Raw genomic sequence first — 65454 nt, forward strand, 5'->3', positions numbered from 1 at the left:
TGTATGGACAATCCTGCCACTTAAATTAGCGGGCTGCTCAGCATTTGGAGCCCCCCCCATCCCTCCAGGCCTGCAGGGGACTGGACCTCCACCCAGAAGTCTGGTCCAAAGAGCACCACTCTGTGTGAGGTGTTTATTAAATGTGTATGTGTAAGTTTATCAAATAATTAAATAAAATATAAAATATATTAAAAATGTAACTCCATATCAGTCCTGCCAATGTAATTCCATATTGCTATGGGCCAGGAGTGCTAAAACGTGGGTAGCTGAAGTGGAAAGGAAAGAGAGACTGGATCAAACAAAAGTGTCACAATTATAGGCACTTTGCTCATCTACTAGTAACAGATTCTCGGATGTTTATTTGAATTTGGATCATTACAATATTTCCGATCACCATCAGATATTTTCCGGAATGAGCAATTCTGTATTTAAACAACTCCCCTTTCCCTTGTCCTTAAGACAGTATACAGTATAGCGGATGCTGTTGCTCAACCAGTGACTTTGTCAAGCCACAAAGTGACCAATGAAGTTAAATATTAATAGTGGGATGGCAGCAAGAACTATAATTAACTAGCTTAGAAACTTTACATTGCTTCATTTATATATGAGCACTGATTCACTTTCTTACAGCAGAGGAAAGCTGCTAAGATGCTCAAGCAAACTAATATCATGAAACTACTGCTGCTCTTTCTGCTTTCTGTAGCCATAGTCAAATCTCAGGATTATGATGAGGAGGTAAGAATATCAGTTATTTTATGTTGGGTCTCTGCATTTCTTTAGTTTTAGATTTCAAAAATCAGAGGCCAAAGTTAATACATTTTATTTGTAGCGAGAACATCTGAAATTGCAGCCTAAACAAGTATAATAAAAATATTGCATTGTTTATTTTCTGATGTGTATTCATTTTTCTGATTCTTTTTCCTTCTCTCCCCTTTTCCATCTTGTAGGATTCTACTGTTGCACCCGTGGTAAGACTGAATTCTCATTTTCCTTCAAAAAATAACAACAATGCAGGGAAGGATTCTTATGATGGGTTGCTTTCTAGATACTGATTTGGTACTAATTTGCTCCCAAATTACCATGTATAGAAAAATTAAGTCCAGAAATGTTTGTTTCTAGTTTTGGCATTTGTTTCTAAAGCCCTTAAATATTGTCACATACCCCAAAGTGATGGGATTCCTTTTTAAAAATTAGCAATGCATCCAGAGATAAAGCTTAATGGCGGGGGGTGGGGGGAGTCCATTAGTGCAAATAGAATTTTCCAGGCACAAAGATTTGAAATTTATAAATACTGTGAAGCATCTAGTGTAAAACAGCGCTCACAAAATCCCACTGAAGTTAATGGAACTTAAATTAGTCATGACTAACTTGCCAAATTGATTTCAATGGTGTCTAGTCAAGACTAACTTACTCTGGATCCTGCCTCTACTTTGAAATCACCCCAAATTATTCCCAGACATCCAGATTTCCTGGATTAGTCTAACCATTTGAGGCATATGTAGAGCACTAGTTCAGATGAACTGCCCCTCCATGCAATAAAGGAATGTGCTGGGAAAACATCAGGATGTCTAGGAAAGATATCAGGACAGATGTCCCCTTGGTGCATCTCCCTTAATCATGTGGACCAGTTTGGGGTGGGGGGTGGGGAGTGTAGTCCAAACTATCCCAGTGTGAGATTATTCTGTGGACCAAGACAAAAATAATGCAAATGTTTATGTTGTAGTGTTTGTCTTTGTTTAAAATGACTTGAAGCTAATGCAGCCAGTCATAGGTTTTGTGTACTTGTTAACTAAATAGCAAATACACATAAACATGGCAATTGGCAATAAATGGGTGGGGGCCATTTCTTCAAGGTTCTATGGTGGATCAGTGAATCCTGTCCACAGTTTAACTGCTGTTTAATGAATGGTTGCTTGCAATAAATGCTACTTATTCTGATAGTGTCTGTGCCCCATAGTTGAACACTGATTGTCCATTTCTTGCTGCATACTTAATAGTGGTGGGCAGGGGAGGGGGAGAAATTCAAGTTGTTCCCACTTCAGGGTTTGAGGAGCTGCATGAAACATAATTCACAGTATCTTGTAGACCCAGAATCTTGAGAATTTTGCACTTTTCTAGCCCTTCATCTTTGGAACACAGCTTGGGCTTTTTGACTTATTGCTATGAATTTTTTTTTTTTAGTGTAATGATATTAATCATCTCTGAATGTTGTGGAAAAAGCAGAAGAGAGTTCTTTTAAAATAATAATAATACTAAAAAAACATCCTAGTAAACAGGCATAGCAAGGTTGGATTGGGCCATGGGACAAAAAGCAAAGATGGGCTCTTGCCATCTTGGAGGGCCTCTGGAGGGCCCACACCTTCTTCTTCAGAAAGGGACAAGGGGGAGAACAAAGAAGAAGCTGTCATCCAGCCGGTGAGCCCTCCTCCCTCAGGGGCCCATGGACATTTGTCCCTCCTTGTTCAATTATAGCTATGGCGCTGCTAGTAAAGGTAGCATTGTCATTCAGTTTATAGAATGGAAAATACAAAAACCACTTTAAGCCTCACTGGTAAAAATGGTAGGAATGAATGAATGCATACATATGTGTCTGTCTGGAATTAATTGACTCTTTCTGCGCCAAATACCCCTGCTAACTTGGCAAAGAGGCACCTTTTAATGTGGTGATTCTCTTTACTTAGAAGGGGGAGACTAACTGGCCCTATCCACCCCCAGCACAGTACCTCCAGTGACTGTTGCTGGTGTTTATTTTTAGATTGTGAGCCCTTTGGGGACAGGGATCCATCTTATTTATTTATTTCTCTTTGTGCACCACCCTGAGCCATTTTTGGAAGGGCGGTATAGAATTTGAATAAATGAATGAATAAATAAATAAATAAATAAAATACAGTTATGATGGCAGAATGAAATAGTTCTCACAATAGGTTTTTGTAATCTTGATTATTACAGATTACAAAAGTAGCAGTATGATTATCTTTCCCCCTCTGATGTTGTGCAGGCTGAAGGAGAGGGCAAAGGAATGGATGCACGTGGTCACAGGCCAGTAGACCGAAAACGGGAGCCAATTCCAACTCTCAGACCAGCTCCTCTGCCTCCCAGTTCTGGCTTTAGATATCGGGCGCGTCCGATGAAACCTCCTGTCCGTGGCCAAAAGAAAGAGATAATATACCCTGACAGTGGAGGCTGCAAGCATTTGTCAGAGGAGTTGGTAAGTATATTTGCATGGATACAATGGAAGCAACATACTTAGAGTCGTGAGTGTGCTCTTACTTCACCCACTAGATATCACTTAGTGCATGTGCCTATTTCTATGTGCTACTTGTCAAAATATTCATTCCTGAGGACTCTGGATGTTTCAGAATGACTTTCCACCTGAAGTACTCTGCAGCCCCACTTCCTAATGATTACCTTATTAGTTACCTCAGTATTGGTTATAGAGCTTTTGTTTTCTATCCGCTCCTCAGTCTCCATCACAGTTTTTAGAAAGCAAGTGAAATCTTGGCTTTTTACCCAGGCTTTTATGTGAGTGTGTTTTTTGTTTGTTTGTTTGTTTGTTTTGTTGCAGCTGCTCTGTATTTTATAGTCCTATTGTGTATGTTTTTGAACTTTTAATTAGATTTGTATTTTTATATCCTAGTTTGGTATTTTTATTAAACTGTTTTACAGTCTTATATTGTTTGAAATGTTTTGTAAACCACCTTGAGATTGTTTTAATGAAAGGCGGTATAAACATTTATGATTGATTGATTGAATTTATATACCACCTAGTATAAAAATCTCTAGGTGGTGTACAGAATAAAAACATAAAATATAGCACCTTTAAAATTCATAAAAAGATAAAAATCAGAATAGATAAAAACACATTAAAACACATCAAAATTTAAAAATCTATCATTTAATGATAGATAGATAGATAGATAGATAGATAGATAGATAGATAGATAGATAGATAGATAGATAGATTTAAGAGTCATCTTTAATGATTATGGTTCACCTTGTTTACACCTTGTGACACAGATGTAGTTCCTTTCCATTGTATAACATCTCTTATGAATGAACCAGCTTCTTGGATGTAGCTAGCCAGTATGTGTTCCCTTTCTCAATCCCTCAAGGGATTTGAGGGATGAACCCTCAGCACTTCGCCAAACTACAATTCTCAGGATTCTTAGGTGGAAGACATGACAGTTAACCCAACATAGGAACACAGGAAGCTGCCATATACTGAGACAGACTATTGGTATATCTAGGTCAGTATTGTCTTCACAGACTGGCAGAGGCTTCTCCAAGGTTGCAGGCAGGAGTCTCTTGCAGCCCTATCTTGGAGATGCTGCCATGGAGGGAACTTGGAACCTTCTGATGCTCTTCCCAGAGCGGCTCCATCCCCTGAGGAGAATATCTTAGTGCTCACACTTCTAGTCTCCCATTTATATGCAACCAGGGCAGACCCTGCTTAGCTAAGGGGACAAGTCATGCTTGCTACCACAAGACCAGCTCTCCTCTCCTTATAACTCATGTATATAAGTTTGTAATCCATCAGTTAAACCTTGATATAAGCCTGTATTATAGTTATATCCAAAGAATGAATGTGGTTAAGTTAACTTAGCAAGTTAAGGTATTATGGAGAAAGTAATTGGGTTGGAATCTGTAAAACAGTTAGCAGTGTAAGACAAATTAAAACCATAAACCATATACACTCTCTAATAAATTTTCCCAATATTTAAAAAAATGGTCTGTACTGCATATGATTTAGAAAAATGAAGTGCAATGGAAAGAATTAATTAAGTAAAATAGGTGCAAAGCTTGTGGCTAATCAGACCACTTCTTCTCTCTTGAAAACTTTCTGTTGTCCTGATAGTTTAATTTTTCTGTAATGCACAATATACATAAATAACGTATTTACCCGAATCAAAGTCTTAGATGACCCTGAATTTAAGACAACCCCCTTAAAAAGTCGAGGTTAAATACAGGTTATGCCTGCATTTACTCAAAAGGAACAGGACTCTGAATTTACGATGATCTCCTGATTTCTAATATCAAAAAAATATTGAGGGGGAGGGACTAGTATTGGATTCAGGTAAATAGTACAGTATCTTCAAAGTCCTTATTTGGCATCCATCCCAGTTTCTGTAAAAATGGACATGTAGTTAGTGAAGCTGTTTCACTAACCAGTTCACTTACTAACTGCTAGTGAAGGTGCGCTCATTGAAACCTAGAGCCCATTTGGAAATATCAAGGTTTGGTGCAGCAATGCCTCAGAAACCTTGGTCCTAATCTACTGTTTTCATAACAAATAATTTTGTTTTTTAAAGGGAACATTATGTCCAACTGGATGTGAACTACAAAAGGAATTGCTGAAACAGGAAAGGAACGTGAAACCAACTGTCCAGGATCTAAGTAACCAAGTGCATCAGCTACATCAAACTTCCTCAAACTTTTATAGTTACACCAACCAGCTAGATGAGCGATTAGGAAAAAGGCAAAAACAAATAGTAGGTAAGTAACCCATGATATTGTTTATTACATCAGTCAACAAGGTTGCAGAAAAAGCTGTGGTCACATAAATTGGCCCACAGTCTGAGTGATTAAGACGGTGATTACTGGCAAGAATGCTCAACTGGTTTGGTAAATGTGTCTCTTAGAAACCCTAATGATTGCCCAGGGTATAAAGCATATGTCAAATACTGACTATGGTTTACAAAACAGATGAGAATGAAAGGCCTCTATCCCATGAAATAAATGCATCCAGGATATATTTCTTTGCATTTGCTTTTTCAGATAATCAAAATGTAATTGATGAATACAACAAGGATTTAGATCACCACTACGCTTTCATCAAAGAGAACTTAGACAGCAACATTCCATCTACCTTACGAGTACTTCGTGGGACTGTGGATATTTTACAACAAAAATTACTAAAGCTGGAAAGCGCTATCCTGGCCCAGTTGAACAATTGCCGTACTCCTTGTACAGTTTCATGCAACATACCTGTGGTCTCAGGCAAAGGTAAAATCTCATTTCCTTTGTTTGTCCTGCTCTACAGTCAGACCGCTAGTTAGGATGTCACAAGTGCATGTTTGGAGCCTCTTTGTGCAGTAGCTCCCTTTCTTATCTCCCATTAGTATCTGGTATTGATCATCTGATGATGAAAGATAGCCCAATATTGTCCCATCCTTTGTCTGCACCTTCCACCTCTTACGACCACCAAGATCTTTGTTTTGCCCCAAGCAGTTCTCCAGAGAGCAGCTACAGCCTCTAGATCCCAGATTGCTTCTAAAGCATCTTTGGAATAGGACTTTATTCGTGAGAACAGAAGGAAACTGACCATGAGGCAAAGCTTGCTGGAAAATACGCCATTATATATTAAGTGCTGTGCAAAATGTACATTTTAATTCCAATTCCCACTAATTACAGAAAAGCAATGTCTCAGCAGTGAAAGGGCTGTAGTCACAGAAAGCTGGAAGATAATCTCACCTGCTGCTCTTTCCTTTGGCCACCTTTATCTTCAGCCAGTTCATGGGTAAACTGGAACTATATTTCTACCATCCCAGGTTATTCAAAAGAAAATCTCTTATCCCTTTTCACCAAGGAGTTATTCACATATGCCTTCATGCTGCAGGGAATTTGAAGAGCAAATCTGCTTCACAGCAGATTCACAAGATGTTTAATTTGAAGGATTAAATTGACAGTTCACACAGGGTTGGCTCCTTTCTGCAATCCCTGGCAGATCTTTTTCCTGTGCGTTGCCGCCAAAAGCTGGATTAAACCGCAGAACGCTTAACCCTTGCCTTTGTGAGTGACTGCCTTCATCACCTCATGTCCCCCCGCCGCCCCCCCCCCCCCACCAGACCATGTAAGAGAAAACTGCAGGCTAATGGAACCAGCTCAGAAAAAAGGGCTCAGGTTACATCCATTCTGCATATCTAAAGCCTATGTACACTTCCCTTCATTGAGTTTTGAAAAATGCCAAATTACTGGCATGGCCATTGCACACATCAAGGGAGAAGCGGTGGGGCATAACAGAAGCCTCAGGTGTTGTTGTTTTTAAAAGCCACTGAAATTAGAGGATTTTTAAAAGCCAGACATATTTTGGCCTAAGCCAGAATGTGAAGGCTTCATTTGGGGGGAAACAGAGTCCTGTCTGTACTGGTCCTGATAGCCCTCGGGGACTTCAAGGTAAATGCAGCTAATATGTGGACTGGCACATTCCATTCTGGAGGAGATTTGAAGTAAAAGCCCTGTGTGTAAAACCTCCAAATCTTGAAAATCTCATGGCTATCTCAACATAGGTAGCCAGTGAGGTAAGCTAGTATTTCAGCAAAAACTGATGGGGGTGGCGGAAATAAGTTTAAAATTTGTAGGATTTTCCAAAGGTTTGATTACTTTGGTAAGGCTCATGCCGCAAGCACTGAAATCTGTAAAAATCCCTTGTGTGCAAGATATTAATGGGATAACATCAATGAATTATTCTTTCTTTCCTATCATCTTGCAGGGTTGTAATCATTTTCAGACGAAACTGAAATCCAGTAAACATTCATTTAAAATTTCCTATGCATAATGAGCAGACAGAATGGATTTTCCTCTGCTTAGTTTCTCTGTTATGAGGTATTCAGAGAGATTTTTTAAAAGCTTGCTTAATAACATATATAATGAATTTCTAACTGCAGAATGTGAAGACATTTTTAGGAAAGGAAGTGAAGCTTCTGAGATGTATCTTGTTCAGCCTGATCCTTTCAGTAGACCATTCAAAGTTTACTGCGACATGAAAACAGAAAATGGAGGTAAGTGTTATGTTAAAGGAGCTTGGTTTTTGAACACTGGCAAATAATTTCTCACTGACTATATTTATTAGCATCTACAAGAAAACATTATTCACAAGGAGTTATGGTCCATTCATTTAACTTGAAATTAAGAATTTGTTATACATATTCTGCCTCTTTGTGGCCTCCTAGCCAATAGTGACTGGCCCTTGCCCCGCCCCATATCCAGGGAAAGTTGGAGCAAATTTGCCGCTCCCAGGACAGGGCTGGGCTAACTGTGGCATTTTATTCTGTATGTCATGCACATTATCACATTAAAATGAAACACTTTCCAGATATTAGTTTAAACAGCAGAAATTTAAGCATATCCTTACTCTGTCATTGAAATCAATGGGATTTAAAAGTACTTAGCTTTGACAGGACCGTGCACTATATTTTTTCAGATTATTTGAATAGTTTGGGTTTTGAATCCTTTTTTGAATAGTTTGAGTAGATTATTTGAATAGTTTGAGTAGGCTATAATCTGTTCTAATACCTTGAAGCACAGCAAGATAAAAATAAATGTAAGGGTACAATTCAGAAAAGGGTTATTTTACTTAAGTCTAAGTAAACTTAAGTTTTTATTTAACTTAAGCTTATTTGGTGCTTAGGTAAGTGCTTATTTTCAGCATATTGTATGCACACAAGTTCTCCTACTTAAGCCTGTTGAGATGAAATGGGAGAACTTCCAAGTGGAATGTGTTTTTCTCTGAATAAAGCCCCAAAGAATATTTATTTTGTTGAAGCCTTCCTTATGCTGGTAAAATCACGCATGTTAAGACCCAAAGTACTGAGGAAATAGCAAAAATTACTGTGGAAAAGCCTAGGCCAGGATATTTCCTTTATTCAGCATGAAGTATTATCAGTTAATGATAGGTAATATTACATTTTGATGTCTTGCCCATCTTGGACAGGTTGGCTTCTTATTCAGAACCGCCAAGATGGCAGTGTTGGCTTTGGAAGAACATGGGATGCATATAAAAAAGGATTTGGAAATATTGCATTCAGTGGTGGAAAGAACTATTGTGATACCCCAGGTAAGAATCTGACAAAGCAGCTTTTATTTTTTTTAAAAAAAACACCTTAGCTTAATAGTAATAATGAAATAATAGTTTATTAACTACTATTAATAGACTTGTGTTTAAAAATTTTCAGCTGCTTCTGCTGGTGTAGAATCTTAGTAGTTATCTTGACTTTGGAGTGCATTGCTGGGACTTTTATTAGGTCTCTGTTCCATTGCCTACACTTGTGGCCACACAAGCAAAAACGTCAGACTTGGCTTTTATGCCTGCCTCTTTTGCCTGATGTTGCCCTTTTTGGATTTATTATCAGTGTTTGTACAGCAGAGGTGTGTTAAATGGCAGTTTTAGTAGCTGCTTAACAATTATAGAACTTTCCTTTTACAAAGACCCTGGAGAGTATTTTTTTTTTTTTTGGCATGCTTTTAGACCTTCTTCTTTTTTTAGACTGGGCTTGTGTTGTTGGTGAGGAGCCGGGGAAATTACTCCTGAGTAGTCCTACTGAAATTAAGTGATCCTTTTGAGTAACTCCTGGGTACTACTACTATGTAACTTAGACTGGATGTCAGTGCGCTTTGTTTCAAATGGGTTTTCATATATTGTCTTAACTCATAGTATGGCTAGGCCATCTTCTGGCATATCCTGTATCCTGCTTGGACATCGAGCCAGATTAAAAGAGGAAGCTTATGCTTCCACCACCTATATCAGGTTCCCGTTCCACTCTAATGTAGGGACATAGTAGTTCCAGAGGGCTGAAAATAGAAATCAACACACACACACACAAATCTGTTTCTCATAATTCCTAGAATTTGTATAATGGCTTAATTGTTATAGATTTAGGACAAATCAGAGGCTCTTTCTTAATATTTCTTCTGGCAAGAGTTTTATCTCATTTATTTTGTTGTGTCATAGGTGAATATTGGCTCGGAAATGACAAAATCCACCAGCTTACCAAACTGGGACCCACTGAACTTTACATTGAACTGAAAGATTGGGAAGGCAATAAGGTTCATGCACATTATGGAAGATTCAGCATTCAGAGTGAATTAAACAAGTACCAGCTCTCAGTCAGCAATTATCAAGGCACAGCAGGAAATGTCTTACTAGAAGGAGCTACACAGCTGCATGGCGAGAACAGAACAATGACAATCCATAACAGCATGTTCTTCAGCACTTTTGACAGAGACAATGATGCATGGACGTACGTAATATATTCATTTGCACTTGATTTCTATTGGCTTACTGGACCAATGGTCTAACTCTGTATAAGGCAGTTTCCTACGTTCCTATGACACGTTTCAGGGAGGAGAGCTGGTCAAGTCCCTGGCATCTCCAGGTAGGGCTGGGAAAGACTCCTGCCCGAAACCTTTGAGAGCCATTTGCCAGTCAGTGTGGACTGAGTTAGATGGACCAATGGTCTGACTCAGTACAAAGCATCTTCCAATGTTCCTAATCTTTTCCACACATTTGAGAATGTGATTCTTTATGTGTAAACAGAAATGGATTGCTTTCGCAATATTCCACTTTCATAGTGGCATGTTATACTGGAATCATGCTTACCTATGCATAATAATGCTATTGCCATGGAATTATGCATATCTAGGCATAATTGCCATTGAAATAAATAGGTTTTCATTGGCTCAGGATTGTAGCTGCAAAGTTATTTTAAGAGACCATAATCTGGAACATGTCATCTAAAGTCTCCCAGAGATTTAACTGTAAGCAGTATTCATGGTTGGGAGACCTGTAGGGTGATCTTTGAAATATAAAGGTTGATTAATAGGAGCAGTTTTGTCTAAACAAGATATAGATGTTTTTTGATTCACAATTACATATCTGTTGGAAGATAAGAGGATATTTGGGGAGGGGCTGTAGCTCAGTGACAGAGCATCTGCTTTGCATCCAGAAGGCCCCAATGTTCAATTTCTGGCATCTACAGCCAGGGCTGGGAAGACCCTTGCCTGAAACCTTGAAGAGTTAGTGCATATTATGCAGTGACCGAGATGGACCAATAGTCTGACTCAGTGTAAGAGCAGTTTCAAATGCCTATCCACAGGTTAAATGCCTATTCACTTCTTAAAGTGCATATATCTTGTGCCAACATCACTGGCTTTGTATATTTTTCCTTACAGGACAAGCTCCAGGGACAGAGGCCAAGATCCAACAAAACAGTGTGCAAGGGAAGATGGTGGCGGCTGGTGGTACAATCGCTGTCATTCAGCCAATCCAAATGGCAGATACTACTGGGGTGGACAGTATACCCCAGAGAGAGCAAAACATGGAACAGACGATGGAGTTGTATGGCTGGACTTTAAAGGCTCATGGTCTTCCCTGAAGGAAGTAAGCTTGAAGATCAGACCAGTCTCCCAAGTATCATGAGTACTGCTTAAATAAACAATTGCGAATGTTTATGCTCACATCCGTTCATGATACTTGAGCTCAACTTTACATTACATTAAATGAGTTTTTTAAAAGTCCACAATGATTAAGTAAATGCATTGTGATTAAAAGCAGAAACATATTGAAATCAAATCTGCAACTGCCCCATTACGAAAACTTGCAAATACCATTTGTGATGCCTCAGAAGTCCCCACCACAGAACGACTGAAGCCTTTGGGGTAAGCTCAGGGTCCCCTAACCTTTGGTCCCAACCTTGTGGCTGGGGATGAAGGGAGGAGTAGTGCAGCAACAAGGTTGGGAACTCCTGAGTTGACCATTCTTTTTCATGGTTAAGTCTTTCTGCTCCATTCACTTGCCCACTGAAAACCAGAATCAAAGTGCAGTTTTTGATGAGTTTTTGCATAAAACATAAAATAAGCCCTACTAAATTGGACTAAAGCTTAATCTAGATCAGCATTCTGTTTTCAACAATAGCCATTCAGATGCCTCTGGGAGGTTCGCTAGCAAGCCAATTCTTCTCTGTTTGTCCACAGTTTCTGGTATTTGGAGGTATACTGCCTCTGAACATGGAGGTTCTGTTAATTTAAATTAGTGACCTCTGCAAGTAAGACATTTTCTTTCATATTCTACGTACAAATTGCTCCCAAAAATGTAGGCATTAATTTTCATCCCATTTCCCTTTTATCGTTCGAAACCAGACCCCCTCTTTCACACTGCACTATTTATTTTTCTAAAACACAACAGAACATTTTGAATGAGACTCACTCTTGGTATCAGTCATCAAAGGAGATGCAGTTGCCTGATTATAAATTGCACTGAAAAGGTTTGTCATTTTTGACTGAAGAGGGCTGTGACTCTGATGACTCTGTCTTGGTTCTTAAGGAGATGATGCAATGGGATTAATAAGGCATCCCATGACTTATGTCTATGGATGGCATCAGTGATTGCATAGCAGAACGATCTTAGTTCACAGAGCCATTCTTCTTTCACCCTCTGGCCAAGACTTGTGGACCATGGCTTCTTCACGTTGGCCTTTGCACCAAGATATAACTGTTGCATTTACCTGTAAGTCATTATACCTGGCGTAACTGCCTCTGGTGAAATACACACACTTTGTTCCAACTACCTCTATACTTACTTCAGTCTTGAGATGTGTATGAATATAACACTTCTACTTAAGATACACTACTTTTAGGGGCAAAATATTATTTCACATAGACTCATTACACAATGTATGTCCTTTCACTGGAGGGATGGATTCATTTAGTCTTTAAAGATGCAGACCTCTTAAACAGTAAAAAGGTGGAGTACATGCTTTTCATACAGAAGAACTCTGGTTCAATTCCTACATCTCCAGCTAGGTCTCAGCAAGCAGAAGTAGGAAAGACTTCAGTTTGAGAACATGGAGAGCCAATCAATCAGTAATATAGAGGAGGGGTTTCCAACCTTTTAGAAAACAATTGTACCCCTTCTGTCACAAGCCTTCAGCAAAGGTGCCCCACAGAGACTCTGTGTGTGTGTGTGTATGTGCGCGCGCATATATATACAAATTTAAATGTCACAGTAATGACATAAGCTACTCCAGTCATTGGCCTGCATCCAGACCAAGTTACTAATGAGTTGGAAAGGAAGGAAAGGTTGTGCCGTCGAGTCGGTGTCGACTCCTGGCGACCACAGAACTGTGTGGCTTCCTTGGTAGAATACAGGAGAAGTTTACCACTGTCTTCTCTGATGCAGTATGAGATGATGCCCTTCAGTACCACCTTCCTATATTATATCACTGCTGCCCAATATAGGAGTTTCCCATATTCTGGGAAACACACCAGTGGAGAATCGAATCAACAGCCTCCAGCTCTCTAGGCAAGTTGCTTCCCCATTGCGCCATTAGGTGGCCTTATTAATGAGTACTCCCACTGAAATTAATGGGACAAGTAAACTTGTAATGGACAGGTGTACCCATTACTTTCAATGGAAGCACTCAGTGCAACTTTTCTGAAGCCTGTCAGGCTGCGTAGGCTGAGCTTAAGCACGTAGGCAGCCAATCAGAAAGAGAGGAAGAGAGTGTTTACCTTTCTCCCTCCCCCTTCTGCAGCAGACACATTGCTGAGGACATGTTGAGAGAGCAATCCTCAGATGGGGAACATCTGAGCACAGCTGCAGCATGGGGAGGCAGGGAAGCTCTGAGTACCCCCTGGGAGTCCTTTAAGTACCCCTCAGGATACTAGTACCCTCTAGTGGGAACCCCTGGTGTAGAGCTAGGTGGACTAACAGACTGCTTTACTATGTCAGTTACAATTTTCCATGAGTTTATAATCTCTGCACAGTGGCACAACACGATCCCAGTGTCATGTTTTGTTATACAACGCATGTGTAACTGGAACAGAAATTAAGTGTAGGATGCTGGGCCCCATCCTACAATCTAAGGGCTATTTTTGCACAGCGTGTCAATCATGAGGAAGTCAACAAGAAGTGCTTCTGGAGATGGCCAGTAATATGAGAAAGCAGCTGGCTGTGTGTGGATTAGCCCTGTCACTTGGAGAAGCTCCACCTAAGCACCACATATTTCTAGCAGCAGTTGGAGTTGGCATGAGGATCTTATATGTAACCAGGTGACAGGTCCATTCACATGGCAAACCCATTTAAATGTTATCACACCCACTAGCAGTTGCTGAAAACACTATAGACTGGGGAGTTGGACTGTTATTGGTCTTCAACCACTATGACCGGGAATAATGGCAACCCTAGCCCCAAGTCATTTTGTAAGCCAACTTTTAAGTTTGATTTTTAACTATAGGTTCTTACAGCAATTCCTCAGTCACTGCTCATCTTCTTCTAGGCCCAGAGAAAGTGTGTTGCTCTAAAATTATTACTTCTGGGAAGCACAACACTCTAAATATATCATACCTAAGCACTTTCAATATTGCTACGCTACCTGGCTGCCATGTTGTACAAAGCTGCCTTCACTGTTTAGCCAGTGAGCTGATTTCTATGGTTTACAAACTGGATGAAACAATTTCCAAAGATGTGTATTAGCCATGGTCAAGGACTTAAAGCCTAACAGCCATATCCCAAATTTTTATGTGGCCAGGAGCAGAAGAACATTTAATTCCTGCCACAGCATCTCCCTCTCCACCAGTTCAGCCAGCCCTCTATGCTGCTGGTTCACCAGTCTCATGTCCCCCACCTTCTTCCCAGTCTCTTGCTCTGCATAAAAGTTTCAACTTCCTCCGGCCAAATGAATCCATCTCCTTGATGTTCTAACACATGTTCCCTGAAGGCCTCATCGTTAGCAGAGAGCGCACCAATTAGCCCTCTCTTAAACTGAGCCATGATCCATGGATAGTAGTCTTTAGATGGTGCAGGACTCAGACAAGAAGTTGAAGGCAGGAAATGAAGCAAGAGTCAGAACGCATTCACAGTAACAGGAAACCGGAGGTGAAGGAGCCTGAGGCTGAATATTTTGTATGTCCGAAGGCATGCAATTCCGTTTCCATCAAAAAAGCGACCCAAGGTTTCCCTTCCCAAACTCCAGTTTGAACCCTCAGGTTGTAATGAGTTTAGCTGCTTCTACTTGAGGTTTGTGTTTGGCTGCGTTACATCCAAAGGCAGAATTGGAGTTACAGCAAGCTGTAACTGGAGTTGAAGGAGGAAGCTCCTCCCTTGCGCTGGCTGTGATTGGCTGCCAGGGCTGTCCTTCATGCCAGGAGGAAGCTCACACAGCCAGTTCCTCCTCCGCTCTGCAGTCTCCAAGACTGCAGTTTTGAATGTCTGCAAAGCACAGTGGGGTGGAGGGGGCCACGGCTGGACCCATTACTTGCGAATGCAGCCTCAGAGTCACACTAGGGGCTGGAAACCAAGCAGAGGAAGCAAGATCACACAGCAAGCAGTAGGTCAACAACAAAGTCCAGGGACAAACTGGATGAATAAACCACAATCAGGGGCCAGGTATTAAGCCAACAGTTAGGAACAGTGTCCAGGGTCAAGCCAGCTAGACAAACTAGAAGCCAGGGTCGGAGTCAGGTAGTAAGCCAAAGGTCAGAGAAAGCAGTTAAATCAGAGAGAACAATCACAACGCTCAAGGAGACCTTGCTAATGAGGAAAGGCTTGCTTTGGATGGTGATGACCAATAGCTTGGGTGGCTTTAAAAGGGGCTTAGACAAATGCACGGAAGACAGGTCTTTCAGTGGCTACTAGTCTGTTGGTTGTGGGCCACCTCCAGCCTCAGAGGCATAATGCCTCTCAATACCAATTGCAGTACTGCAGGGGAGCAACAGCAAAAGAGAGGGCATGCCCACACCTCTTGACTGTGGGCTTCCCAGTGGCATCTGATGGCCTCCTGTGGGAAACAAGATGCTGAACTAGATAGACCTTGTGCCTGTTCCAGCATGGCTGTTCTTATCTTGTTGGGTGGACAGAGTCACCAGGGAGCAGGCAGTCCTTAAGCTATCTGCCTGGGTCTTAAGCTATTAGGAATTCAAAGTTAATGACCAGCACTTGAATTGGACACAGACACTAATTAGCAACCAGTGCAGTTCTTTTAAGATTGGAGTAATATGGTCAGTTTGGCTGTGATTGCTGCATCCTGCATTAACTGACGTTTCCAAATACTCTCCAAGGGCATATAGAGTGTGTTGCAGTAGACCAACTTTAATATGGCCAAGATATGGGTGAGGATAGCCAGATCTGCCTTCTCAAGGAATTATGTTCATTAAACATGCTTTGAATTTCACGGTAAGGAACTACAGGGATTGGTTAATTAAACAGGGTTATATACAGCTCCCTGGCAGTGTTCAAAACCCAGGCCTGAAGCAGGATTTCTTTTAAGCCAAAGGAAGAGGAGTTTGGGGACTGAGCTGTTCTTAAGACAGCAGAGCTTATTTAATTCAGTGCACCTGAATAAAATGGATGTTGGGGCAGTGGGGGAGTGAAACGTGAACTTTTGAGGTGTGAATGCACCTTCTGTGTGTGCACTGATAGATAAATATCAACCTGGAAAAGCAGAATGAAAAATAGGACCTTGTTCCTCATACAGAACTAACTCCTGGCCAAAGTTCTGCCTAATCTTTCTACAGTGTGCAGCCAAATACAAAGGAAAGAAGAGCAGAACAAACTGCAGTGGCAGGCCGATGAAATTTCTAATTGGCCCCAGCAGACAATATCCACCCAGAGCTGGCTGCACCTAGGTAATTTTAGAGCCTGAACCGAAAGGCCCCCCCAAAACCAGCTCCCAGTTAAGCATAATCACACACCACACACACACACACCTCATGACACACACAGTATTTTTAACATGTGGGTTCTTGAAAGCACAAATAGCAACTGAGCTCACAAGAATGTAAGAATATGAAACAGGTCTATTTATGCAAGCCACCTAATGATGCAGTGGGGAAATGACTTGACTAGCAAGCCAGAGGTTGGCAGTTCGAATCCCTGCTCATATGTTTCCCAGATTATGGGAAACACCTATATCAGGCAGCAGCCATATAGGAAGGTGCTGAAAGGCATCATCTCATACTGCACAGGAGATGGAAATGGTAAAACCTTCCTGTATTCTACCAAAGGCAACCACAGGGCTCTGTGGTCGCCAGAAGTCGACACTGACTCAACGGCACACTTTACTTTGATTGATTGATTGATAGATTGATTGATTAAGTGCCATCAAGTCAGTGTCAGCTCTTAGCGACCACATAGATAGTTTATCTCCAGGATGATCTGTCTTCAACTTGGCCTTCAAGGTCTCGCAGTGGTGCATTCATTGCTGTCGTAATCGAATCCACCCACCTTGCTGCTGGTCATCTTCTCTTTTCTTCAACTTTTCCCAGCATTATAGACTTCTCAAGGGAGCTGGGTCTTCGCATAATATGTCCAAAGTATGATAGTTTGAGCCTGGTCATTTGTGCTTTGAATGAAAATTCTGGATTGATTTGTTCTATGATCCATTTGTTTGTCTTCCTGGCTGTCCATGGTATCCTCAAAAGTTTTCTCCAGCACCAGAGTTCAAAAGCGTGAATGCTTTTTCTATCTTGCTTCTTCAAAGTCTGGCTTTCGCATACATAGAGTGTCACAGGAAAAATCATTGTCTGAACCATTCTAATCTTTGTAGATATAGACACGCCACAGCATCTAAATATCCTTTCCAAGGCCTTCATTGCAACCCTACCAAGTGCTAGTCTGTGGTGTATTTCTTGACGGCTGGATCCTTTACAGTTGATGGTTGATCCTAAAAGGCAGAAGCTATCTACCACTTCAATGTCTTCATTATTCATTCTGAAGCTGATTGCTGAACCCGTTGTCATTAGTTTAGTCTTCTTGACATTTCGCTATAGCCCCATTTTTTCACTGTGCTCCTTGACTTTCATTACTTTCACTTTACTTTACTTTATATTTATTCCAATATGCATTAGCAGTAACATTTCAACACACAACATAACATATTCCCAGCCCACATATTTCTTTCCACACTCCCCGCTCTGACTCTGAAGCAGAGGTTATGCTCAGCCACTTGGCGCAGTGCAGGCCAGTGGTGCATCGCAGCACAGTGACCACACTGTCCAGGGCAGGCTAAAGAGGATTGGGGGGGGGCAGGGTGTGTGGAGGGGTAACACAGTTCTGGGGTAAAAGCACCTCTGTATCTCCTAAAGGATGAGCAAAGCTCAACGGCAGAGCGGGACCACCGGCGGTCTGTGTGCATCCGGTGCCACAGCCCAGCTGACCCCGCCCCCGCCTCTGATGTCAGACGCAGGGGCGTGGTCTGGCTGAACAGAGCCTTGAGGTTCCATTCGACCCAGGATGGGAGAGTTGCCCTTTAATTGCCGAAGGGGCCGCATGGCCCCTTCGGCAGTTAAACGAAGGCTGGAGCTGCTTTCGCAGTGCAGCCCAGGAGCGGCTCTTCCTGGGCTGTGCTTCACTGCAAAAGCAATGCCAGCCTTTTAACTCCTGAAGGGGCTGCATGGCCCCTTCAGGAGCTACTTAGGCTGGTGCTGCGTTCGCAGCATGCAACCAGGAGCAGCTCTTCTCCGCCTTTGCAGGGAAGAGCCGCTCCTGGCTGGCTCTGCGAATGCAGCACCAGCCTTTGTTTAGCTCCTGAAGGGGCCCCGTGGCCCCTGCTCAGTAGCTAAACTAGCCTCCCCGCATCTGACATCAGACGCGGGGGCCATGTTGGGGCTGCGAGACACGGCCCCTGATAGGTCGGCGGCCCGGGTTCTTTGAACCTGTTGGCCCAATAGTGGCTCTGCCCCTGGCAAAGCTCTTGATCTTAGCTCCCATCTCCTGTACCAAACACCCCTAAATATTTTGCCAGGGCCCTGTTTCTTGCAACCTTCTCGTCAGTTTCTGATCATTCTCAGGAAAGCTGCATGAATTTCCATCCTGTCTTTCCTTACACAAACTGGAAGCAAGTTGCTACATTGAGTGGTTCTCGCCTTTCCTCCAGAACCCTCAGTTTCTTTCAGGTAGGTCTCTGCGGCTGAGTGGGGCCTTTGTTTAGGCTGGGATCTGGATGCTGATCAGAGTCCCAGGTGGAACTCAGACCTTGGGCCATTCCAAAGGGAACACTGTCAGGTAATGGGATCAGGAGGACCTCTGTTCCAAGCAGATAGGAGAGATCTGGATACAATAGAGTAAAGATGTTGCTCCAGCAAACATATAGCTGCTACCCAGGTAGAACCTATTTGGTTCTGCCTCTTCTGGGGAAGGCTGTAATTTAAAAGAGCCTTGCCAGATTTTGTAGGTCCTGGGGGTTCTCTATTGTGACTGGCAGATCCTTCAAGGACTCCTTTGAGTCAGAGGACAAAGATTGTTAGGTCATGGCAGCAATGCTGGATCTGATTCTTCCAGTTCCCCTGGTGCAGGGAGTCTCAGTGGCATGGAGTCACTTGAGGGCTTGGGTTGTAGGGTCGTCCCACCCTGTCTCATCCCCAGAACTGTTCCCCTTGTTCCCCCGTCAGGGAGGAGTCCTGATTCTGGGGTCGTGACAGGAGGAGTTCATAGAATTTCTCACTGAACTTTCCTGAGAGCATGGGATCAGACTGATGAGAAGGTTGCAAGAAGTCCTCAAAGTCCCATCACGGAGCTTTCCTGTGTGCCCAGTATGTCAGTGTGTGCCCAGTATGTCAGCCCCACTAAGGTTCTGTTGGGGTGGGGGGCACATTCTCCACACAAAAGCATAGTGTTTCTCTGAGCATCCTGTTCAATAATTTTGCATAATTCAACTCTCCCCCTCCCAGTATTTTCATTGCTAGTAGTTTATCTCATTTTCTGTTTTTTATTCCATGGGACCATGATAACTAGGGACCAAGCTACATATTCATAAGGTAGACATCCAGCTCTTCTGGAGCTATACCAATTTAGCACTCAGATGAGGGCTGGCATGACTGTTCTGTATCAAAACTCCTCCCTTGGAAATCTGGGTAGGAGAGGTTTTTTTCTCTGCGTGCAGGGGGCCTTTGTTATTAGGGAGCTATCAGTCATGGGATAGGCAGCTATCTGCTATCAGGTAGATAATGAGCTATTGGGCATTTTGAACTGATATAGTCACAGGAGGGGCTGCATAACATGCCTTTTCAAAATGGCTAGAGTGATGCTCCTGGGTCCTCACCCTCCCTGTAACACCCCTTCACTTCATAGTTTATTAAAAAAAACTCAAAAACCTTTATGTCCTTTGTTGCATCCCCATTTCAACACCTTTTGTCCATGATGATTCCTTGCTCAGAGGACATCAGTTGCCCATTTCAGAGATCAGGGGCCGATCCCATTTGCTATGAGCTGCTTTTAATTCTGCTTGGATTCTTTCAATTTATGCCTAACTCACTGGAACATTTTTCTGCAGTGATGCACCTTTGGAAAGCTATTCCTTTATCAGTAAATAAAGCAGACAGGCAAAACTATGACACTTCCATACAAAGTCTTTCTTTGCTCAGTCAACAGTATTTTTTGTTGTACTAGTTTTGAATTTATTCTGAATGCAAACAGATTTTGCTACTAATATTTGTTGCTTAATGTGCTTGGTATAAAACCTTAATCACAAAGTTCCTTAAAGGCACTAGTTCGTATCAGACATTGTAAAGCATGTATTCACATTATTGGCTGTAAATAAGAGGTTTTCTAGATGAGAGTGTTTTATGCGGGAGGATCAGTGGACTCCCACCCTTTATTTCTTCAAGATTGACTGTGGGCTGTGCGCACACACCAGTTTCTTCAGTTGTGCAGTTTTCTTCATGTAAGAGTGCCTCTGCTCCCCATCAAGCCAATGCGCCCCCCCACACACAGAGACACACAGAAGACTGGGCAACATTGCCTTAATGTGCTGTTTGCTCTCCCTACTCCCAGTCCTTCTCTGTGTCCTTCACAGCCCTCCTGCACTAGAACTGTGAAGAACGCAGAGTGACCAAAGGAGGGGGAAGCTCCTTAAGAGAAAGCAGCAGGGCAGCCCAACTTTCACAGAGTGGTGTGTGTGTGTGTGAAAGAGAGATGGGGGTGGCACTTCCTGGTTCTGCAGGCAGGCTGATTGGTTGGATTAGCAGTGCTGACCATGGTTGGGGTGGACTATTCGGGTTTGTGAGGGAAGGGAGCAAAGGGAGTAGTCAGTAAGACCTCTCCATTTACCTCATGCTCCTCCCATGGGGAATTGGAGAGGGCACAAGGGAGGCCATTGTAATGGGGCTCACTCAGGGGCATATCTAGGGTGAGGCAGGCAGGGCACGTGCCCCAGGAACCACTTGAAGGGGGGCACCATTTTTTAAAATGAAAAAATTTGTTTAAATTTGTTTAAATGGCCACCGAAAACAAAATGGCCACCACGCATGCTAAAATGGCCTCTGTGAGGCCCTAGGCCATGCCAGGTTTCACAGAGGCCAATTGAGCATGAACGGTGGCCATTTTGTTTTCAGTGGCCTTTTTTTAAAAAAAAATAAATTAAAAAAATGGCCACCGCACATGCTCAAATGGTCCCTGCGAGGCCCTCAGCCCGGGACGGGCTGCAGCAGTGAATTAAGAGGCTGGTGGGGGGAGGGGGAACCTTTGCATACCCCCCATGGCCTTTAGGAAGCCCCCCGAAGGGGCTACAGGTAAAAAAAATATTAATATAATATAAGTCTCTGTACACAAATTCAGTTTGGCACTATGTACAAAGAATCAGGGCTTGTAAATACTGAGCGGAAGCTTATGAGCTAGGATAATATTCATTTGCTCTTACTTTGCTTCTTGTGACAAGTGAGTTAAATGTGATGTCTTAATCATATGGCTATTAATGGTGAGTTTGTCTTTGAATCAGTGTGAAATCCTTAGTATTAAGGCCCACTGGGAGTTTCTTGCTCTCTTTCTCTCATTTTAACTGTCTTTTTGAAATACTAGAATATATTCCAAACAGTGACACAGTTTACTCTGCATATCCTTTAATTATTTTCAGAGTATCTGGGAAAAGTAAAATTCTCCATTGATTTTTAAAACTTATGTAACAGTGATGCTGCAATGCGTAGTAGGGAATTATACAGGCACTTCTGTTTAGTTTTCCAAGTACACCTCCACATAGTATTTGGGTATTTCATGAGCCCCAGCATACTGAAATTTGTAGTTTTCCAGCATTTTTTTCGCCTGGCTACATCCACTGCTAAATAGTTTTTGAAATATTAAAAAATTAACAAGCTTGACTTGTATTTTTGAGCTGTTATGGTAAAGTTTTCTGAAAGATGGGTGTCAGATGTTTGGACAGGGGGCACAATTTCAGTGCTTGCCCTAGGTGCTATTTTCCCTAGATATGCCTCTGGGCTTACTCCCAGGAAAGAGAGAATAGAATTGCAGCCTTTGCCCCTCCTTGGAAAAAGTCCTGCAGATGCCCATGTTTTCAAGTGTTGAAGCTGCTGCAGTGGCAGGTTTGCAATTAATCCTGCCACATCTGCACTCCTCAAATCTCAGAGATCCCTGACTTCCTGAAACCTCCAACTTACATCACGACCACCACTTCCCCCTCCATTGTTTCCCATTGCAGCAGGAGCTGGCTGCTTAAGTACTTTTTAAAAAAGACAAGCAATTCTTGTGTTGGGTGAACTCTGTTGGCAGTGTTGTGGTTGGGCGCTGAAGCACTCTCTTCAATGGGCGCTTCAGCATCCAACCTTCAGTGCCCAACTTTCTCTAAGGCAGGGAGTGGGGAAAGACTAGGGGCATGTTTCTTGAGCTGGGACTGGAAGAGTAATGACCAAAGTAGAGGGAAGTGTATATGTAAAGGTGAAAATAAGTTTAACTCCTCCCCTTCACCTTTTACACTCAGAGAAAGCTATGCCCCCACTACATTTCCCCCAGAAACCCATTGACATCAACTACATGCTACAATCTAAGGCACACAAAATGTCCTTCAGCATTCAACACAGCAAAAAAAGTGGGTTGTTTGTTTTTTCCAACTTTTCCATGGATTTGGGGGCTATTCATGGTAGAAAAGTGCAGAATGGCACATACTGCATTTATAGGGGCAGCAACATTCCCTGTGGAAATCGGCATTGAAATGGGTCCAATTTACCATTTAGGAAGCCTCGAAGTTAATCACACCACAAACATGTTATTTTTAACAAAAGTGAAACTTTATTTTATTTCATATGCAGAAGTGTCTCAGTTGCATTCAGTTGCTTTGGGTAAAAAACAAACAAACCATACATGTGAGGTATATAATAGCATTTTGGGGGAAAGTGTTCCCTTTGCTTGGATAGCTAATCTGTCTCTATTGGGCGAATTTTCATTCTAACAACTCGGAGAGAGTAATCTGAGGGCTTGAAGGGTACCCAGACGATTCCATTTTCTATCTCAAATGGAATGTTGTTCCTTGGGTCGTACTGACCCCCTGAGTAGTAAATCCCATTGAGATTAGCAGCTTGGCAATTGTTGTACCACCAGCCACCTCCATAGACCTCGGCGCAGTTTTCTTCCCACTGGTCATTGTCTCTGTCAAAGGTGCTAAACTTCATGTTAGCATGTGCTGTGTATTCACTGCCTTCTTCCTCTGAGCCTATGACCAGAGCATCCCCAGCTGTTCCCTCATAATCTGAGACATGGAGACTATAACCTTCCGATTCAGAGCTTACATGGATATTATATTCTGCATAAGCTTCATTGCCCTCCCAGTCCTCTATTTCAACTCGAAGGACGCTGTCCTTCTGGGTCAGTATATGGAGATTTTCATTGCCCAACCAGAACTCTCCTTTCCCTTTGCCATCCACGCTGCCGAAACCTCTCTTGTAGTCTTCCCAGGTCCGGTTAAAATTCAAGGACCCATCCCATCTCTGTTGGATCAGAAGCCATCCTCCCAAGCCATCCTCTTGGTCGCAATAAACTGAAAAAACCTTAGCGGATCCTGCTGGCTTGATTCTGAAAATGCCACTTTTGGCACCAGAAGTGTGTTTCTGGTGGATATCCTCACAGTCTAAAAAAACAAAGTTGATCTGGTTGACAGAAGTTTTCAGTTAAGTTTTATCAAAGGCTCACAGGCCTTTATAAAATCCAAACAGTAATAATGCTGAAGAGAACTTGCTAAGCTTAATTATGTGCAACACTGGAAAGATATCTTGCACCTTACCCTCCCGCTCTACTGATTACTTGCATGCAAATTTTAATTGCAGATGGTATTGTGCATGCAACTGCTTTGCGATCCAATTACTAATGGTAAGAAGTCATCAACCCCACCTTTCCTAAATGGCGACACATTGCTTTTATTGCTTAAACAATGAAATGGATTGCAGTAACTGGCTGTACAGCCAGTGTGTCAGTTTGGCTGCAAACTGGACTCACTTCTGCTCCCTCAGTAATTATTTTTCAGGAGTCGAGTGGATACCTGTCCCGATGTAGCTTTCCCCCAGCTTTACTCCTCCAGCGTTCAAGCTGCGTGCTCGAAAATCAGGATTATCCTCTTCACTCTCATCATGTTGCACTTCAGCTAATGCCTCCTCCACTGTAGGAAATTTTAAGGACTTGGTTTCAAAAGTGGAACCCCCTTTATTGAAGCCACTAGTACTACTGCTGCTGGACACAACTGTCCTGGAATGAGATGAACTGCTGCTTGTCTTGCTAGAATGGAAATCAGGAGAAGGTTGGTCAAATGCTGAAAAATTGTCCTCTTCTCCCTCTCCTAGGTCACTAAAAGCATCAGTTCCTTCAATAGTCACCCTGTGGCTGCTGGTTCCTGTGTGAGATTTGCTACCAGAACTGGGTGCGAAAAAATCTTTCACTTCTGGATGCAAGGAAGTGAAGTCAGGCGATCCACTTCCACCACCGGTGTAGTGCACTCTGATATGGGAGGAGCTTCCTGTTTCTCCGGCTAATGACCGAGAGCAGTCGGTACCTTCAGGGGTTTTATAATCTTCAGTCTCCTCAACTCTGGTAGAGCCATCAGGGTTACTAATCACTTTTCTGGTGATTTTTTTGATGCATATGCGGCCCATGTGAGTAGAATGAGGTTGTTCGACCTCCAAAAGAGAGACCCCCCTTTCCGAACCAGAAGTGACTAGCTTGCTAGTGGGTGCTCCAGCTGGATCTTCTAAGACTACTTCAGACAGCTTAATTAGCTTAAGGGTGTTTGCTTCTTGTTCTGTCAGAGGAGAAGTTTTAAAGTGTGAAGGCGCAGTAGAGTCCTTCAGTGGTCTAATTTTCAGGATCTTTAAGGGTGCAGCTTGCAATTCTGGTTGCAGGTTGATGGAACTGGCTTGGACAAGAAGCTTCTGTATGTTGTCGTAGCTCTCTGTGTCCACATGATAGTTGTATCCTCGAGCACAGGACCCTTTGCAGCCGCGTATCTTAATATCAATGTCCACCTAGGCAGAAAGATGGATGGGGGGGGGATTAGCACTTACACTTTTAATTTATTTGCTCTCCCAAACAGTGTTCAGTGAAGAAGATTTCAGTGAAGAAGAATTTCTTCTTCTTCTGTGTGCAGAATGAGTTTTGTTCTGGGTGGCAGTATCAAGGCAGTGTATGTGCATGTGCATTCAGAGTGGGGCCTTCCTAATTCAACCTGAGTGGGATTTAGAATTAACTGAGCGGACATTAAAAAAACTTTTGTGCGCTCACATGTATGCATGCCTTAGAGGGAACACTGCCCCCAAAGCAGTTGCATCCTTGATCATGTTAAACAGGTAATCCTCAAATTCTTTTCAATTGAGTCCTCTCACTAGTTTCAGTGAGCCTCCTTGGAAAGTGCTAGGTATGCTGAAGCCATTATCCAAGGATAGGTTTACACTTCACCAATTGTGAATCCATTTCAGATTGATTTACCTGTCCCAAAAGTGAAACCCATAACAACAATAACAACAACAACTTATTTGTTAGTCACCCCATAACAAATTATTATCTAGGTAGCTCACATTGTAATTTGTACTATGTTATACAATGTGTATTGTACAAAGGAGATAAAGTTCTTTTACAAATGATTAACCGCTGCTAACTGAACAGAGAGGCACATTTTATAGTGGTAATTCTATTATGTTTAGCAGGGGGGAGAGCAACTGGTGCTATCCAACTCCAGCACAACATCCTTCCACCAAGTTGGTGCTCTACTTAATGTTTCTTTTAGATTCTGAGCCCTTTGGGACAGGGAACCATCTTATTTATTATGTATGTTTCTTTGTAAACAGCTTTGATCACTTTTGTTGAAAACTGTTATATAAATATTCACAGTATTCATAGTATTCTCAGTACCCTCCCCCAAAAGATGATTCACATCATGGTTATTTGGAGGAAACCATGACAGACTGGTTTCAAGCCAGTTTAAACTGATCATGAAAGTCTGCTCTGTGTCTGGTTTTGGAGGGCTGCATCTCTCTTTATCTAGTGGAGATACTTTTTAAATCTGTCTGTTGGGTGAGTTACCCAGTGCAGAATCAGCCACTTTTGTTTTTGATGGAGGAAGTCACAGGTAGGAATGCCAGACACAGCTAAGGCACAATGAGACATCCTTGTCTCCAATCAGCTTTGGGGAAAACAGATAATGGCACAACCTACCTCCAAACGCTTCAGCTCTCCAACCTGATTTCGGATGGTGTTTCGCAGCACATTAATTCTATTTACTTGCTCAGTAACTCTCTGTTTCAGGATCTCAAGTCTCCTTCTCAGATCATCAGATACTTGCCCATAGTTATCACCTGCCTCTGAAACAACAGTCGTAATAACCATGAGCTTCCCCCCCTTATAGCAGTTGTTTAAAGATATCAATGGACCTAAAATACGAATTCATCACTTAAAATGTGTACAGTGTTAGGTGGAGTAAAGTTAGCAATAGAAACTCATCTTGGTTAAAGATGCTGGTTGACATTCAGACTGACACTGCACCTCTAAAAATATGTCCCTGAGAGTCCTACAATCCTCAAGGACATATTTTTGGGAGGCACAGTGTGAGTGTGAGTGTGATGTGAGTGTTAAGACCTGGAGCTACCAGAACAGCATGTCTTTCTCAGGGAAGGGGAGATTGGCAAAATTTCCCCCTGCTTCATTGTGCATGCAACGCCCCCCCCCGCCCCCCAATATTTTTTTTTTAGCATATGCAGTGTTAGTCTGGATGTCAGCCTCTGGCTAGAATCTAAAGATCTCTTCAGTATGCACAGAACCAAAATACATGCATCTACATTATATGTGTATGCTGTATTCCCTGTTTTTCTTCCAACCCACTGTTCCTTGTGTTGCATCAGAAGCCACCCCTGTATCAAATGGTGCAGGGGCAGCTACAGGTGGGTGGGGGATCCACACTCTCTGCATGTATGGACATTCGACATATGTCCTTTTGGATCCTAACATTGTTATTTTTCTTTTCTTTTCACAACAAGCCATCTCTGTGTTCCATTAATCTTAGTTAGACCTTCTTATTTTATGGAGAAGAGGCACAGGAAAGTAATAGACTGTGGATTATGTTCATTGTGTTGTTGAAACAGTTGTGTACTGCCTCTTTAAGAGGCAAATTAAGAAGGCTTCAGAGCGAGAAGGGCCATGTGAAAGAACTTGGGGGAACTGTTCAAGTTTTACAGCAGAAATTTGTGAGTTGTTAGGCCTTATGATCTCCGCAGGGTCAGATAAACTCAAGATGCCTGCAAATGCCTCCCAGAATGCCTCCGTGATGCCACTTCTTCTTCAATTCCCTCAATGATTATTTGGGACAATCCCTTAGTCCCCATACTGTAACTAAACATTAAATAATTACATCTTCTTCCCCTGTCTATCTTGTCTCCATTCCCCTCCCCCTTCTGTTGTTTTCCTTGTGTTTATTTTAGACTGGACAAGGCAGGACTTGTCTTCATTCTTTGTAAAATGCACACTGAACAATCAGGCTGAGCGGATTTAGGGCTGGGTTATTTTTGTAACATTAGGACACAGCAAACAATGGCGGATATTCGGCTTAGCAGAACACCAGGGTTTGGGACTGCTGAGCATGTAGCAGGCAGCTGTGACAGTGTTGACTTTTTAAAAGTGCCTGTGAGTTGCAGAGCATTACTTCCATTGGAAGCAGTAGATATGGCGCTGCTTAACTACATGGGTGCTGTTTTAAGCCATTGTGCAAATGCCCTGTTGTGCAACACTTCCAGGGTTGCCTCCAGTGTTTCCTGTAACAGGGAATCCCAGATGTTGTTGAATACAACTCTCATCATCTCTAGCTGCAGTGGCCTTAAGCTGGGAATTATGGGAGTAGTCAACAACGTCTGGGAATCCCAGTTCTATGGAACACTGTTTGTAGGGATGTGCATGAACCTCGGTTTGTGCACTGGTTTGATGCCCAACTGGTTCGGTTGAGTGCGGTGCAAGGGGGGGCGGTGAGCAGCACCTTTAAAAGTGAGCACAGCAGGTCTTTACTTGCTCCACGGCCACTCCATGGAGCATCCTGTTACAGCAGCGTGTCCCCATGAGCCTGCATGCAACATCAGCCCACATGCCCACGCTGCGCCGCCTCCGCACATGGGCTGATGGGGGCGTGCCGCTGCCTCATGTGGACTGATGGGGGGAGTGTTGCCGCATCAAGAAGCTGCACGAAGTGGCGGTGGAGCAAGTCAGGACCTGCTGTTCTCACTTTTAAAGATGCTGCTCACTGCTGCCATCTGCCGCCCCCCCCCCAACACACACACTTAACACATCGAACTGGTTCAGTGGACCCGACTACCGAGGTTCATGTAGATCCCCAACTGGTTGTCTGCCATGGCAGATCCTTAACGCTGCCGGCCTGGCAGATCTCTAACTCTGACGTTCCACTGTGTAGACATTTTTATTGTCATCATTAGCCACCCAATGATAACAGTCATGGAGATGATACTTACGCTGCTCGCTGACCATATTCCTTTCCAGAAAGGCAGTGATTTCCTGTCTCACCACACTTGATTGCTTGTAGCTGTTTTGATTATCACTGAGCAGCCTCCTAATTTTATTTATCCTGTCACTGAACTCCTGATCCGTTTCTTCAATCAGTCCCTGCATCCTGCACCCTGAAGGACATTTAGAGCCCTAAAATAAGGAAGCAGCAGGCAAGGGAAAAAAGGTTTAGATGAAACATCAGACATATCAGCCCTCATGCTTTATACAGTGAATGAAGGTTTGAAAATGATCACACATTATGAGCCAGATTCATCTTGCTTGCTTATGGCTCCAGATCCCTCTTCTTCCATAACAGAAGAAGCTTTTGCATTATGGTCTTTGAGGAACTGAGTACTTGGGTACTTTGAGTAATTTTCCTGATCATGTCAGCCCCTGTGTATATTTGATCACTAGGATCAATAACTAGTATTAGTTATTGGTGGTAACTATTGGTGGTAACTAACCCCTGGTGGCACAGTGGTAAAACTGACGCCCTATAACCAGAAGGTTACAAGTTCGATCCTGACCAGGGGCTCAAGGTTGACTCAGCCTTCCACCCTTCTGAGGTCGGTAAAATGAGTACCCAGAAATGTTGGGGGCAATATGCTAAATCATTGTAAACCGCTTAGAGAGCTCCTGCTATAGAGCGGTATATAAATGTAAGTGCTATTGCTATTGCTATATATCTAATCTAATAATTAAACTATAATTTCTTTTTCTTCTATTCCATTACCATCCATTCATTATCTATTTTTTCCACTGCTGAAAGCTGTGCTTATGTGTGTCTACTTGGAAGTAAGTCCCTGGGTAAGCATGCACAGGATTGCAGGCTAAATTGACTACCAGCATATTCCCATTAACTACAGCCATAGTTTTATCTGTGCTTAGTTTTATCTAAGTCCGCTCTCCTCGCAAACCACCTCAAGGCGCTTCACTTTGCTCATGTCAAACGCCTCTTTGGTTTAAAACTCACTGTTGCTGACAGTCGCTGACAAAGTCTTTTGAAAATCGCATTGCTAGTTTTATGAAAAAGGGAAATTAGACCAACTATGGGTCAGTTAGATGAATTTGGATGGGTATAGGTCATTTATGCAAATCAGGTAATGTACACAGCTGATTCTCTAACAGGGAAAAACACAAGAACACAGATGGCTAAGATTTGGCCATCTGGTCCTAGTTCACTGACTGGTGAAGTCATTTAATCCAGATATATTTCTGCAGATGATGCAACAGTCAGCAATTCACCATTTCTGTAATTTTAGCAATTCATGACATTTGTAAATGAGGCAATAATAATCAATTCTTAATTTTAAAATGACATCTTTCTGATTAAGATGGATAGTATCTTCTAATTAGAAGTGGCCTATCAAAACTTAACAAGTACCACAACACCATTCCTTTGGGAGACTAAGACCTTCCTCGAGACAAGAAATTATAAATGTTTGGGCCATGGGTTTGGTTTTAGACTTTTTCTCCCCTTTGGGGTATTTCTCCTCTCTCTTTGAGGAGTTTTCTCCCCCTTTGAGGTATTTCTCTTCTCCTTTTGGGGGATTTCCCCTCTCCTTTTATAATTTTCTCCCTCTTGTTTTGAGTTCTCTTCTTTGTATTGCTGAGACTGAGTTGCCTAGATTCTTATTGAATTCCTTAATATGTTTAATAATTAATACTTTTAAAGATCAACTCCTCTAACCTATGTTTAATAGAACTCAAATAAAATGTTAACTTGATTTCTGGATGTGTGTTTCATTTTCTGGGCAGTGGGCAAGCAGCTGGTCAGAACCCAATAAGCCCATAACTAAAATATGGCTACTGGGGAATATTAGTAACCAAAAATCCCAACAGAGGCCCCCTCTCTTTCGACTCCCCCCCTCCCGATGAATTTCAAAAAGAGCTTGAGAAGCTTCCTCTCCAGGAAGGCATTTTGAATCTGTTTTCAAACTGTTTTCCAGTTTTAATCAAGTATTAGACTGTGGTGTTGCTTTTAATTTTTGCCATTGTCTTTAGCTGTTGGTTTTTATTGTATTTTCTTATTTTAAATGTAAGCTGTCTCAAGCAGCAGTGTGCTGGAGGGGAAGAATATAAATATTTTAAATAAATAAAATGGATCTCAACATTGAAGAGAATGCTTTGTGGCAATTACTGATTTGCTGCCAGCTGCTGTAGATTATGTACATCAACATCCATTATGTCATGACCATGATTTTGGCTTGAGATATTGTACATGGCAAAAGTGACTTAGAGTGCTTCAGATTCTTGTATTGTCTGTTGACTTACCCACTCATCATCAGAACATATTGGCCAATTCTTAGCGTCTGTGCAGTCAGTCTGGGTTTTTTGCTCTCCTAATCTGGAGCCACGGACTCCTCCTCCCAGGTCTTCAAAGGTGCTTCCATTTTCTGATGCCTGTCATTAAAAAAACAACAGCATCAGAACATCAACTGGTAGTTGACTGGTCTCACAATAATAATCCCTTGAAATAAAAAGCAACAGTATGATGGCACTACTAGACAGCACTCAGAAGCATGCTAAAAATCACACAATCATTTGCAATTGTTTCATTAGAATATTTCAATTCAGTTCAATTTGCTTCTGTATGGATGCTCTAAGGCTCACATTTTTCATGAATCTTGTTAATTTTTGATGTCACAATTTGAAATTTCAAAAGTGCAAGTCTCTCAACAAATTGTAAGGATTTTTCTGTTTATGAAGAAGCATTATTGAGTGGTAAGGGAAGGAAAATAAGAACATTACATAAGAACAGCCCTTCTGGATCAGGCCCAAGGTCCATCTAGTCCAGCATCCTGTTTAACACAGTGGCCCACCAGATGCCTCTGGGAAGCCCACAGGCAAGAGCTGAGGGCAAGAGGGCAAGGGAAAAGGTTCAGAAGGATAGGATTCAACAATCAAAGTTAAGCTTTAATTAACTCTCCCTGTAATCAATAGAGTTTAAAGGGCATTGTCTGGATGGTGTCCATATATTATTCTACAAAGTGATAAAGTTTATTCTGTAATGTAATTCCTCTAATTCTGTCCCTTGGAATCCATGCCAGTCAGTCAAAGGAACAAAGATTTTGCCTGAAAATTCAATCAAGTCAAGAAGAGAGACATTATCTTTGGCATTCCTGCTCTTTGGATCTAATCCTTAGTTACTGAGGCAAGTGTTGATGAGGAAGGTTTTCATCAGCTTTAGTTTCATCACCTCAATCACTTTCCATCATATTACTTTCCATAACAAGTTCTAATAAACCTGTCACTTCCCATTACATCTAATAACTTGGGAGTTCCTCTGAGTGCCCCTCGCTTCACTGGAGGCCTTTTCAGAGGTGGCAAAAATAATGCCAAAACAAAACTAGCTCTCAAGATCAGCTCTCCTCTTTGAAGAGAGGAGAGCTGGTCTTGTGGTAGCAAGCATGGCTTGTCCCCTTAGCCAAGCAGGGTCCACCCTGGTTGGATATGAATGGGAGACTGGAAGTGTGAGCACTGTAAGATATTCCCCTCAGAGGATGGAGCCATTTTGGGAAGAGCAGAAGGTTCCAAGTTCCCTCTCTGGCTTCTCCAAGATAGGGCTGAGAGAGATTCCTGCCTGCAACCTTGGAGAAGTCGCTGCCAGAAATTGGCCCAAAGTGACCTGGTGGGTTTCATGGTTGAGTGATTTGAACCTGGGTCTTCCCAGTCCTAGTCTGACTAAGCACTACTGTTTTTGTTATAGAAATTAGAATTGTTCCAAGAGGATAGGCTGACCAAAATTGCTTCCTCAACCTTAACCATTATTGGACTAAAAAGTACTCTAAAAAGTACAACCTAAGTCACCCTTTATATGTTGGTGAATGTAAATGAGGTAATGACCATACAACAAAATAATTAATGGCACGCAAGTTTCTTAAAGAAAAGGTTTAATCTCTGGTTTGAGAGTATAAATTATAGATGGTGATATATAATGCTACCAGCCAGGCTGTCATAAATTCACCAGGATTGAGAAAATGGCTGAAAATATGTTTTAGTTGTCAGTGATCTCCACACGTGACAGTATTCAAGTATCAGGTTATTGAAAACAAATTATCAAAGTCATTAAGCACAGTTCAGGTTATGAACTACTGTTAAACCTACCAGTTACTACTGGGCTATATTAAGATGTAGTCAAAGGGGAAGATCAAGAATTTATGACTAATGGGCCATGATCCTGCTCCACAATCCTGACGTTTTAATAAAGTCAGTTTTTTCACTGAATTTAGACAATTGCCCTTTTAATCATTACAGCTAGGACAGAATAACAAATAAGTGTAAGACTTCTGATTGCCCCTCTATAATTAGATTAAACAAGTTTGTATACTGAACATGAGTTTTCAGTCAACTCAGTGTCTGGAGAAACTTATCATGAATTTATTCATCTGGACAGATTTTATCATCTATACATTTTTGAAATCTTTCATTTAGACATTAATTCTTTGTTTTAGCTTTCGGAGTTGATATACAGTATTGTAGTGTAATTCATTTTATTGTAACATAATTGTAAACTCAGTTTTTTAAAAACCTCAGCTATATGGATTTTTCAAACCTTTGTCATATACCACTACAAACATCTTTTGTAGTACTTAAGACCTTTTAGATTTTTTATGAAAAAATATCAAGGATATATATATATACCAAGTGCCCTAAAAAACACTTTTTTTTTTTTGCCTAATCTGACATCACCTGTTCCATGCAAGATTGGGTACTATTCTTTTTGTACACATACAAACAGAAGTACAGTAAACAGATTGTATCCTGCAAGCATGGATATGTTTCTAACTGTCTCAAGAATCTCGCCTCCTCATTTCAAGCATTTGAATTCAAGCATTCAAGCATTTCAATCATATTTCGGTGAAATATAGTACTCAAGCAACTGAAGGAACATTAATCAATATAACTGACAAGGAAACTGGAATATAAGACAAAATTAGCTCATACCCAGCCAATGCTGAAGCACAGCAGTAAACAGAAGAATCTCCTCTGAAGCATCTTCAGAAACTCTGGATGTGGCACAGAAGGATGTCTTTCACTTTGGTTTTTTTGGTCGAATTTAAACGTTGTTTTTTCTCTTTAAATACACTTTAGCTTAATGATTAATTTATCTTCTGTTTGCAGAGTCACAGTGCTACATCTGAGTTGGAAGATCTAGAATCTGTTGCACAAGGGTTTAAGTTTGTTTTGCTGGAACAATGTTTGCACAATGCCCGCAGACATTAGAGACAGTGGTGGGTGGGTAATCCAACCATATTCCAGGAAATGAATGACCTAAAGTTTGTCTTGTAGAGGTTGAATCAATCATTTATAGAAAGACCACAAAGAGAAAAGCTACACAAACACTGGCAAATGTAAATCCTGTAAATCTGGCTGCTGCTTCCTCCTCCTCCTCCTCCTCCTCCTCTTCTTCTTCTTCTTCTTCTTGCTCTGGTAACATGTGAATGTGGGAGATCAAATGGGGAAGCCAACAATGTGGAAGCCAACAATGATGCCTCATGCCAGCATCACTGTGTCTGCCACGTAACGCTGGAGAAGAAAGAATCACATTGTCAGCTACTTACTTACTAACTAACTAACTAACTATATTTTTATACTGCCCTTCATCCAAAGACCCCAGGGCAATTAACAATAACAACAAGATAAAAACAAGAATAAAACTCCAGTAAGCTCTTCTTGGATTTAAACATACCTGCAGTGATGTGGGAAGTGGCCAGAGGAGACCAGCAGCTGCACTGCTCCTGTACCATAAAAACTGTCTCTTGGGATCGCTGTACTTGAGTTAGTTGCATAGAAACATGTGTCTAGGTAATTTGTGCATGTCAGACACACAGAATCAGTGAACTTGACATCTTGCAAGCTCCATAGAAGCTTGTGACTGCTGCTTGTTATTTATTTTCTACTGTTCTGTGGCCATGCATTTGATGTGCATTTGAGGGCTTCTTCAAGTAACTTATCTTTCTCTTCTTGGAGAACATCTATATCCTATAAGTCGTTCCTTCCTTCTCACGGAACACCTGTATCTAGGAATTTTTACATTATTTCAGTCAACAGTAGAGACCCTCTTCAACATATCCTAACTGAAATAGCACAGTCAGAGATGATAACCTTTTCAATAGGCCCCTCAATATTTTCCTCTTTAGCCATGCTAGTTCTTCCTCCCTATGCCCAATTTGGTGGAATAGAATGTAAACATAGTACCTTCTCAAAATGACAGATATTTTGTATTTCAGGGTGAAACCATCATGACTTTCCCTCTAACAATAAAAACTACAAGCAACCAAATTAGATAGTAGGCTTGTTCTCACGATGATTACTAGGGTAGAAGAAGCCTCCTAACCTAGTTCGAGAGCTATGTGTGCCCTGATTTGGCTATCATGAGGATTCTACAATCAAGGTAGGAGGAAGGGGAAATGCTTGCCTGTGAGTTGGGTATGGAGGTGTGTGGCAGTGGTGAGTCCAGAATTTGTACCGAGCTCCAGAGTGAGGATGGAGGGAAAGCACTCCCCACACATCTGGCCTCCAAATCCAGCTCACAGACGATCATTTTCCTCTCTTCCTACCTTGATTGTAGAATCCTCACAATGGCCACTCAAGAGCGTGCATGGCTTCCGAACTGGGAGGCTTCCTAATAATTATCATGAGAATGAGCCTAGTGATTAGCTGAAACAAATAAATGGGCACTGAAGCATCAAGCAGTGATTTGCATGAATGGGCCATCACAAACACATTCCTATCACCTCAAATCCCACAAGATACAGTGCTTTTCAGTGGAGTCAGTTCACACATTCAGCTTTGAATCATCAAGTGTTGAGCAACCAAATGATGAGAATTCAAATGAGGCACAATATGAAGAACAATATGTAAACTGGTTCAACCAAAGTTTCTGCAGGGGGAGATGGCAGTTCAGTCCCCAAATAGCAAAGCAAAACCAGTTTGGTGAGAAAGCAGCAAAGCAAGAGGTCTTTAGACAGTTCTTTAGCGCTGAAGAACTACAGGATTTATTTCAAGAAAAGGTTACAAACAAATGTTAAAAATCCTAGAGCTTATTTCAGCTGTTGCTCATGGCTGAAGAGAGAGACCAAGACAAACAGCCATCTCTGGAGAGACAAAATGGAGACTAACACTGGAAGAATAAGGAGGGGAGGAGCCTAGCACTTTTATCCATGACCCTTAAAAAAACCCCAGTGGTCACTATGAGACATTGCAGCTGAGAGCTAATGCTGCCGGGGTCTGAGCTCCAACAGTTTCAAGTATGGGTTTTCTCTAATACAGATGAGATTTGAATTTACTCACTTATGGAAGCATTTTTGCTATGAGATTGGTTATATTTTATGTTCTAGATTTCTCATATAATGAAAAAGAAAATATGGAACTTAACTTTAATTTCACTTTAACCTTAACTTCTAATAAAGGGTGATGAGTTTTGTTTATTCAGCTGTAAGTTAATTCACATTTAAGAAAAAAATGTATTTCCTTTAATATCCCTGCCTGGAGTCATCTACTGTATAGTGAGATTTAGGTACAGGAGAACCTCAGTATTTGCAAGTTCCATTCTTCACTAGTACCGTAGATATGGAAACTGCGGATATTGAATAACAGGAGCAATGGAAATCTGGGGGTTAGGTTCCCGGAGGTTGGGAAAATGTAAAAAAAAGGTAAAATGGCCCTAGAAATGTGGAGGGGGAGTGGCCTACCATGCTCCACAGGTCCCAAGCAGTACAGCGATGCCCCCCAAGAGCGAAAAATCAGCCAAATATTGTGGGGGTTTTGTTGGGTTTTTGTTAAAAATGAGCCATAAGATGTCTCCTGATCTCTGCTGAACTCAAAAGGGCAGCAGAAAATGACCTCCAAGTTCATTTCTAGCCACTCCTGACCAGCGGATAAGTGGGTTTAACCCTTTTCAAATCTTTTTCCTCCCGCATATACTGAGTTCAGGTGTCCATCACCTGTACGCGAATATGAGAAACTGTGAGTGCTGGACCCACAATTAACGAGGTCCTCCTGTAATTGGTTTAAATGTAATAAATTAGGATATCAGCTAAAAGCTATAGAACTAATTATAGCTGATAATCCCAGCAGGGATACATTTCTGTGAGATGAGTTTATGAAACTTCCACATTAAGTAAATTAAACAATGCATCTGAAGAGCAGGTCATATGGCCAGTATATATGAGATGTCTTTAAGCCTAGTGGGTACAATGCAGCAAACGTTTGTCTGTTTGTTGATCATTATCTATATACCATCTGATATATGTATCTCTAGAAGGTGTACCTAATACAAAACAATTTTTTAAAAAAAAACAATTTCACAGAATAAAAACAAGTGTGTATGTATTTGGGACTTTTTCGTATAGAAGAAAAGGTTACAGTTGAGGATGGATTCATAGCTCAGCGGTAGAGCATCTGCTTTGCATGCAGATGGTCCCAGGGTCAGTCCTTGGCATCTCCAGGTAAGGCTGGGAAAGACTCCTATCTGAAGCCCTGAAGAGCTGTTGCCAGTCAGAGCAGATACAATCATGAGCTAGACAGTCTGACTTAGTAAAAGGTAGCTTCTTATATTCTATGACTGGAGAGGAAGGACATGATAAGGGGGTATTAAATTATTCATGGTGTAGAGAAAATGAATAAAAAGAAATATTGTTCCCCCTCTGGTAATACTAGGTTACCCGATGAATTTGAAACTGACAGTCCATTTAGGGCAAATGAAAAGAAAGTACTTATCCACACAACATGAAAGAAATTTTCTTTATTTTCTTTCTTTCTTTAACACACTTATATACTGCCCTATATACAATCTCAGGGCAGTTTACAATTCAAACAAACAGCAGCTAAAATCCCAAAATCATATAAAACAGATTTAAATTACTGTAAATAAAACTTTAAAGTGTCATAAACTAAAAGCCAGACAAAACAGGTGTGCTTTCAAAAGTCATTAAAAAGTAACCACACATGGGAATTCTAATTTTATTTGGGACAGTGTTCCAGAGCCTCGGGGCAACTCTCGAGAAGGCCCGGTTTTGGGTTGCCACCAAGTGAGCTGCTGGCAACTGTAACCGGACCTCTCCAGATGATTGTAACAGGCAGCGGGGTTCATGAAGAAGAAATAAATGTATGGGATTCACTACCAGAAAATGTGGTGGCCACTATAGTCCAGTGAATGATTAGCCTTTGACCTAGGAATTTAGAATAAAAAGCTGAAAACTACAGAGTAGGGCAGTATGCTCACATGACTGCTGTGATAAAGAGAGAGCCAGAGTGGTGTAGTGGTTAGAGTGCTGGACTAGGACCGGGGAGACCCAAGTTCAAATCCCCATTCAGCCATGAAAACTAGCTGGGTGACTCTGGGCCAGTCACTTCTCTCTCAGCCTAACCTACTTCACAGGGTTGTTGTGAAAGAGAAACTCAAGTATGTAGTACACTGCTCTGGGCTCCTTGGAGGAAGAGCGGGATATAAATGTAATAATAATAATAATAATTCAGCCATCCCAGGTCCTTGGGAAGGACTCGATGTCTGGATAGAACAAACCAGTCAATAAACAATAAACAATAAACTGTGTAAACAAGAAATAATAAACATACAGAAAAAATCTAGCTTGAGGAATGCTGCTATTTTGCGAAACTGTATATTTCTCTCTGGTTATCTAAAAATACCCATATCCTCAAGGCAGCTAAACTTCAAATTATCTATCTATCTATCTATCTATCTATCTATCTATCTATCTATCTATCTATCTATCTATCCTGCCTGATACAGACATCTCTAAGTGGTGTAAAAACACAAACAATATTAAAACAATATAAAACAATTAAAATTTACAAAACTAATAAACAAGATCACAGATAAAAACATTATACTTAAAAATCTTCAGTTAAAAGCATGAGAAAATAGGTTTTTCCTGAAAACAGACAGAGAAGGAAATACTTGTATTTCAACAGGGAACATATTCCAAAGCCCTGGGGCAGCCACAGATAGGGCCCGGTCCCGAGTTGCCACCAAATGAGCCGACAGCAACTATAACTGGATTTCTCCAGATGATCTTAGTAGGCAATAGGGTTCATGACAAATAAGGCACTCTCTTAAATACCCTGGACCCAAGTTGTTAAGGGTTTTGTAGGTAATAACCTGCACATTGTATTTCGCATGGAAACTTATTAGCAGCTAGTGCAATCCTTTCAAAATTGTTAAGAATTGCAAATTATAATAAAATGTATGTATTTATTTGTGTTATATTGTTTTATCCCAGGCCCCAATGATAGCTCTGTTTATTTGTAAAAGTAGCAGTCTGTGGTACAGCTGAGACAGGCATTATTAATGACAGACAGACATTAGATTAGATATCTAATTATTGATCATCATGGAGTTTCTCCTATGTATTCTTTGCAAACAAAGTGTGCAGAGTACAATACGGGTCAATATTAAAAGAGACGTAGAAACGCTGAGGATATTCAGACAGCTTAGGCGGCTTTGAAAGGAAAATAGAAAATTTCACAAAGCATAGGTCTATTGGTGGTAATTTAGCTATAGAACTTCTATATTTCAAGGCAGATTTAGAATGTGATTGAAGTTCCTGGACAGCAAGAGCGAAAGAGGGCTATTGTCTTCATGTCCAGCTCGTATCCTGGAAGCGCCTGGTTGGCCACTGAAGGTGTGCAATGTTTTTTGGGGTGTTTTTTTTTAAATGTATTAATGAATGGAGACAAACATGAAAGAAGCTCTTTGGGCTTACTTAAGTTGCACAGGAAGCTGCTTTATACTGAATCAGTCCATTGCCCATCTAGCTCAGTATTGCCTACACTGACTGACAGGGTTTCAAAAGGATACTTCCCAACTCTGCCTGGAGATATCCAGGTTTGAACCCATGACCTTCTGCATGCAAAGCAGGCTGACTGAACTATGGTCCTTACCCAGTTGGTTCCAATGTGTTCCGAAATGAATGACCTGGGGACTGAATGGTGCAAGCGGACACAAATGGGGTTCATTTCCCCCCTGAAATGAATTTGTATCCATTTGTATCAATTTGGTTTTTTAATATTTATACAAGCAGTTTTTGCTGCTGCCTGTGTCAGTAGGGACAGAAGCACTACACAGCTGCCTTCTAGTGGTGACCATTTTTTAAAACTCACTCTGTCTCACAATGCTCTACATCCTGGGGCATATGGGTTAAAAAAAAAAAAGGCCCCTGTCAGAAGGTGACTAGGCAGTGGAGCTCCTACCACTGCTAACACAGGCGGTAGCAAAATCTACTTTCAAAAATAAGGCACTTGTTTAAAAAAATGAAAATGAATGAGTAGAAATTAATTAAATCCTTTCAAATCGGTCCAAAATGAACAGAGGAGGGCTCTGAATAGACTCCAAACAAAGAAAATGGGAGTGTGTAAAATGAATGGGTCTCCTAAAACAAAATGTTTAGAGTTCACAACCCTAGTAGGGATGTGTGGAACTGGTTCAAATTGAACTGGCCAGGTTCAACCGGTTTGAGTTTGAACCAGCCCAGACCCTAAAAAGGGGCGCCAGTCTGAGTTCAAGCTGAACCAGGCCTGGTTTGGATCAAACCAGTTTGAGATGCTTGTAAAGGAGAATCTGGTAAGGGCGGGGGGGGGGGGTGGTCCAAGCCATACCAGGCCTGGTTTGGATTGAACCAGTTTGGCCTGATTCAATCAGTTTTGGATGCTTGTAAAGGGAAATCTTGTAAGGATTTCTTTTTACAAGCATCGGGGATCTCTAGGAAGTGAAGAGGTTGGAAAGCGTGGGCATGCGGAGGTTTGAACTGGCCTCCTGCTGGCCCACACTGATGTGGGGAAGTACCAGCCACCACTGGCCCAACGTAGTCGCGGAGCCACCACCACAGGTAAGGTGACCTCCCACTTGCCCTCCTGCCCACCCTTCTCAACCCTGTTTCACTTCCTAGGGATCCCCAGTGCTTGTAAACATGAATCATTACCAGATTCCTCTTTACAAACATCCTGGATTGGGTCAAAATGGGCCGAACCAGTTTGACTTGGTTAAAGAGCGTGAACCGAACTGCCGGCCGGTTCTAACAAACTGGTTTGCAGACTGGCAGTTTGGTTTGAATTCAGTTTGAATTTGAACCAAACTGCCCAGAGTGGTTCTATGCACACCCCTAACCCCTAGTGTAAGGCAGAAAACTGATCTAGCAGGTACTTCTTATGCACTTACGTATTTACATATTATATTGTAAATAAATTATAGGCATCATCCAGCCAAAGTGAAGCACTTTGAAGTATTATTGGTTTCAGAGGCTCATTCTTAAATCTCTACCACTGAAATCAATGGGACTTTAAAATGCTTCATTTTGCTGGACCATCCCTGTTTGGAACTCATACATGTGCACCCAGAAGGGGCTTCTGGATGGACTTAGACAAATTCATGGAAGACAGGTCTATCAGTGGCTACTAGTATGGTGGTTATAGGCCACCTCCAGCCTCAGACGCAAGATGCCTCTAAATACTAGTTGCAGGGGAGCAACAGCAGGAGAGAGGGCATGCACATACCTCCTGCCTGTGGACTTCTCAGAGGCATCTGGTGGGCCGCTCTGTGAAACAGGATGGTGGACTAGATAGGCCTTGGGCCTGATCCAGCAGGGCTTTTCTTATGTTCTTAAGAGTGTTTGGCTAGTTTACGTTAAACTGCTCTGAGCTGAGAGAAAGAGCCCTGAGGCCCCACAGAGGTGGAACACATTATTTGCATGCAAAAAGTCCCAGAATCTTCAGCTAGGAAGAATTTCAGCCTTCAGGTCTGGGAAAGACCTCTCTCTGCCCGAGACCCTGGAGAACTGCTGGCAGTCTAAGAAGACAATACTGAGCAAGATGGATCAATGTTATTTTGACTCAGCTTCATATAATCATGAGTGTTCCTTCTATAAGTAAAAAGTTACAAGAATGGACAGGGCGGGGAACGATAGACATTTGATGTGACTACCAGAGTCAGCTATGATGGTAGCCATATGACCTCAGAACTGTGGTGTACTCTGGTAACCTCTAGGCTTGACTACTGCAATGCGCTCCAAGGGGGGCTGCCTTTGTATGTCATTTGGAAACTTCAGTTGATCCAAAATGCAGCAGCTAGCTTGGTCTCTGGGGTTTCTCGGAGAGACCATATTATGCCTGTTTTAAAACAACTGCTTTGGCTGCCAATAGGTTTCCGGGCAAAATACAAAGTGCTGGTAATTACCTTTAAAGTCCTAAACAGCTTAGAACTGGGTTACCTGAGAAAGCACTTTCCCTCTCTGTTCCCTCTCTGGCTTCTCCAAGATAGGGCTGAGAGAGATCCTGCCTGCAACCTTGGAGAAGCCGCTGCCAGTCTGTGAAGACAATAGTGAGCTAGATAGACCAATGGTCTGACTCAGTATATGGCAGCTTCCTATGTTCCTATGTTCCTATGTTCTGCATGATACCCACTGCACATTAAGGTCATTGAGAGAGGTCCATCTCCGGATGACACCAGTTCGTCTGGTGGAGTCTCCAGAGCAGGCCTTCTCTGTAGTCGCTTCTGGATTGCGCTCCATATGTCTATTCAGGGTTTAACATATTTACCAGCCTTTAAAAGAGCCCATAAGACACATTTTTTAAACCAGGCTTTCAGTAAACTTTGAATGTTTTAAATTGTTGTTTTAACAGTTTGTTTTATTTTGTTTTTATTATATTCATAAAAACATAGCAATAGCAATAGCACTTACATTTATATACCGCTTTATAGCCAAAGCTCTCTAAGCGGTTTACAATGATTTAGCATATTGCCCTCAACATTCTGGGTACTCATTTTACCGACCTCGGAAGGATGGAAGGCTGAGTCAACCTTGAGCCCCTGGTCAGGATCGAACTTGTAACCTTCTGGTTATAGGGCGGCAGTTTTACCACTGCGCCACCAGGGGCTCATAACATAAGAACAGCCCTGCTGAATCAGGCCCAAAGCCTATCCAGCCCACCACCCTGTTTCACAGAGTGGCCCACCAGATGTCTCTGTGAAGCCCACAGGCAAGAGGTGAGGGCATCCGCATGCCCTCTCTCCTGCTGTGGCTCCCCTGCAACTGGTATTGAGGGGCATCATGCCTCTGAGGCTGGAGGTGGCCTACAGCCACCAAATTAGTAGCCATTGATAGACCTGCCCTCCAAGGGTGCAGCTAGGGGAGAGGGGCCTGTCAGAGGGAGGGAGATAAGGAAGAAAGTAGGGAGGAGTTGAGCTGGAGGCCCTGGGTTCTTTGAACCAATCTGGTCAATTATAGCTACCCCTGCTCCGTGCAGGGGCGTAACTACAATTAGGCAGTGGGAGGCCGTTGTCTCAGAGCATCCCGCCGCAAGGAGGGAACCATCTAGTTAGCAGAGACATCCGGCCAGAGGAAGAAGAGGTAAGTGGTGACGGGAGGCCCATTTAAGATTCTTGTCTCAGGGCCCACTCCAACCTAGTTACGCCCCTGGCTCCGTGAATACTCCATGAATTTGTCAAAGCCCCTTTTAAAGCCATCCAAACTAGTGGCCATCACCACATCCCATGGCAAAGAATTCCATAGATTAATTACATGCTTTATGAAAAAGTACTTCCTCTTCCAACCTACAGTTTGTGAACCACCTACAGCCTTTGGAGTCAGGTGGTATATAAATAAAATAATCAAATCAATTCAAATCAGATAATCTGCTATGACTGTGGTGGTGTTCCTTCCAGCTATATTTCAATGAGTTCAGTATTGATTGATTGATTGAATTTTGTTGTTTGGTTGGGGTTTAATGAGTGACTGAGATGCTAATAGAGATGGCAACAGCTGACTGAAAAGTGACGCAGTTTCAAGAACAGCTGTGATCCGCAGGGGTGTAGCAAAGTTGGAATGGACCCTGGGACAAAACGTAAAGATGAGGTCCTGTTCCTCTGCCTTTTTCTTCAGAGAGAAACAAGAGGAAGGAGCAATGTGTCACCCAGCAGAGGCCCAGGGATATTTGTGTTCCCTGCATTCAATTGCAGCTACACCCCTGATTATCTGTTCCTTGAATTTAATAGCAAGAACATCATAAACTGGAAAATAGTTGATTGCATAACTGATACATTGAAGGTCGGATAGTTAAATGTTTCTACATCACAGTTTCTAGTTATAGGAGAGAATAAATATTTAATATACATGACCTGGATCCAAAGAACTATGCAGCTAGTTTTGCATGCTCAAGGAAGATTCACTTTTGTCCATAAGAACCCTCCTGAATCCAATTAAAGGTCTATGGCAGGCTGGCCCTCCTGCAGGTGTTGGCCTACAGCTCCCATAATCCCTGGCTATTGGCCATTGTGGCTGGGGATTATGGAAGTTGTAGTCCAAATCCAGCTGGGTGGGCCAAGTTGAGCAGACCTGGTCTATGGTAGAGACAGAGCAGACCTGGTCTATGGCATTCTGTTTCCCAATGGCCAACCAGAAGCTTCTAGGAATGAGCTGAAGGCAATGCTTCTCTCTTGTTTTTGTTCCTCAGCAACTGGTTTTCAGAGGCGTACTGCCTCTGCTCTTAAGAGGCCCTATGTCACTATCATCTAATAACCACTGATAGGCCTATCAGGGGCATAACTGCCATTAGGCAAGGGGAGGTGGCTGCCTGGGGGCCCCCACGCCTCGAGGGCCCCCCCAGGGGCAAGTCACATGTGAAGTGAGTGTGTCTGTATCAGCGAGGGGCCCAGTTTAAAATTTTGTCTCTGGGCCCACTCCAGCCTCGTTTCGCCCCGAGGCCTATTTTCCATGAATTTGTCTAAGCCCTTTTAAAGAGTCATCTAGGGAATTATAACATATTGTAGCAGTGAATTCTATAAATTATGTATACATTAGAACCAGTGTTGTCTCTAATTTTTTTCATCCATGTGTGGAATGAGTTTTGTTTTGGGCTGCAGTATCAAGGCAGAGTGTGTGCACAAAAATTCACAGTGGGACCTTCCTGATTCAAAGTGAACGGGATCTAAAACTGACTGAGCAGACATTTTAAAAATGTGTGAGTGTGGACATACAAGCGAGCCTTAGAGGGAACAGTAATTAGAACCTACAAACATCACCAGAGGTGTAACTAGGGAAAACGGTGCCCGGGGCAAGCATTGAAGTGGCGCCCCCCCGCCCCCCAACATACTACATTATACTTAGGTTTTTCCTCACAAGCGCCCGCCGCCGCCGCCAAGCCAGGCCACTGACTGGCCGCCAGGCACCAGCAAAGCAATGGGGGGGGCGCAGGCGGCGCGGAAGGGACCGCTCGTGGGGGAGGGGGCACCGATGCACTCCCTTGACTGCTGCAGCGCTGCTGCACTGAGCAGGAAACATTTGTATTAACAAAATTTTTTTAAAAAAAATTAAAAAAATTTTTTTTCATGGCGGCGCCCCCCCACGTGACCAGAAAAGATGGCGCCCGGGGCACGTGCCCCCCCTGCCCCCCCTATAGTTACGCCTCTGAACATCACAAAAGCTCTACTGCTGGATCAGGCCATGGCCCAGCATCCTGCCTCACAAGTGGGGAAAAGAGTGAAATCTCCTTCTCCCTCGGTGCTCCCTAGCACCTGGTGTTCAGGGGCATGCCTGCTCTGATCTTGATGGAAATAGATAGCTACCATTAGCCAGCATGGTGTAGTGGTTAGAGTGCTGGACTAGGACCGGGGAGACCTGAGTTCAAATCCCCATTCAGTCATGGTACTTGCTGGGTGTCTCTGGGCCAGTCACTTCTCTCTCAGCTTAACCTAATTCACAGGGTTGTTGTAAAGAGAATCCTAAGTATGTAGTACACCACTTTGGGCTCCTTGGAGGAACAGTGGGATATGAAATGTAAAAATAAAAATAAAAATAAATAAATAAATATTATGTGAAGAAGTCGCTTTCTGATGCCACCCTGCCTTTATACCTATACACTGTATCAAACAGCATATGGAAAGACAGTGTGCTGTTGGTTCCAAAACAACACTGTGCAGCGTTATAGAATCATAGAATGTTAGAGTTGGAAGGGTCCCTGGAGGTCTTCTAGTCCACCGCCCTGCTCAGAGCAGGGAACTGCAACAGCATCCAGTATCATGATTACAAAGCACTAAGCAAGGCCACATTATATGGCAAACCGGCAAAGTACATTATAGGGCAGCTCAGCATCTCCAATGAATTTTGCTTTAATAGGGACAGTTTGGTTTTAGTATCCCATGCTGAAGAATAAGCTGTCTGAGCAGAGAGTGTGTGTGTGTGTGTGTGTGTGAGAGAGAGAGAGAGAGAGAGAGAAAATGAAGCATACATGAATTATTCTCTAATAGTTATTTTATTATTATGCACTAAAATCAATTGTAATTACTCACTAAAAGGCTGTGGTAGTATTTGGTTCAACTAGCTTTTTATTCCTAACAAAAATAATGTGATCTGCATGTGAAAGAATAATAATTGACAAGGGGAAAAAATAACTTGGCTTTCAAAGTGAGAGAGAGAGATGCCATTTGTTGCATTAACATCTTTATAAGGAATACAGTGATTCAGGCATGAGATGTGTTTGTTATCAAATTACCAAATTTGATAATTTGGAGCTTTTATTCACAAAACTGCATGTTTAAAATTCCATTGTACAGTTTCAATAAAACATAGGTGCTGGTTTTAAATTAAGGGTCACTTGACAACTGTCAGATATATGCAATTAGCAGGTTCCGACATCATGTGGAACCACGGTTTATTTTAACTAAGATTGCTTGAACAGACCTGGTTTGGTGCCACAGATGGTCACCAAGGGGCTGCTCTCATAACCATCCATTTCAAGGCAGGAGGCAGTAAACCAAGCCACGTGACTTGTGTGGAGCCAAGGAATCTTACCAATCCAGCCCTCCCAAATCTCTGTAACCCAAATCCTCTACGGTGCTCTAAACTAAGGTAGGAGGACAACAGAGCCCAGCCATTAAAACAATAGAGAGCTGCAGCTATAGGGGCTTTCATCTGTGAATGTTCCACTCTGCACAGCACATACTATGCTCCAGTTTGGAACAGCTTCAGCAGGGCTGGTCCCACCTCCTGTCCCTTCATGGACTATCAGAGGGCAGCTGACAATATTCTGAAAGTTTGGCAACTTTCTACTGATGGCTTGATGAATAATGGGATACAGCTTTTGATATTTGGCAGACCCAGTTCCAAACTTCTGCTCTACAGATGGCTGCTGCTGCAATCATCTGGTTGCTGGGTTTATAAACCCAAACAGAGGTTCTGGTCATCTGGGAGTAATGAGATAGGAATGCTCCTGCTCTTCTACACTTCCACCGCCCCCAATGGTGTGAGGATTGTGGGAACAAGCCTCAGATCTTGGTTTGTTTCTCCATATTGTGTATTGTTTGGGTCCTACTCCTTCTTACCTCCCATAATCTAGGCTTGCCTTACTCTGTATGAGAGCCCTGAGAGAAGGGAGCTGTTGAAACAAATTGAGAGTCGACCTCAAATGTGGGTTCTTTTATTTTTATTTTATTTATTTATTTTTACATTTATATCCCACTCTTCCTCCAGTGAGCCCAGAGCGGTGTACTACATACTTGAGTTTCTCCTCACAACAACCCTGTGAAGTAGGTTAGGGTGAGAGAGAAGTGACTGGCCCAGAGTCACCCAGCTAGTTCTGATGTCATGCAAGACTATAGTTAGGATAAACAAACCAGCTTCAAAATTTGGGTTCAGATTGTGGTTTGACTGCCCAAAATAAACCACAGGTGACTGGTGTAGGTTCAGACATACAGACTATTACATTTTTTAGACGAAATATAGCTCAGTTCCATGTGATGTCTGATCATGCCCAATGTAATAGTATAATGGTTTTATGTGGCTTTTTCATATTGAACTAAAGATAAAGATAACTAGGAATACATATTCAGACATATAAACTAATATTTGCAAGACATCTCTGAACCTTTTCATAATTCTCCTCATTATCTTTATGGCAGCTAACAAGTGGTTAGTGGCACTTCTTGTGTGTGTGTGTGTGTGTGTGTGTGTGTGTGTGTGTGTGTGTGTATCTATCTATCTCTCTCTCTATATATATATATATATCCGTCAAGTCGATTTCAACTCCTGGCACCTGCAGAGCCCTGTGGTTTTCTTTTGGTAGAATACAGGAGGGGTTTACCATTGCCTCCTCCCACGCAGTATGAGATTATGCCTTTCAGCATCTTCCTATATCTCTGCTGCCTGATATATTACCAGCGAGGATTCGAACTGGCAATCTTCTGCTTGTTAGTCAAGCATTTCCCCACTGCGTCACTTAAGGTGGTGTGTGTGTGTGTGTGTGTGTGTGTGTGTGTGTGTGTGTGTGTGTATCACATCACATCACATAATACACACTCTCACACAAACACATGTGTGTGTATTAAGCAGACATGCTGAAAAATAACTACAAATAGTGGTTCTAATCCAGAGTATCTTTTGCCCATGTAAAAGGAGGCTTGCACACACGAGGGAAAATTGCAATTTGATTGTTGCATATAGACCCAAACTAGATAACTTCAAGTTTCAAGCTTTTCATGCATGTGCCACAATGGGAAGTCGTTTACTTTTTTCCAGAAGCTAGTGCAAGGTTGTTCATTTTTTTGAACTTGTGCTTATGCTGTACATGTAGAATGTGGGCTATGAATGTCTTTTATCCCATTTGTGGGGGTAAACATGAACATTTAATGATTTGATTTTAGCATCAGACAGCCAAAGCAGGTGAAGGTTATGTGAGCTCAATGTACCATTTTATAAAAGTAATATGAACTTGCCAAGTTAAAAATCTTTGTCAGACATGCTCTTTTAAACATCGCCAACCTACAACAGAAGAGAAAAAGAGCAACTGTAACTTTACTTTGAAGAAAAGGCTGAATTATATATGCCGGTAATAGGAGTTTTAAAACACAAAATATAAAAAAAATCTGCTGAATTGGATCAAAGGTCCATCTAGTTCAGCATTCTGAAATTTAGATTCTTGGAAATCTGAAAGTGAAGCATGATGCAAATGTCCTGCCGTTTTCCCCACAACAATTGGTATTCAGAAGCGCCTTTGAACATGGAGGTTCCATTTAGCTATAATGGCAAATAGCAGTGGATAACCCTATCCTCCATTAATATGCCTAATCTCCATTTCAAACCATTTAAGTCAACATCCACCACCACATCTTGTGGCAGTGGATTCCACATGTCAGTGACACACATTTATATCACTTGATTTCAAGTTTTTAAAAAACCATTTGAAGGGTGTGAAACTATTAAGAAAGGTGTGATTTTGAGGCAACACATCTGTATTTGTTAGTTAAATGGGCTACACAACACTCAGAGAAGGTGAAATAACTCTGAGAATATTCTCCATAAAAGAGAAATATGAACCTCAAGGTTTGTTCAAGTTTGAAGTTATTATTAGCTAAATTTACAATTAAATTTGTTATCTGTTTAAATGTCTCCTCGGTTTCCTGTGCCAACCTCTTTTACTCCTCCACTCTGCTGTCCTTCTGCTACAAGTCTGCTATGAAGAATGACTTTCATTGTTGTTTTCTTCATGGAATACCACTGAGAACGCCAGGTTGCCCAGGTAATGCCATTGTCGTATCCAGCTGGACTGGCATCTTTCTCAGTATAAACACCACCTAAAATGCAAGGAACACACAAAAAACATAAAGGACTTGGGGGACTACATCTACACAGATTTAAGAATGATGTTTGTCCAGCATAAAGTATATTTAACATTCCTTCTGTTTCTGCCTCCAGCATTTATGTTGACTCCCTGCTAGCTGGGCAAAGAGATACCTTCAAAGTAGTGATATTTTTAATATGAAGCAGGGGGAAAGCAACTGACCCTATTCAGCCCCAGTACTACATCCGTCCAGTGGCTGTGGTGTCTATAGTGTTTCTTTTTAGAGTGTGAGTCCTTTGGGGAAAGGGAACCTCCTTCTTTTTATTATTATTTTGATGTAAATGACTTTGACAATTTCTTTTACTGAAAAGCTGTGTGTGTGTACACACACACACACACACACACACACACACACACATGAAATAGTAGTAATTTCTATAGCCAAGCCCTAAGTATATATATTAATTCAGAAGTCCAATTGAGTTCAATGGGAATTACTCCCAAGTAATTATGCTTTGGTTCTGAGCCTCAATAAATATGTAATATATAACATGTCCTTCATCCAGAAAAGAATGCTCCCTTTTCAGCCTTAAATTCATTATTTCTAGATTCATCTAAGATATGAATTGAAGGCTTACTCAACTGGAAAATACACACATCCCGTGTCAGAGCACAGCAGATGCTTTAATCCTTGAAAAACTGAAGAGACTAAAGCCATGATCCAGCCAAAATGTAGCATGCTTAAGTCACACTGATGTCAAAAGAGAATTACACATGAGTGGACTAACTAACATTCTAATAATTGAATAGCTAAAGTAAAAAAGACAATGCTCCTTGCAGTTCAGCTTCAGGAGGTGGGGAAACTTGGAGCAGAATCTCCCCTGAGAGACACTCCTTCAGATATTCTCTCTGAGTACACACAGAGGTTTATATGGTTGAAATTATTACCTTGATAATATTTGCCATTGAGGTGAGCGGCATGGCATTTGTTCATCCACCACCCAGATCCATCTTCTTCAGCACAGTTGCGTTCAGATTTATCATTGTCATGGTCATATGTGCTGAACTGCATGCCATTGTGGGAGGTAAAGAATTTGTCACTTGGATCAACTCCAAAGTCAAAGCCATCAAAGGCATCTCCAGCGTCACCGTCTATAAAGTAGGTGTAGCTCAGGCGATACTTATCCGCTTCAGATCCCACTTTAAAGTTGAAATAATCAGCACGGCTGTTTTTCAAAAGAAGAAGTTAAAACTCCTACATTCTAGAAATATTATTTCCTGCTATTTCTGATTGAACAAGGTAAATTGTATTTCATGATGCAAGGATTTCAAGAACTGGAGACATTTTCACACCCACCTGGAGGTGTGTATAAGTGTGCACAAGCATAAAGAAGCATGAATCCAAGTAAAAAGGGGCCATTCACATTACTGCTTTTTATTATTGTTGATTACATGTCATTATGGTTTTGGTTTGATCACACAAGCAGCTCCCCCCTGATCCATTCCACCCTCTTCTGGCCAATTAGGTTGTAGAAGAGGCCCCTGTCTCCTACTTCTATTTGGCACATTCACCTGTCCCAGGTAGTGAAGAGAATGGTGGGGAGCACATGTGTGTGCGCATGCATGGTGGCTGTGCATCCCCCCAAATGTAATTTTCCATCTTAAAAAAAAAATTCCCACTGTTCCTGCACAACAATAACTGCACACTAGATCAATGGGATGTTGGAGATGAACTTCCAGTGCATCGACCTTTTGCACCAACTGTCCTAATGACCACTAGGGGCATTGGGAGTAGAGACAGTGAGTCAGGGTCTCCCCCTCTGTCCCTACTCTATGACCCCTGAACTGACTCTGCAGCACTTCCTGTGCTGAGTCACAATCCTTCCTTTCCTCCTAGAGAGCAGATGGAAACATCTCTCTCTCTCTCTCTCCTTACCTATCCACTATGTAGTCCTTTAGATTAGAGATAGGTCTTTCCTATCTAAGTGTATTTAACCAATAAATATTTAGTGTTTAGTCATACAAGGATCTCCATGTGTTTTCTCTAAATAGCTGCAATATCCCAACCATCCTCTGCTACTTACTCTGTAACTGGAGTGTGTGCTCATTCCTTAGTGCTCTGCTGTTTTACCTATTGTGGGTAAAAATCAACAACCTCTAACATGGGAAGCTATTGTAATGGAGCACTAACTCCAAATCACATTTTATTGTCTCACTGGTGGTGGAGTCCAGGGGGCGGGAAGCTTCCCTCTGGAATGGAAGCGCTTTTCATCTTTAGTGTCGCTTGGAGATTTAAAAAATAATAATTTCCCAACAGTGTTTTTGTGCAAGAACTCCAGTACACCAGTCCATTAGAGCAACTGGAAGATCCCATTGCAAAGGATATCTCAGGGGACAGCAGAGCACAAGGCCGGCCCCCTCCCCACTCCTCAGACGTCAGGGAACTGTTGTTACTCCTTTCTCTGTTTATGAAAGGAACGTTGCCGGGCTGCTCTGATGTATTGGTGTTCTTGCACAAGAACAATTGGAGGCTCTCCACACCAGAGAGTGGAGTGTGGAGCAGTGTGGGGAGCCTAACCGGGCTCTGTGGGGAAAGCGGGCTTAGCCCGCTCTCACCACAGACAAGAAGGGAGCCATCCCTGGGCAGCCAGATTGGGCCACCTACATGATTACCGACTTTGACATAGAGCCGGAAGGGGCGGTGGGGATCGGGGGCCGCTCAGCCCCTGGAAGGTGCTTGTTGGAACCTCCCAGTCTGGGGTCTCCTCGTGAGTTGATGCGGCACAGAGTCACACCACGGCATCTCACAATCAGAAGAATGGGGTTAGTGGAGTGCTTAGGGGTAGCACAAGACCGCGCACGGAACCTGCAGCACATGACCACGTGGAACCTGGCTGGCCTCTCTTAGCCCAGTTCTGCGCAGTCATGAGAATAGCCTCTTTGTGTTTTTGCACAAGAATACTAAAATATATTAAAAGCGCTTTCTATCAGCTTCAGGTGATATGTCAGCCACACCCATTTTTGAAGGAAAACGACCTTAAAACAGTGATATATATGCTGCTAACCTCCAGTCTTGACTACTATAATATACTCTATGTGGGACAGCCTTTGTATATAGTCTGGAAACTACAGTTGGTGCAGACTGCAGCAGCCAGAATGGCCTCTGGGATAACTCAGAGACCAAGCATGGAGCCAGCCGAATGGTGGCCTGGGTCCGTCCCCACTAGGCAGCCTCTCTAGCAACATCCCGTGTGCGTAACGTCACAGGGATGGGGTGTGGTTCGGGCTCCAGAAGAGCCCCGAGAGAACTCCCCCAGATGCCCAAGCTACGGAGAGCCCCAAGCAAATGCTCCCCTGTCCTTTTCAGGCAGAGTTTACTCCCTTAAAGCATCTATTTCCCTTTCTCTCCCTTCAGTGAGGGAGAGAAAGGGAAATAGATGCTTTTCAGGCAGCAAGTGCTGCCTGAAATGACAGGGGAGAATTCGCTCGGGCTCTCTGGAGCGTGAGGCCATGCCCCTTTTGCACATGCCATTCCTGCCTTGGAGGAGCTACTGCCAGTCTGTGTAGATAATATTGAGCTAGATGGACCAATGGTCTGACTTGGTATAAGGCAGCTTTCTCTGTTCCTATGTATGGCTTTAGCTGTTGCTGCCATTACCTCCGCCTAACCCATTAAGCATTATAAGCAGTGGACAGTCTTCAGGGATTCATTGTGCTACACCTTGGCAAGGGAATAGGGAGCTTAGAAAAGGCAGTTCCCTAGCAAAAATGCACAGCAGGGGCTTGAAGTGCCTCAAAGATGCACTCAGCTGCAGTTTGCCCCCAAGAGCATGAAAGCAGTTACAGCTGAGAGTAATGAATTCAATGCTACATTAATGAAGGAATCTTAATCACTGAATACCTTTTTTGTCCACTCCAGTCCTCCAGCTCTATTCGCAGAACATATGGAAGAGTTGTCTGAGTGGTTATTAAGTGGATTTTTTCATTTCCCAGCCAGTACTCTGTCTGGTCATTTGGTGACAGGTGCCCAAATCCTTCCTTGTACTGTACCCAGTTTCTCTTAAAATCTTCACTCCCATCAAGCCTCTGATAAGAGATTGGAGAGTAGAGGGGGGAAGAGGGGAGATGAACAAATTTCCTATTCATTTCATATGACCAACCTTGCATTATCTTCCATTGATTTAACTGACAGACCACATACCCTCTGAAAAACTGTCCACCCGTTGCCCAGTGTATCCATTTCACAATAGACCAGGAATTGTTCCTTGGCTTTGGTAGGTTTGATGAAGTAGAGGCCACTTTGCCTGGCACCGTTATTGGCAATATCTTGACAATCTATAATAGACAAAAAAGAGCCATGTTCCGTCGTTGATTATGGACATTTTTACTAAGCAAGACTGTGAACACATGTCTTCCTGTGAAACACAACCGTCCTGTGAAACTGGTTGGCAGGGATTTGAACCCAAGTGTAAGGTGCTGGAGGAGATCTCAACCCAGGGATGTTTACAGCAGAGAGTCTGTACTTATTATCAGAGCCTGAGCCCGAGCTCTGCTGTGGGAGTCCCTCCCAGGCAGAGGAAGTTATCAGTTGGCTCCCTGCTGCACAGCAGCACAACTCATATAATAACAGGTGGATCCAATACTGCAGCTGTTCAGCCCAGGTGACCCGAGGAATCAATAAGGACCTGGCTGGTCCTATATAACAGTTGCTGCAGTTATTCTTCAATCTGTGCAACATCACCTGTCTGATCAACAGCTTTGCCTTTTCTTGCTCTATTTCATCTCACCCTGCCTTGCTTCGTCTGCATAAACCAGTACGTGACTACTCACCCATCCTTGACCACACCTTCTGATCCTCATCTGCCTGATTCAGACCTTGACCCTAGCCTGTTTGGATCACATCTGCTATCCCCCCGTCCCCCCCACACCATCCTCACTTGCCTCCCCCAGAATTAGACCATCTAGTTCAGGGATTCTCAAACTTGGGTCCTCAGGTGTTATTGGACTTCAACTCCCATAATCCCCAGCCTCAGTGGCCTTTGCTTGAGGATTATGGGAGTTGAAGTCCAATAACACCTGAGGACCCAAGTTTGAGAATCACTGCTCTAGTTGCTGTCTGCCTCAGAGCCGGGCCAAGGTCTGACACCAGGTCTCCCTGGTCTAAGGCCAAAATTCTACCCAGTGCACAACACTAGCTACAGCTTTCAAATAACTTATTCTAGATTTCAGTGGAGTTATTCTTGAATAAGTGATTTCAAGATTTTTACCAAAGTGCTTGGTACAGTCCAACATACTACAGTATACATAACTACTCTGAAAGTTATGTTTGAAATCTACATCCATTTTGTATATATCCAAAGTCATACCAGGGTTTCAGGGACTGGTTTGTATGATATTTGTCCCAGCACATGTGAAGAAGGAGGGTGTGTGTTTAGAGTGCACCTATTGGGACGTGCTTCATGGACGTCTCAACGCCCTCCTGGTAGGTCCCTTGATCACATGTGGGAGCTGAAGGGCATTTGGATAAAACAGCCCACACACGCAATCAAAGGATGTACCAGCCGGGTGTCAAGATGGCTGTGGAGGATATCCTGACAGGCGTGCTCTTGGTGTGCCCCATCTTTCTTCGCAACTGTGGGGATGATATAATTTCATCTGGCCCCTAGGAATATGAACACACACACACACACTTAAGCCTGTTAAGCATATAAAGTAATAACATGTGACAACCCACACACAAAATTGCCATGCTTTCTCCTCTACTGACATGTTTCCCATAAAGTCTGAAGCATCCTTTAAAGTACTTTAAGCATTTATACTTTGTCTATACTGCTTTTTATATTATGATAGTTTTCTATAGGTTGCACAGTGCACTGTAAATGGCATTAAATAGCTAGAAAACCCAGCTAATGTGTCAGTCTCTGAGGCTCCAGTGCTAAACATGCTTTAAGAGCAGGATTCATGGATCAAGGTGCTAATGGTTGGCAAGTAGAGAAGGCTATTTAAATGGGTCACAGTTCTGTCTTTTTTTGCACCCCTGACCAGTTCTTGAGTCTTAAGAACATGTCTTCAAATGGATGGACTTCATCCTCTATAATAAAACCCTAAGTGAGTGTCCGTGGCTTTGGAACATTGGCGTCTGCGTCCCTGTCTCCCTGGGTTGTTCTGGGCCTGCACAAAGCGCAGGCCCAGAACAGCCCAAGGGAGACAGGACCGCCGACACCAGGCGGCCATGTTGGCCGGGAGGGCAGAGGCGGCGGTGGCGGCCGCCACAGGGAGGCAGAGGCGGCGGCTCCAGGCCAGCCGCGGGTATCAAAGACGGCCACGGGGAGGGCAGAGGTGCAGGTGCCCGTGTGTGCGGGCGTACTCACAAGGAGGATTCCCGGAGCCCAGCAGAAGCAGGACACTGACTCGCAAGTCAAGGGGGATTCCCGGGCGATAAGCCTCCACGTGCCTACTCTGCAGGAAGCCCCCTGGCTCCCAGTGAGCCTACTCTGTCGCCAGCGTACCGCGCTCCGTCAACTCACCCAGGTAGCGCACCCACGTGTCCCAAAAAAGGTCCACCGCCTGTGGCGGGGGCTGGTCGGCGGGCGACCCCATGGCCAGCCGGGCTCAGCAGCGCCAATGCGAGCCGCTGGCCGATGGCAGGCGGCGTCCCAGGCCAGCACTGCAAGTCACCAGTGCAGGCACCACCGGCGGGGCCCTTCGTGGCGCGCGTCCAATGGAGCTCGCCGAAGTCGAGTCCCCAGGGCAAGCCGCCTTCCCACTCGCAGCCTGCCCGGCAGGAGTGCAGGGAAAGCCGGCGACGGGGCTATGGGCTGCGGGGGCAGCACTCTGCGGGGGCGGCGCTCCCGGAAAGGAGAAACAGCGGCGGCGGCCCCGGAAAGGCAGAAAGGAGAAGGTGAGGCCGAGAGCAGCATACCCCCCCTCCACTAGAACCCGTTATTAAAACGGGCTTACAAATACTAGTGATTGATAATTAATGAAGGTAAAACTGTTGGAGATGAACTTTCAGTGCATCGACCCTTTGCACCAACTGTCCTAATGACCACTAGGGGCATTGGGAGTAGAGACAGTGAGTCAGGGTCTCCCCCTCTGTCCCTACTCTATGACCCCTGAACTGACTCTGCAGCACTTCCTGTGCTGAGTCACAATCCTTCCTTTCCTCCTAGAGAGCAGATGGAAACATCTCTCTCTCTCCTTACCTATCCACTATGTAGTCCTTTAGATTAGAGATAGGTCTTTCCTATCTAAGTGTATTTAACCAATAAATATTTAGTGTTTAGTCATACAAGGATCTCCATGTGTTTTCTCTAAACAGCTGTAATATCCAAACCATCCTCTGCTACCTACTCTGTAACTGGAGTGTGTGCTCATTCCTTAGTGCTCTGCTGTTTTACCTATTGTGGGTAAAAATCAACAACCTCTAACAAAAACAGAGGTATTTATCAACCAGCTCACATACAGAATTGCCAGTGTGCAGTATATCAAATAATAACTATTATCATTATCATTATTATTATTATTATTATTATTATTATTAATAACAGGAATTATCTGAAGTCATTCTTACCTCTTCCAGTTCCTTCCTGTATCTGGACAGTATCTTTGCACGGCTGTTGACATTGTGCCTCAAGCTGAGCAGTCTTCTGCTTTAGTTGTAGAATCTTGTTATTGTTTGACACTACTGTATCCGTCAGTTGTCTGAAGATTAAAAATTGAATTTATTGGAGCAATCCTTGAAGCCATATACATTTCAAGCCAAATCTTGTGAATTTACATTTGGTATAGGCAGGGGTCAAGAAATGTTGATTCAATTCACCAGATGGACAAAAATCTTACTGGTCAGATGGCTCCTCAAGCTATGTTGGTGCACATGTGCTGTTGGGAAGAAGCCACACCAGCCTGCCACATTGCATAAACACAATTATACTGGGAATAATTCCCATTTAATTCAATAGTAAATTAATTCAGTGCATAAGATTGCACAGTAATTTAAGTTAGCAGTATTTGTATCTAGCAGGACAGGGATCTTACTGAAGAGCTATTCAAGGAACAATATACATCCCATATTTATCTATCCCTCAATCCACCCATTTAAAAAAACAAAAAAAAACCTGGGAGTTTTAACTGAAATCAGTTAATGTTGCCAATATATATAGTGAGGTCATTCTCATGACCATTATACCTGGCAATGCGGAGGGCTGGGGTGGGGGAGGCAGGATTGTTCCTACGTCTCCCCCCACCCTCCACGACCAACTGTTTCTTCCCCGCCATGTCGCTCACAAACCCATATGATTGCCCCTGTGGCAAGCGGCATGGCATGCTGGAGGCTGGGGAAACAATGCCCGGCTTCCAGGAATCCCACAATGCACCATGCTGCTTGTACAGTGCATTGTAGGCATTCCAGAGACCAGGTCACTTCTTTCCCCAGACTGTGATTAAAATGGCTGCCGGCAGCCCAGAGGAGCTGCTGGTAGCTTGGTCACACTCATGACCAGGTGGTGTGGTAGGAGGGTGTGAGCCCTCTACCTGAGTTTTACCATGAGCCCTCTACCTCAGTTTTAGCCCAAGTTTAGAACCCGGGCTACCTGGAAGAGGAGTGCTGGGATCAGGACCAATCCCAGTGGTTCTCACAAACAGCCCAAGTAGGGCTGTGCTAGCCCAGGTAGAGCTGGTCATGAGAATGACCTCAATAATTACTAGAGAGATGTTAGTTCTGAATACGTCTGGCTGCTGTTCTCTTAGATGTTTGATTAACTGTCATTCTGTTTTTACAAACCTGATTTATTTTCTAAATTATTTTTAAGCTTAAGATTTCTGCATTAATGTATGTGGCTTATACTTTAGTCACAGTATTAAGAATGATCATATTTAATTAAAAAGGGAATGAATAAATAAGCAAACAAATGCATGTGAGATTCATGGCTAGGATTCTGTGCTACTGCGACAGAGTGAATTGCATACTGAAATCAAAATAAATAATTAACTATGAGGCTGGTTACAAATCCAAGTTAATTTTTCTAATAGACTACCTACATTGTGCTTTTTAAATGCACAAGAAGCGTCTGGTGCAGCCCGATACCAACCATGTTTACTTGGAATTCAGTCCCACTGTGTTCAGTGGGGCTTCCTCTCAAGAAAACATGCATAGGAGTGTTTTTAGCTAGGCAGCTCCATATTCTTGGTGGGCTGATATTAAAAACCCTTAACAGGTAAAGGAATTTGTCTGTTTATGCAGATAACATCCCAACAACCTAAACATTTCATTTTGTATCTCTGTAGAACTTCTGTGAGAAAACTAGGTGAAAAGTAGTGAAATGAAAGCAAACAAAGCAAATATAGCCTTTATCTGAAGCAAAACCTGAAGACACATACTGTATTGTATTGTCGTGATTCAAAATAGTGTTTTCATATCTGATAATTTCATCGATGATTTTTGAGGACTTTTGAGTATAAGCTGGAATCACATCTGTAGAACAGGCACAAAGATATACAAAACATTAGCGACATCCTACTGTGTAAGCTGGGAAATAAAAGAATGGTACAGTAGTGCCTCTTAGTGCTCACTTGGCTGGCTTGAAGGATTTGAGATGTGCGCTATCCGGATCTGGCGGATCAATTGGTTTGTTGTATCTGAAGAGTTAGAAATCTGCTGCAGAAGATTCTCAAGTGCCTGGAGATCTTGGTCCACCCCAGGCTGATATTTATTCAAAAAATCTGCAATGCCACATGTGGTAGGACAATAGCTTCCCTAAAGGAGTAGGAGAACATTTAATCTTATTAAACAATAAGAAATGTGTAATAAACTGTGGGATTTGCCCTTCCATGCATATGCAGACAATGTGGGACATTAAACTTGTCTGCAATAGAGGGGATTCTAGATAAGAGAGGAATTTAACACAGCATGGCATGCAAGCATATTTCAAATACTGCATGCAGTCAGTCGTCACCTTAAAATACAACGTATTTTAATAATAGTTTCATATTAGCAATGTTTCATATTACTCAGGTTTACTGTCAATAATCTGCTAGCCGTAATCAGTTGCCAGGAGTCGAAACCGACTCGATGGCACACTTTACCTTTAGTAATCATATTAGTAAAAAGTACAAAAATAAAACAGACATTGACTTACAAATCGCTCATCCAAGATGCAGCAGTTATCTCTGGTAGCAACATACTAAGCCGGAAAAGATAAAATGGCACAGTCAGTGATTTTGCTGCTTGACAGTTACTTTAGCCATTCCTTTTACAGATGATCCTCCTCCCCAGTTATACTTACTGCAGTGCAAGTTGAAAAGAGGAAAGACAGAAGAGGCAGCCAGATGTTGAACTTTGGTTTCATTGTGTTTATAGCTCTGACTGCTCCCAAACACTGAAGAGGCAGTGCTTAATCAATGCAGCTCTATGGGCTTCAGAGATCTGATCTTGCTCAGCAGGGACAACTTAAGGGATCATGTGGAACACAGTGGGTTGACACAGTGTTGTAAATAGGCGGAGATGCGGTAGAGGGGGCAGGCTTTTACTGGACTTGTGGAGGTGTTTCCAGGATCTGCTGGCTCTCGTTTTTCCTATTTCAGCACCCATGTACCTCTCACCCACCACGTAACTTTGCAAGATATCCTGTTCAATAAACAAATTGTAGAAGGACAAGTTGCCCTATGGAGCAACCACTTCCGGTAACCATTTGCGAAGCCAGTGTAGTCTAGCGGTTAGAGTGATAGACTAGGATTAGGGATACCCAAGTTCAAATCCCTGTTCAGCCATGAAAATCATGAAAGTCACTAGGCCAATCACTTATCTCTCAGTCGAATCTACTTCATAGTGGTGACTGGTGAGGGAGGGTGGGGGTGGGGTGGGGACAGCGAGAGGTTCCTTTAAAAATAGTTACCGGTGATACTGCCGGCACCTGGAAGATGTGGGGAACAGCGGCATCCTGCCTGGTATCCTGTGCAGCGGAGGCCCCACCTATGGCACTCACCTGGCCTCCACGCATGTGTGACGGCCATTTGCATGGCCAGCAACACCATGCGTGGAGGCCAGGTGAGTGCCATTGGTGGGGCCTCTAACGTGTGGGATGCTGGGTGGGGTGCCACTGCTCACCACGTCTTCCAGGTGCCGGCAGTACCGCCAGTAACAACTTCTAAAGGTACCTCTCGCTGCCCACTCCTCATCCTCACTGGCCACCACTGCCTCACAGGGTTGACGTGAGGACAAACATGACCATGTACACTGCTCTGGGCTCCTTGGAAGAGTGGGATATAAATATACTAAAGACATAATTTGTTATAAACCTGATCCATGTTTCTCAAGGACCTAAATGAGAGATAAAAGAGCTAGGAAGGAACTCAAGAACAGCACCTGGCTGTCACTCACCCTCAAAATCCCAACAGTTAAAAGCTTAACATGTTATTCTGTGATGTACTATAGTGTTAGCTTTTTATTACTGACCCAGAATTAGAAAATGGTTTCTATGCATTTGTAAGCTTCTTGGGGGAAGTGAAGGTTTTCTAAGATTCACATTCCCCTGTTAATTTGCACTAAACTCCCAGAGTCAGAAAGAGATGGCTCCAGCCCATTCTTCTCAGTGGTGCCCTCTTTGACACTATCTCATATCCAGAGATAACAAGCCACTCTAGGAAATCTCTCTGTTGCCATCTTGGGGGCTGCCAGAGTGACATAGTTTGGACCAATCAAATTCATTTCTAGATAATATTTGTGTTGGATTCTTGACATCCTATTTTCATATTATTAATTTGAGCCACAAACCTCCTGCCCAAATAAGAGATGTTACAAAGCTTGGAACCTGAGGTCCATAATAGCATGGCACTGTGTGTCATTTCGGCATAATCTTTTCCCCTTATAAAATAGCAGCAGTTTTGGGGGAATGATCAAGATCTGGACTAGGCTTGTGCCCGAAATGTTTTGGAGGCCATTATGAAGGCCTCTAAAATGTTTCGGCTCCAGGGGCCGTTTCGGTGCTTCGGCACCGGTGGGGGTAGTCCTTTAAGGGCGGGGGAGGGTGCACTCACCCCTCCCGCCGCATATCCCCTGCCAGCACTCCGTTACTTTTAAGCCCCTCGGGGCGGCAGTGTTCCTCCCTGCCGCCCCGTTTTTGTCATCGGCCGGAAGTGGCCGCAAGAAGCAAGTGCGCAAGCGCCCATTGCGGGCGTGCATGCACCCGTCTGCCATGCGAGTGCGTGCGCACGATGGGCGCACGCACGCTTGCTTCTTCCGGCCACTTCCGGCCGATTACAAAAACGGGGCGGCAGGGAGGAACGCTGCCGCTCCGAGGGGCTTAAAAGTAACAGAGCGCTGGCGGGGGATATGCAGCGGGAGGGGTGAGTGCACCCTCCCCCACCTTAAAGGACTACCCCTGCCAGTGCCAAAGAAATTCGTGCACATCCCTAATCTGGACCACACTACACAGGGTCCTTTCTTGACAAAGTTTTCCTTTCCTGAAACTGCTATTAGCCCAGGAGGAAAGCTTTCACTGGAACAAATGGAAGCTCCTCCTTGGGTTTATGGTGGCTTCAACAGGTGGCCATTTTTGTCAGAATCACAGTGCAAAGGGAAAGGGTTAAATGTCCCCTCACCACACAAAGCAGTTCTGATGCTGACCAGCCTTCCCTTGAAGCTGCAATTTTCATCAAAGTTGGGGGATGGGGGCGGGGGTTTGACAGACGTTCAAATGACACACATTTAGCATCATATCTGGTTTTACTCTGAAAGTCAGCCCTCATTGATCAAAAGTGAAATTGTTGTTCCATAGGGAAAAGAATAATAATGGACAATTCATTTGTAGAGGTCAAAATATATCTCTTTGTGATATATCTCAGTTGAGCAATTTTGACCCTTACTATGGCTTATTTACTGATTTCTCAAGAAGCTCTGAATGATTAATGCAAATGGAGATAGAGAGAAGGTTTCTTAAGTCCAGCTGCCTGTGTCCTTTTCTCAAGCTGATAAAAAAGTGACATTTATTTAGTTTTTAAAGAATTGATCAGTTCAAAAGTTTACAAATCAGATAGAGACTCTCTATCCTATTTGTTATGTAAATATAGATTTGACTCAATCTTTGTTAGCTTCTTCCTTCAAAGGAACATTGGAAAGTTCTCCTGAACTTTCCGGGTAAGATTAACCTTTTTTTTTTCCCCATTTAGCAAAACAGAGAAAGCTTGGAAATGTCTCAGTGTTTGTAGTGCAGTTACTGAAACTTGAGTAAAAAGTTAGACTTTCAGAATATTTAAACAACGTGTACATATCAATCTTGTTTGTGTGTTTACATCACAGAAATGGTGGGACCAAAGCAGTACATTTATCATGAAATGAGGACAGCGTGTAGAGCTCATGTTTTGGGATAGACACAGAAACTGTACTTAGCCATCATATACTGAATCTGTTCAGATGAGCCATGATGCTGTGAGAGTGTGAATCCTTTACAGCAGTGATTTTCACTATTTCTCAAGCAGGGATCACTTAAGCAAAAAATCTTCAGTGTGCGAGCCATATCCCACTGCGCTGACCTCTGTGCAGTGCTGTGCTTTCCCCAGATCTGGGGAGTAGGAATGTGCACGAAACAGATTTTGCATTTTGTTTCGGTTGAAATGTGTTGTCAAAACAGTGGTCGACCCAGTTTTTTCAACGGAACAAAACTCTAAATATTTTCAGTTTTCCAGCCATAGGGGACAATGGGGAAACTCTATTGTTCCCCATGAGTAGCTCCTAAGGACACCAAGGTGGGTTGGGTAATAGGGCATTATGGGTGCTACCTACCACACAGCCCGCAAAAGAAATGGGCAAGCAGGTGATTTTAAACAAATTTTTACCCTTTCTCCCAAACCCCTATAGGATCAGAAGCCAGTGCCAGAAAACAAATCAGCAAGGGAAAAACAGGCCTCCAAAATGGCGCTTGAAATATTGAAACGTTTTGAATCAAAATGGGGTTGTCTTGTTTGAGCTTGAAACAGGCCCTTTGTTTAAAGGGCATTTTTGTTTCAAGCTTGGAACACTTGAAATGGCCCATTTTGAGTTACAATGTTTTGACGTCAAAATGTTTTGCACATCCCTACGAGAGGTGTCCTTGAAGAGAAATGGAGCCCCACAGAGCCCCAATGCTATCTTGGAAGGCATGCATGGATGCTGTAAAGCGTAGTCCTTCCAAGCGCTCTGTGCACACCTTCCAAGATGACGCTGGAGCTTGAAAGGCCTCTGTTTCCCTTAAAGGGCAAAGTGCAGAAATGCACAGTGGGAGCAGATGCTTCCATGTGGTGCAGGCAGACTGTGCTGTGTATTCAGCTTTGGCCAGAGTAACAGGCCTAAAAAACAATTCATCAGGGAGCCGCACTTATGCTTAGTGGGAGCCAACAATAATTCCAGGGCTTTGCAGTGAAGAACACTTCTACAGTCACAATACACAGAGGTGCACCTAGGTAATTTTGGAGGCCTTTGGAGCCCCCCCCCCCACCATCCAGAACAGATTGGGGGGCCTCTGGGGTTGTGGAGGGCCTGGACCTCTGCCAGGTAAGAGCACCTCTGACAATACATAAGCTCATATTGCATCCCTCTAGCACCCGGCAGGCCACTTCTGATGATGCAGTAGAGCCCCACAGGACAGCAGCTTGGTTCTTTGTTTTACTTCAGCCATCACTTTCCAGTCATTGCAAAAGAGTTTTGCTCCAGCATTTTGCTCACAGTTTTGTATATGATGAACTGAATGGAATATAGGGTGAGACATTTTCATCCCTGCTGCTTACACCCTCGGATTCTTCGAATATTTGGCACAGTTCCTGAAGCTATGCATGATATTCCATCACCCCTGCCCAAAAGGAGTTAGAAGAATTGCAGCAGTCTTATTGTGCTATGGAATTGCTGGTACACTTGGTTTGGTCAGCCTCATGGTAGTAAAGAAGGAGTGGCTAGAATTGCCTCATTTTAACTTGGCAAATTTATGAACAGTTCAGCCATTCACTACATCTTGGGGGCCAAGCAAATATAAAGGGACTCCCCTTGCAATCATGGTATGGTATTATGGTATGGTATGGTATGGTATGGTATGATCAAGTGTATCGAGTCAGATCAGATTATTCAAGTATTAAATATAGATAGAGGTTTCCCTGTTTGTCAACATTGCTTCAAAATGGTATGAAGTTGGTAGTGATGTAGATAAGAGTATACTGATATACTTGAGGACATATTGATTAATTCAGTCTATCAACTTGCAAAATGCATCATTCCTCATTAATGCCGAATGTATTGTGGGGATTTCATTTATTCTGCAGAATAAATGACAAGAGAAAATAAGGACAACATCTCTGCGCAACACATTTTCAGTTATGAGCAGCACTCCTGAAATAAAAATATCCAGTGCTGCAAGGCCACACCCTGAGGCTGTCCTATACCTTTAAGAACAGGATAGAAGGGGAAACACCACCAAGGCACTTTCCAGACTAGCTGCTCAGCAGCAGCAAAATGCCTCTGTTTGTGCAAGTCGCATCTGAAACGTAAACAGCAAGGGGAGCAGTCTCGTAACAACTAAGAACCCGAAAAAACAGCAACTTTTTCACACCGGATATACAACGCCCTAGCTCTATATCGCAGCAATTAAACAAATTGAAACAAGGCGCTGGAAATGTGAACAGTACTCTGCTGTCCACATAGGGACTGCGGTGTCATGATGCAGGAAGTGTGGGAGCACACTTCTGAGATACGTCCTTACCCTGTTTTAGGGTCTAGTCTGGAAAGCACTCTTGTGCAGCACCACCTGTCATTGACTACTGTGATGGGGAAAGTTGGTGAAATTTTCCTTCTGCACCACACGGGAGACTTCTCAGAATCTGCACCTGCCAATCCAGCCCAGCCAAACTTAAGCACTTTGCATAACAATTGAGTGGGGATGTCAAGCACAAAGTGGTAGGCCAAGACTGTTGTGCATCTGAAGCAGGGCACCAAATGTCTCTCCTCATGTGCACCCTCCTGCCCACCTTTTCCTTTCTTTTTCCAAGCAGCCGTGGCTTGCGACAGCTGCCACTTGATTTCTTGCACCTGTGCATTTGTGACAAATGCACTCACCTCTTCCTCCTCCTTGATGGCGTTGATAGCCACTGCTTGACACACTCTTCTCCATCTCTTCCTTCATGCACCACTGGCTAATTATAAGACGGGAAGAAGTGTAATCAGCCCAGTGGTATCCACTAAGGAGGAAGCAAAGGAGGGCAATGCATGCCTCATGCTGATGGCAGAGGAAGTCAGGAGGAGGAGGGGGATATGACGAGGAACTGCTCCTATGATGGGAGGGGCAGCAGAGGAAGTCAACTTGTTGTCCTATTGCCCCCGACCCCCTGCAGTGACTTTCTTTCTGGCA

General features: G+C 43.0%; 3 protein-coding genes across 5 annotated transcripts; 1 reads left to right on the forward strand and 2 right to left on the reverse strand.

The window, feature by feature from the left end:
- Window positions 1–604: 604 nt before the first annotated feature.
- On the forward strand, window positions 605–11232 carry FGB (fibrinogen beta chain). Its single transcript, XM_053257193.1, has 9 exons — window positions 605–735; window positions 948–968; window positions 2999–3208; window positions 5310–5493; window positions 5776–6003; window positions 7665–7778; window positions 8711–8833; window positions 9728–10016; window positions 10948–11232. Exons 1-9 carry the CDS (start codon window positions 649–651, stop codon window positions 11192–11194), a joined length of 1503 nt encoding a protein of 500 aa, XP_053113168.1. The 5' UTR covers window positions 605–648; the 3' UTR covers window positions 11195–11232.
- An 11531-nt stretch (window positions 11233–22763) lies between these two features.
- On the reverse strand, window positions 22764–33616 carry FGA (fibrinogen alpha chain). The gene is made up of 6 exons (XM_053256057.1): window positions 33467–33616; window positions 30794–30922; window positions 28486–28669; window positions 26192–26337; window positions 24030–25005; window positions 22764–23621 (listed from the first exon to the last, which is right to left on the reverse strand). Exons 1-6 carry the CDS (start codon window positions 33515–33517, stop codon window positions 22912–22914), a joined length of 2196 nt encoding a protein of 731 aa, XP_053112032.1. The 5' UTR covers window positions 33518–33616; the 3' UTR covers window positions 22764–22911.
- Window positions 33617–46007: 12391 nt separating this feature from the next.
- FGG (fibrinogen gamma chain) lies at window positions 46008–59584 on the reverse strand. Of its 3 annotated transcripts, none has more exons than XM_053256826.1 (10): window positions 59374–59584; window positions 59227–59271; window positions 58661–58844; window positions 58469–58562; window positions 56664–56794; window positions 53292–53425; window positions 52992–53176; window positions 50039–50316; window positions 48891–49103; window positions 46008–48291 (listed from the first exon to the last, which is right to left on the reverse strand). In XM_053256826.1, exons 1-9 carry the CDS (start codon window positions 59434–59436, stop codon window positions 48910–48912), a joined length of 1308 nt encoding a protein of 435 aa, XP_053112801.1. In that variant the 5' UTR covers window positions 59437–59584; the 3' UTR covers window positions 46008–48291; window positions 48891–48909. The 3 variants fall into 3 exon arrangements, with proteins under 3 accessions (XP_053112801.1, XP_053112802.1, XP_053112800.1); XM_053256827.1 differs by having other exon boundaries at window positions 48940–49103; window positions 59374–59583; XM_053256825.1 differs by having other exon boundaries at window positions 48194–49103.
- Window positions 59585–65454: the final 5870 nt, after the last annotated feature.

Source organism: Hemicordylus capensis, chromosome 5 (genome assembly GCF_027244095.1).
Source record: "Hemicordylus capensis ecotype Gifberg chromosome 5, rHemCap1.1.pri, whole genome shotgun sequence".
Classification (NCBI taxonomy): Eukaryota; Metazoa; Chordata; class Lepidosauria; order Squamata; family Cordylidae; genus Hemicordylus; species Hemicordylus capensis.

Bases quoted from the DNA above. Each gene is read 5' to 3' on its own strand.
- FGB (XM_053257193.1), top strand. From the start codon at position 649: ATGCTCAAGCAAACTAATATCATGAAACTACTGCTGCTCTTTCTGCTT. The intron at 7,779-8,710 runs GTAAGTGTTATG...CATCTTGGACAG, and splicing joins CATGAAAACAGAAAATGGAG to GTTGGCTTCTTATTCAGAAC. The intron at 10,017-10,947 runs GTACGTAATATA...TTTTCCTTACAG, and splicing joins AGAGACAATGATGCATGGAC to GACAAGCTCCAGGGACAGAG.
- FGA (XM_053256057.1), bottom strand. From the start codon at position 33,517: ATGCTTCAGAGGAGATTCTTCTGTTTACTGCTGTGCTTCAGCATTGGC. The intron at 26,338-28,485 runs GTAAGTATCATC...CTGTTGTTTCAG, and splicing joins GAATATGGTCAGCGAGCAGC to AGGCAGGTGATAACTATGGG. The intron at 25,006-26,191 runs GTAGGTTGTGCC...CTTTCTGCCTAG, and splicing joins GAGAGCTGAAGCGTTTGGAG to GTGGACATTGATATTAAGAT.
- FGG (XM_053256826.1), bottom strand. From the start codon at position 59,436: ATGAAACCAAAGTTCAACATCTGGCTGCCTCTTCTGTCTTTCCTCTTT. The intron at 56,795-58,468 runs GTATGTGTCTTC...TTTAATCTTCAG, and splicing joins AATCACGACAATACAATACA to ACAACTGACGGATACAGTAG. The intron at 50,317-52,991 runs GTATTCAGTGAT...TTTGAAAAACAG, and splicing joins GACTGGAGTGGACAAAAAAG to CCGTGCTGATTATTTCAACT.